Source organism: Notamacropus eugenii, chromosome 2 (genome assembly GCF_028372415.1).
Source record: "Notamacropus eugenii isolate mMacEug1 chromosome 2, mMacEug1.pri_v2, whole genome shotgun sequence".
Taxonomy (NCBI): Eukaryota; Metazoa; Chordata; class Mammalia; order Diprotodontia; family Macropodidae; genus Notamacropus; species Notamacropus eugenii.
Genome location: NC_092873.1, coordinates 507,950,500 through 508,022,588, shown reverse-complemented (window position 1 = coordinate 508,022,588; position 72,089 = coordinate 507,950,500). Strand labels below are relative to the sequence as shown.

Here is a 72,089-nt window from a genome sequence, read left to right as displayed (position 1 = left end):
CTCCCTTTTCTACTCTATTGAAAAAGCTTTTTCTTATCTCTTTTATGAGATTTAATTTTCCCCATTCCATTTCTCCCTTTCTCCTCCCAATATATTCCTCCCTCACCCCTTAATTTTATTTTTTTAGATATCATCCCTTCTTATTCAGCTCACCCTGTGCTCTCTGTCTAGGGGTGTAAGTGTGTGTGTGTGTGTGTGTGTGTGTGTGTGTGTGTGTGTGTGTGTATAATCCCTCCAACTACCCAAATACTGAGAAAAGTCTCAAGAGTTAACAAATATTATCTTTCCATATAGGAATGTAAACAGTTCAACTTTAGTAAGTCCCTTATGACTTCTCTTTGCTGTTTACCTTTTCATGCTTCTCTTCATTCTTGTGTTTGAAAGTCAAATTTTCTATTCAACTCCAGTCTTTTCATCAAGAATACTTGAAAGTTCTCTATTTCATTGAATGACCATGTCTCCCCTGAAGTATTATACTCAGTTTTGCTGGGTAGGTGAGTCTTGGTTTTAATCCTAGTTCCTTTGACCTCTGGAATATCATATTCCAAGCCCTGTGATCTCTTAATGTAGAAGCTGCCAGATCCTGTGTCATCCTGATTGCATCTCCATAATACTCGAATTGTTTCTTTCTAGCTGCTTGCTATACTCTCTCCTTGACCTGGAATTTCTGGAATTTGGCCACAATATTCCTAGGAGTTTCTCTTTTCGGGTCTCTTTCAGGAAGTGATCAGGGGATTCTTTCAATATTCATTTTGCCCTCTGGCTTTAGAATATCAGGGCAGTTTTCCTTGATAATTGCATTTAAGATGATGTCTAGGCTCGTTTTTTGCTCATGGCTTTCAGGTAGTCTCATAATTTTAAAAGTTTTCTCTCCTGGATCTATTTTCAATGCCAGTTGTTTTTCTAATGAGATATTTCACATTATATTCTATTTTTTTCATTCTTTTGGCTTTGTTTTATAATTTCTTGGTTTCTCATAAAGTCATTAGCTTCCATCTGTTACATTTTAATTTTTATTTTATTTTTTAAATTTATTTATTTAACTTTTCAACATTTATTTCCACAAAATTTTGGGTTCCAAATTTTCTCTCCATTTGTTCCCTCCCAGACCCCAAAACACTGAGTGTTCTGATTGCCCCTATCACCAATCTGCCCTCTCTTCTATCATCCTTCTCTTCCCTTGTCCCCATCTTCTCTTTTGTCCTGTAGGGCAAGATAACTTTCTATACCCCATTACCTGTATTTCTATTTCCTAGTTGCAAAAACAATACTCAACAGTTGTTCCTAACACTTTGAGTTCTAACTTCTCCCCATCCCTCTCTCCCCACCCATTCCCTTTGGGAAGGCAGACAAATTCAATATAGGCCATATCTGTGTAGTTTTGCAAATGACTTCCAAAATAGTCATGTTGTGTAAGACTAACTATAATTCCCTCCATCCTATCCTGCCCCCCCCATTGCTTCTATTCTCTCTTTTGATCTTGTCCCTCCCCAAGAGTGTTGACTTCAAATTGCTCCCTCCTCCCACTGCCCTCCCTTCCATCATCCCCCCCACTCTACTTATCCGCTTCTCCCCCACTTTCCTGTATTGTAAGATAGGTTTTTATACCAAAATGAGAGTGCATTTTATTCCTTCCCTTAGTCGAATGTGATGAGAGTAAACTTCATGTTTTTCTCTCACCTCCCCTCTTTTTCCCTCCACTGAAAAGTCTTTTACTTGCCTCTTTTATGAGAGATAATTTGCCCCATTCCATTTCTCCCTTTCTCCTCCCAATATATTTCTCTCTCACTGCTTAATTTCATTTTTTTAAGATATGATCCCATCCTATTCAATTCACCCTGTGCTCTTGCTCTGTGTGTGTGTGTGTGTGTGTGTGTGTGTGTGTGTGTAATCCCACCAACTACCCAGATATTGAAAAAAGTTTCAAGAGTTACAAATATTGTCTTTCCATGTAGGAATGTAAATAGCTCAACTTTAGTAAGTCCCTTATGATTTCTCTTTGCTGTTTACCCGTTCATGCTTCTCTTGTTTCTTGCATTTGAAGGTCAAATTTTCTTTTCAGCTCTGGTCTTTCCATCAAGAATGCTGGAAAGTCCTCTATTTCATTGAAAAACCATTTTTCCCCTGAAGTATTATACTCAGTTTTGCTGGGTAGGTGATTCTTGGTTTTAGTCCTAGTTCCTTTGACTTCTAGAATATCATATTCCATGCCCTTTGATCCCTTAATGTAGAAGCTGCTAGATCTTGTGTTATCCTGATTGTATTTCCACAATACTTGAATTGTTTCTTTCTAGCTGCTTGCAATATTTTCTCCTTGACCTGGGAACTCTGGAATTTGGCCACAATGTTCCTAGGAGTTTCTCTTTTTAGATCTCTATCAAGAGGTGATTGGTGGATTCTTTCAATATTTATTTGGCCCCCTTGTTCTAGAATATCAGGGCAGTTTTCCTTGATAATTTCAAGATGATGTCTAGGCTCTTTTTTTGATCATGGCTTTCAGGTAATCCCATAATTTTTAAATTGTCTCTCCTGGATCTATTTTCCAGGTCAATTGTTTTTCCAGTGAGATACTTCACATTATCTTCCATTTTTTCATTCTTTTGGCTTTTTTTTTGTGATTTCTTGGTTTCTCATAAAGTCATTAGCCTCCATCTGTTCCATTCTAATTTTGAAAGAACTATTTACTTCAGTGAGCTTTTGAACCTCCTTTTCCATTTGACTAATTCTGCTTTTGAAAGCATTCTTCTCCTCATTGGCTTTTGGAACCTCTTTTGCCAATTAAGCTAGCCTATTTTTCAAGGTGTTATTTTCTTCAGCATTTTTTTGAGTCTCCTTTAGCAAGGTGTTGACCTGCTTTTCTTTCATCTCTCTCATTTCTCTTCCCAGTTTTTCCTCCACCTCTCTAACTTGATTTTCAAAATCCTTTTTGGCCTGAACCTATTGAATATTTATTTTGGATGTTTGGGATACAGAAGCCTTGACTTTTATGTCTTTCCCTGATGGTAAGCATTGTTCTTTCTCATCTGAAAGGAAGGGAGGAGATATCTGTTCACCAAGAAAGTAACCTTCTATAAGCTTATTTTTTCCCCTTTTTGGGGCATTTCCCCAACCAGGTATTTGACTTTTGGGTCCTTTGTGAAGAGTAGATTATACTCTGGGGACCTGTAAGATATCACTTCCTCCAAGGTGGCACAATCAAGTGTGTACTTGTCTGGGCGCTGGGAAGGATTTTTGTGCTCAGAATCTTATCAGAACTTCCTCTCCACAGGCACCTGACCTCCAGTTCCACCAAACTAGCACTGGGGGAGGGGGGGGAGGATTCAGTCAAGCTGTGGGGGCAGGACCACCATTCGGTGCAAGACAAAAACCAGCTCCCTCAGTGCCCCCAGGAGTTTTTACGATCCAGCAATGGTCTCGGGCTGCTGTAGGGGCTGCTGTGAGAACTCCTGCTTCCTGCCCAATGTGGCCTCTGCAGGCTGCTGCCTGAGGCCTGAGCTATGGGAAGGCCCTTCTCCTTTCCCAGCCAGCTGAAAAAACCCCTGTCACTGACCTTTGGTACCTGTTGGTTGAGGGATCTGAGAACCCACCACTGCAACTGGGGATTCCAAGACTGGAGATTCTGCCCCCAAGGGATGTTCACAAGCCACGCCACACTGCCAAGGCTGGTATGGGGTCCACCCTCTGTTCCATGTCCCATGCAACCGACATTTCTAGTGTGCCTTTCAGGTCACCCTGGGCTGGAAATCTCCTCCACTCTGTTGTTCTCCACTTCTGCTGCTTCAAAATTTGTTGAGAGTCCCTCTCTACAGGTATTTTATGGGCTGTGTGGGGAGACCCTGCGTATGTGTGTCTTTCTAGTCCACCATCTTGCACAGCATCCCCATTCTAATTTTTAAAGAACTATTTTCTTCAGTGAGCTTTTGAACCTCCTTTTCCATTTGACTAATTCTGCTTTTTAAAGCATTGTTCTCTTCATTGAATTTTTGGACCTCTTTTGCCAATTGAGTTAGCCTATTTTTGAAGGTGTTATTTCCTTCAGCGTTTTTTGGATCTCCTTTAGCAAGCTGTTGACTTGCTTTTCATGATTTTCTTGCATCACTCTCATTTCTCTTCCCAATTTTTCCTCCACTTCTCTTACTTGATTTTCAAAATTCTTTTTGAGCTCTTCCATGACCTAAGACCATTGCATATTTATTTGGGAGGTTTTAGATGCAGAAGACTTGACTTCCTTTAATGTCATGCTTTGTTCTTCCTGATTCGAAAGGATGGAAGAAAATAACTGTTCACCAAGAAAGTAACCTTCTATAGTCTTGTTTTTTCACTTTTGTGGGCATTTTCCCAGCTAGTTACTTGACTTTTGAGTCCTTTGTCAAGAGGAGTGTATACTCTAGAGACTTGTAAGTTCTCAGTTCCTCCAAGGTGGCACAATCAAGGGAGAGGAGTTTACTCCTCTCCTGGCCTGTGCACTGGTTTGGGAACAATGAAAAACTTTTCTGTCCAGAATCTGCCAGTAGAATTCCTTCTCCACAACTGTCTCCCACTCTACTGCCAGGGCTCCTCCTCACCCCAGGGCCAGGCTCAGAAATGAGATTTAGATCAGTGGCTCAATTCCCCCTGGGGCTTTAAAAGGTAGGCTCCAAAACTGGATGCTGCAGCTGCAGTGGCTGCTGCTGGCAGGGCCAGACCGCATTCCTTTCTCACTCAGATGAAAAAGCTTTCTAACTGAGTTTTGAAGCTTTCTGTGGCGTTTGTGGATTGAGCAATGTGGGAACTGATGCTGCCAGTGGCTCCCTGAAGCCTGTTCCAGGTGCTGTCCCTGCCACACCACACAGCCAACGCTGGGCTGTGTTCTGTGCTGGCTGCAATAGACCTTTTCTGTTGGCCTTCCAGGCTGTCTTGGGATGGAAATCTCTTTCACTCTATTGTTTTGTGGCTTCTACTGCTCTAGAATTTGTTTAGAGTCATTTTGTACAGGTATTTTATGGGTTCTGTGGGGGAGCTTCTACTAGTCCATCTTTCTACTCCACCATCTTGGCTCCAACCCCAACATCAGTTCTATTGTTTACTGTTTGTTGGACCTTGGACAGGTCACTCTGCTGTCTAGGCCTTCATGAGGAGGGTCGAAGTGGGAGATGAGGAAGTAGGATTCAATGTCCTTTATAATCCCTAGATTCTAGATATAAAACTATAAGCCTATGAGCCTCTTAGCTCAAAATCTCATAACTAGAGTTAGGTTCACCCATTCAAACAGTTTCAAATTCACCTAACTGGACTGTAACTTATCCTACATTTCTCCATCACATATACAAGTGAAACATTACACAAACTGACAAATGTTTTGATGAAATTTAGCTTAATTCTGCCTACAGCAAACCCTAGATTCAAATGAATATGATTCAATTTGATAAGCAATTTTAAACACAGAGTAAGGGCGAGGAACTGTCCTGGGTGCTAGAAAAACAGAGTGAAGGTGCTCATCCTCCTTTTATATTTACCTATGGAGATGCAATATATATACAAAGATGTGGAAATTAGGGACAATTTGAAGAGGAAAAATATGCTGATAACTACAAGGATTTAGGGAAGTTTTCCAATAAAAGATTACAGTTGAGATGAGCTTCAGAGGAAGGGAAGGGTTCTAAGAAGAGGGGATGATGCTTTAGAGCATTTTTAGTAAAGATCTGCCCATATTACCAGGGAAGGGGCAAGGAGATAAGGAGGGAACACAGATAAGATTGGGGATTGTCAAGGGGATAAATTTCTGGAAGAAATGAGAAAGGATGGGATCTAGGAAACAAACAGAGGAACTGAGCTTGCCAAGGAGAGGGATTACCTCTTCACTACAGATTGGAGCAAAGGAGGAGAAAATAGGAGATGAAGTGTTTTGTGAGTAGAATAGGGACATCTTAGGAGATGACCACGTTTTTCAGTAAAAGAGAAGAATAAGTCCTTCATCAGTCAAAAACAGCACATGAGTTTAAGAAGAGAGCAGAAGCTTTAAAACAACAGCAGCAGAAGGGAGTATGCAGAGAGAGCAGAGAAGAAGACTCAGGACAGAAAGTGGGGAATATCCCTCTAAGAGAGCAAACAGGACTTGGGCACTGATCCAATGAAAAAGAAACAGTCAACAAAGACCTGTGAGAACCAGTAGAGAGGAATAGTACAGAAGACAAGAGACCATAAAATGTTCAGATTGATGGGATTGTCAGAATCAAGGAGGATGAGAGCTGAGAAAAGGTTGTCAGGTTTAATGACATAGAAAACCCCAAACCTATTTCTCAGAGGTGAAACAAATAGTTCTCTTCCTTCTCCTCAACTGCCCCCTATCCCCAGACCTCCTTTCCCCTTTTCCAGTGTCCTCTTCTCTTCTCCCTCCTACTTTCTCCTCTTTCTCTCTCCTTTCCTCCTCTCTACTCCCTCCACCTCTTCCTCTGCCACCCCCTTCCTGTTCCCTCTTTCCTTTCCTCTCTCCTCCTCTTCTTTCTCCTCCTCTATTATTCCTGGACCCTTTCTTCTCCTTTGCCCTCTCCTTGTTTCTCTCCATCCTGAGATACAACTCTAGATCCAGGGAGTCCAAAGGGCCAATATGTAGACACTCTTCTTCCCACCCTTTCACTCTTCTCTCTTCCCAAGGGCAGAACTAGGAATAATTGGGAGTGGGGACAAGTGGCGACTTTGAGAAGACAAAGCAGGAGCAGGCTGGAAGAGAATAGGACCCATCCTATCCTTACCCTCAGGATACAAGCTCTACTATCTAAGAGTCCAGAGGCTCAGAAGCACAGTATCTCAGAGATGGAAGGATTTCCAGTGGCTTTTAAATCCAACTAATGCCCAAGTAAGAAGCTCCTTTCCAGAATCTGTGACAAGTGGCCATCCTACCCTGACTTCAGAACCTTTGGATAGGAGTTGCCACCTCCCACCACACATCCCCAGGAAATCCATTCCCCAGATGACTAATTCTAATTCTTAAGAACTTTTTCTGGATCATTGTACTTCCCCTTTAAGGTGGGTTGGATTAGGATTAGATGGTAAACAACTTCAGGTCAAAGACTGTTCTTGCCTTTCTCTATGTCCCTAGGCCTTAGTACTATGCCTGGAACATAGTAAGTACTTTAAAAAGTAAAGTTTGTTGACTTGTTTCTAAGTTAATTTTCCTCAGTTATTAACCTTTACACTTGTTGAAATATTAGCTCTCTGAATTTTGAGTTGTTTGTTGCGAAGTTTTGATGGTAACAAGCTTGTGAAGTTTAGATCAATGAAAAGCACAAAGTCAGCGATTGGGACAACATTTAGGTCAATGTCTAGGACAACAGGAAAACCAGAGCCATTATATTATTAAGGGACAATATAATCAATTGGATCACAGTCTAACCCAGAACAGAACTGTAATAAGGGACGGAGACAGAAGAAGAATGGTGAGAGAGAGAGGGAGAGAGTGTAGGAGGAAGGGAAGGGTAGGTTTCAGAACATTATCACCTACATTGACTGAAACATTGCCCAGTAAGGTTTTAGTCAAGTGCCATTTCAGCTGAACTTATTAGCTGAAGTAAGTTTACAATGCAGAAATTACGTTCAAGAAAGTTTTCTGAATAGTTCCCAATATAAAAAGAACACACGAAATTTTATAGTTGTAGAGTCATGAGTTACCTTAAGCAAATGATTTTTTCCTTGTTCATGTGCCTTCTTGGGAGATTTCTACATGTGATCAGTCTTACCAATAGATATTGATGGTTTTTGTGAGAGTGTGTGACCTAGGTTTATGCGTGGATTGTGATATATTTATTTCCTTTAAAAATGATTACCTTTAACATTATCTCACTATTTCTTTTGCCTTGTTATTAAGTCGTTCTGCTAAAGATCTAGAAGTGTCATTTTGAGTGACTGTTCATATAGAAATGTACTGGTGGGGGCTAAACAGTTGCAGTGGTCTATTGGAAGAGTGGATTTACCCCATAATAGAGTTACCTCTAGGACTCTGAGAGAATTTTAGAGTGACAACAAAGTAGTGGTCCATAGATATGGGAAGCTAGGGAGTGAGATAACCAGCTGAGGGACTAAATAGGTATCCACATGCCTATGTGAGAGATATGAGAAGCTACAGTGGGGGTAGATCACACCGTGATCCTGCCATATTGATATCAAGATGAAGAATGCCTTCCTGCAAGTCATTCTCCCCCACTGCTGTTAGTTCTTGAAGAAACTTCTAATTTCAACTCCAATTCTTCCCTTCTCCAACCTAAACACATTCAATGAATGGTGTGTGAGATGAATCACTTGCCAGTCTGACTCTCTGTGAACCCCTTTTGGGTTTTTGTAGCAAAGATACAGGTGTGGTTTGCCACTTCCTTCTCCAGATCATTTTTTATAGACGTGGAAACTAAAGCAAACAGGGTTAAGTGACTTGTCCAAGGTCACACAAGTAATAAGTTTCTGAGACTAGATTTGAACTCAGGAAGATGTCTGTGCCAACTAGCTGGACTCTACAATGAATAGAATCATGAAATTAGAACTAGAAGAGACATTGGAGACTGTTCCAAATTGCATATTTTACAATTCAGAAAAATGAGACCCAAAATGGCTAAGTGACTTGCCTAAAATCACAAGGCAATACCAGAGGCAAGATTTGAACTCAGCTCCCCTGACTCATAATCCAAAGCTTTTTCCACACCCTCATCATATGTCATGAACTCACAGGCCCTCACCAACCTAGTTACCCTCCTTGGGACATTATTCATCTTATCAGTGTCCTTTCCAATCTGTAGTCCCCAAGAACTGAATACAAGACCCTCTGTGGGATCCAGTGAAGGCAGAGGATAAGTGGACTATCACCTCCTTAGTCCAAGGAGGCTCTGTCTTTCAAGTGGCCTTGGTTTCTATGAGATTTCTTGGGGGCCACATCCCTCATAGCAAACTCGCAGTCCACTCAAACCTCCAGTTCAGATAAACTGCTCTCAAGCCATACTCTTACCATCTTTTACCTGCAAAGGTGATTATTCTTTAACTCAAGTGTAAAATCTTATATTTGTTTCTATAACAGTTCATCTTATATTCTGTCCAACATTTGAATATTTTAACTTTCTATGGATCCTTGACTTTATCATCCCTTGCACTAATTCTCCCTCCTTACTCTGATGAGCTTGCCAGCAATGCCTTTATCCAAGTAATGGAAAAAACCTGAAACTGCTCAGGATCAATAATAGATTTCAGGGAGCCCATATGAGAGACTATATACCATTAGTAACTATGAAATAATGTGGTAGAAAGAGAAATCTTGGATTTGGACAAAGTGATATAGGTTAAAAATTCAAGTTCTGTTGTTTACTGTCTGTAGGACCTGAGACAGGTCACTCTGCTGTCTAGACCTCCATGGGGAGGGGGGAGAGATTGGGGGGGGGGGGGAAGGAGGAAGTAGGATTCAATGGCCTCTATAACCCCTAGATTCTAGGTATAAATCTATGAGCCTATGAGGCTTCCAGCTCAAAATTCATAGTCCTATAACTAGAGTTAGGTCCACCTATTCAAAAGTTCTGAATCCAGCTAAATAGACTGTGACCTATCCCACATTTATCCATCACATATACAAGGGAAACATTAGGCAAACTGACAAATGTTTTTATGAAATTTCAGCTTAATTATTTCTACAGCATCCTTTAGCTTCAAAGAACTGTGATTAAATCTGACAAGCAATTTTAAACACCAATTATAGTCAAGGAACTCTCCTAGGTGCTAGAAAGGCAAAGTGAAGCCACTGACCCTCCCTTTATATTTACCTGTGGGTCTACAATATATATGCAGATGTGGAAATTCAGAACAATTTAAAGAGGAAAAATATACTGACAACTACAGGAGGTAAGAGAATGCCTCCAATAAAAGAGGACAGTTGAGATGATTCTTGAAGGAAGGTAAAGGTACTGAGAAGAGGGGATGAGACAAGAGAGCGTTTCAAGCATAGGAAAAATCCTGCAAAGACCTGCCCATGTTGCCAGCAGTATGTAAGTGGCCAGGAGATAAGGAGAGAACAAAGATAAAATTGGGGATGGTCAAGGGGACAAATTCCTGGAAGAGATGAGTAAGGATGGGATCAAGGGAACAAGAAGAGGAATTGAGCTTGCCAAGTAGAAGGATTACCTCTTCCTCAGGGATTGGAGCAAAGGAGGAGAGAACAGGAGATGAAATGTTTTGAAACAGATGACCACTTTTTTCACTGAAAGAGAAGAGTAGGTCTTTTATGGGTCAGGAATATCATATCAGTTTAAGATGATACTTGTAGTTCCTGTCCAATGAACCCTCCCATTCCCTTCTCCATTCATTCCTATACATATTTACCCTTACAGTTCCCCCTCAGACAAAGACTTCATTGGGAGACCTTGAGTTCCCCTACCTTCTCAACTGTACACAGCCTTGGTGTAGTCAGGGTCATAGATGTTCAGGAAACCAATAAAATTCCCCATCCACAGCTGGTGTGCACAGGGGTAAATTTTGGTCCATGACACAACCCTGTCCAATTCTCCTTCCTTCTTCATCTGCAATTAGGGAAGGGAGAAAGGAAGAGAGACCACAGAGGCCATATTGCTAGAGGTCAGGAGAGGAGAAAAACCAATTCTCATGAGTTAGAGAATTCCGTACATATCATGATAAGTGGCAGTCTTTTCAGCCTTCATCAGTGAACAAGATATCTGTCACAACAAAGAAATAAATCCAAGTGTAAGATTAGATGAAGGAAAACGTTCTGTGTAAGGGAAAGACATGAGAAGAAGATGAGGGAAGACAAAGGTAAGAAATATGGAAAGGGAAATAAGGGAAACTAATAATAGGAAGGGATAGAAATGAGGGAAGGAGGAATCACAGAATCATAGAATTTGAGTTGCAAGGGATGTCATCAGTCACCTAGTCCAGTCCATACCTTAAAAACATCTGAAATCTTCACGAAAATATACCGCCAAGTGATCATTCAGCTAAAGCCTGACTTGAAGACCTTCAGTGAGGGTAAGCTCACTACCTCCCAAAGTAACCCACTCCCCATTTGGTTATCCCTAATGTTAAGAATTTTTTCCTTGTATTAAAATTAAATTTGCCTCTATAAACCTCCACCAGTTTCCCTTGGTTCTTCCCTGTGGGGCCAAATAGACACACAGTCTTCCACAAGACCACCTTTCAGTTACGTGATGACATTATCCTCCTGTCTGTTCTCTTTCCAGGCTATACATGCTCACTTCTATCCTCAAGGTATGGATATAAGGCCTTTCACTAATTAACTTTGTCTTCCGTGATCACTTACTAGCTCATTAATATCCTTTATAGAAGGTAATACCCAAGACTGACTACTACATTCCAAGTAGAGTCTGTTGAGGACATACTACGGTGGAACTATAATCTCCCTTATTTCTAAGACCTCTTCCTTTCTTAATATTGCTGAAAACCACATTTAATTTTTGACTTCCACATCACCATATTGACTTATATCAAGTTTTGTAGTCCACTAAAACTCCAAGACCTTTTTTCAGACAAACTGATATCTGGCCAACCCCTGCTTCTCATAATCTTATATTTGTGATGTTAGTTTTTTGGTAACAATAGATGACTTTCCATTCATCCTTATTACATTTCATCTTTTAATATTTAATCAAGTGTTAACCTTGTCAAGATCTTTTAGGGCCATGAATTTGTCATTAAATGTGTTAGCTAATCTTTCCTAGCCAACAAATCAATATATCATTGATATATTTAAAAAGGATATCATCTGTTCCTAATCCAAGTTATTTGTATAAATGGTAAAAGCAAAGGGCTGAGCACAGGTCTCTGGGATACTCCACTGGAGATCCACAACAAATTTCTAAAGAGCAATTAGTGACTAGTTTACATTCAAATATTTAGCCAGTTCTGAATCCACATATCATCCAACTCAAATTTCTCCACCTTTTCTATAAAAGTGGCATTAAATGCTTGATCAAATCCTATGCTAAAATCAAAGTAAGCTATACCAACAGCAGTCTAATCATTTGTCCACTACTTCAATAACCCTTTCAAAAAAGGAAATAAAATAGTCTGGTGGGATCTTTTCTTGAGCCCAGATTGATTTGCTGTGATCATCTCTTTTTCTTGATGTTCAAGACCCATCTCATTAATTAAATGTTCTAGAATTTTGCAAGAAATCATAGTCAAGTTCACTAATCTATAGTTCACACATTTCATAATCTGTTATTGATGATCAGTGCACCTAATAATTTCCAGTACCCCTCATATTCTTCATCATCACTAAATTTATCATTAATTAATTTATCACTTATAATTAATTTATCATTAATTAATTTATCATTAATTAATGATAATTAATCATCACTGTCATTTAACTGACAGTGACTCAGAAATTGCACCCACCATTCTTTTTTATCAGTACCTTGTATTCTTCCCCTCAGTAAGGTGACTTGAATTCAGTTTATGAGAGAAAGAGATGACAAAATGAGACATGTGTAAGAAAAGGTAGGTAGGATGAATTGACAGAGTAATAGAAAATACTGAGGATGAAGAGCTTGTGGGGGGAAATACAGAAAGGAAGAGTTAGAGAAACAGAGATGAGAGAATCAGAAGAGAGAGAAGAGATAGAGAGAGAAGGAATGGTAGAGGAAAAGATAAATTGGAAATCAAAATGGAACAGATGGGGAGAAATATACAAGAAGTAAGGAAAGGAATCAAATGAAACAATTTATGAGGAAGAAAAAGTGCTGTCAAAAGAGAATTATGTAGATATATAGGGAACTCATCAATATTATGTTTCAAAATTAAGGCAAACTTTAGTAAGGTAAACTCGTTTCAGGAACACACAAAATTTAGCAGCTTCCACATTCAAGAAGTGAAGGTTTTGGAGTAAGCTACTCCAGAGACTAAAGGAGCAAGAATTTCAACTAAGAATGACCTATGCAGCAAACTGAATATTTTTCTTTGGGGGCAGGAGGCAGGGAAGAAGGAGGCACAGAAATGGATATTTAATGAAGTAAAGGACTTCTAAGAATTCATGATGAAAAACAAGAGCTGATTTAAAAATTCAACATTCAAATAAAAGACTCAAGAAAAGCATAAAAAGGTAACAATGGGGGGGAGAGTGGCAGAGCCAAGATGATGGAGTAGCAGCAGGGATTTCTAGAGCTCTCCCCCCAAGTCCAGCCAAATACCTGTTAAAAATGACTCTAAAGGAATTCTGGAGCTGCAGAACCCACAGAATAACAGAGTGAAGCAAATCTCCAGCCCAAGACAGCCCAGAAGCTTGATGGGAAACGTCTAGTGCTGCAAGCATAGTCCAGCATAGGCGCAATGGCACAGACAGGACCTGAACAGGCCTCCAGGGACTGAATTTCTGGCCCCATGATAGTTTCTGGGCTTCACAATCCCAAAACACCAAAGACAAATTGGAAGGTGAGTGGTAAAAAACCAGTCAGAACCTTTGTGAGAGAGTAGAGTGATTTGGCCCCAACCTCAAGGCAACTGAGGGGGTGGAGGAGCCTGCAGCAGCAGCTGCTGTTTTTGGAACTCTAGGCCCACAGATTGAGGGGGGATACAGCAATTGGCAGTACATTCTCTACCCCCACTGAAAGCAGAGAGCTACCTTCACAAAGAGCTTAAGAGATAAATGAATGGCTAGGGAAATGAGCAAAAACCAGAAAAAGAGTCAGACTATAGGATCTTACTCAGGCAACAAAGAAGAACAAAATATACAAACAGAAGAAGACAACAAGGTTGAAGCTCTCACATCCAAAGTCTCCAAAAAAAAATGAATTGGTCTCAGGCCATAGAAGAGCTCAAAAAGGTTTTTGAAAATCGAAGAAGAGAAGTAGAGCAAAAATTGGGAAGAGAAAAGAGAGTGCTGCAAGAAAATCATGAAAATCTAGTCAACTGCTTGCTAAAGGGGAAGCAAAAATGCTGAAGAAAATAACACCTTAAGAAATAAAGTAACCTAAATGGCAAAAGATCCAAAAAGTCAAAGAGGAGAAGAATGCCTTAAAAAGCAGAATTGACCAGTTGGAAAAAAAGGTCCAAAAGCTCACTAAAGAAAATAATTCTTAAACATTAGAATGGTGGAGGTGGAAGCTAATGACTATGAAAAATCAAGAAATTATAAAACAAAACCAAAAGACTGAAAAAATGAATAAGTGAAAAATCAAGAAATTATAAAAAAAAAAAAAAGAAAAAGGGGAAAATGACAGGCAATATGAAATATTTCACTGGAAAAACAACTGACCTGAAAGCCATTATCAAAAAAAGAGCTTAGACATCATCTTTCAAGACATTATCATGGAAAATTGTCCTGATATTCTAGAACCAGAGGGTAAAATACATATTGAAACAATCCACTGATCACCTCCTGAAAGAGATCCACAAAGGAAAACTCCTAGGAAAATTGTAGCCAAATTTCAGAGCTTCCAGGTCAAGGAGAAAATATTGCAAGCAGCTAGAAAGAAACAATTGAAGTGTTCTGTAAGCACAATCAGGATAACACAAGATCTAGCAGCTTTTATGTTAAGGGCTCTGAGGGCTTGGGATATGATATTTCAGAGGTCAAAGGAGCTAGGATTAAAACCAAGAATCACCTTCCCAGGAAAAGTGAGTATGATACTTCAGGGAGAAAATAATCATTCAATAAAATAGAGGACTTTCAAGTATTCTTGATGAAAAGACCAGAGCTGAATAGAAAATTTCACTTTCAAACACAAGAATCAAGAGAAGCATGAAAAGGTAAACAGGAAAGAGAAATCATAAGGAACTTACTAAAGTCAAACTGTTTACATTGCTACATGGAAAGATAATATTTGTAACTCTTGAGACTTTTCTCAGTATTAGGGTAGTTGGAGGGATTATATACATACAGACAGAGGATATAGGGTGAGTTGAATATGAAGGGATGATATCTAGAAATAAAATTAAGGGATGAGAGAGGAATATATTGGGAGAAGGAGAAGGGGAGAAATAGAATGGGGTAAATTACCTTTCACATAAAAGAGTCAATAAAAAGCTTTTTTAATGAATGGAAACAGGGTGAAGGTGAAAGGAAAAGAGTAGACCTTACTCTCATCACATTTAGCTTAAGGAAGGAATAATATGCACACTCAATTTGGTATGAAAATCTATCTTACACTACAGGAAAGTAGGGGAAAAGGGGATAAGTGGAGGGTGGGAAGGATGATAGAAGGGAGGGCAAATGGGAGGAGGGGATAATTAGAAGTAAATATTTTTGAGAAGGGACAGGGTCAAAAGAGAATAGAATATATGAGGGGCAAGATAGGATGGAGGGAAATATAGTCTTTCACATCATGATTGTTATGGAAGTGTTTTTCATGACTTCACATTTATAACTTATATCAAACTGTGTGCCTTCTCAGTGGGGATGGGTGGGAAGTGAGGAAGGAAGAGAAGTTGTAACTCCAAGTTTTAAAAATTAATGTTAAAAATTGTTTTTATATGCAACTTGAAAATGAGATATACAGGCAATGGGGTATAGAAATCTGTCTTGCTCTGCAAGAAAATAGAGGGGAAAGGGGATGAGAGAAGGGAGGGGTGTGATAGAAGAGAGGCTAGATTGGGGGAAAGGGTAATCAGGATGCACAATATCTTGGGGTGGGTGAAGGGAACAGATGGGAAGAAAATTTGGAACTCAAAATTTTGTAGAAAAGAATGTTGAAAACTAAAAAACTACAAACTAAAAATTAGGTAAATTAGAACACATCTGCATGGACAGAGGGCTTGGGTGTCTGTGGATTATGTTAGGATAGTCTCCAAAAAAAGAATGTAGGAGTGAGAAATAGGTATGCACTGGGAAAAGGGGGAAGAGGTAGAAATGGAGAAAAATTTCTCACATAAAGAGGCACACTAGGAAGAGCTTTTATAGTAAGGATGAGAATGTGTGGGGGGTGGGGCAATGCTAGAACCTCACTCTCATCAGAACTGAGAAAGGAGAAAGGAGAAAGTACACACACACACACACACACACACACACACACATATACATGCACACACACATATATGCACAGGAAATTCACTGGTCCCATCTTCCTGACTCCAGGCCTGACATTCTATGTACTATTACAAAGCTGTCTTGCCAAATAATAGCTAGCATTTAACCTATGGAAAGTGCCTTACAAATATTATTTGATTTTACCCTCACAATAACCCCAAAAGGTAAGTACTATTATTATCACCCTCATTTTATAGTTAAGGAAACCGAGATAAACAGAAGTGAAGTGCTTTCCCAGGGTCATAGAGCTAGTTAAGTATGAAAGGTGGGATTTGAATTTAGGTCTTCCTGACTCGTAGTATAAAACTCTATCCACTGTCTCACCATGCACTATTTATCCCAATGTTGCCATTGTGGGTTTTGTTGTCTTCGTTATCTCGGATAGAAATGGTTCTGAGACAAGCTGCTACCTTGCTATTATTCCTTTCTAAGGACAGTTGCTCAGATGAAACAAATTAGAAACAAATTTTTTTTTCACTTTTTTTTTATTAATTTATTTAACTTTTAACATTCATTTTCACAAAATTTTGGGTTCCACATTTTCTCCCCTTTTGTCCCCTCCCCCCACCCCAAAACACCAAGCATTCTAATTGCCCCTGTCTGCCAATCTGCCCTCCCTCCCTCCCCACCCCTTCCCTTTGGAAGGCAAGCAATTCAATATAGGCCAGATCTGTGTAGTTTTGCAAATGACTTCCATAATAGTAGTGTTGTGTAAGATCTAATTATATTTCCCTCCATCCTATCCTGTCCACCATTACTTCTGTTCTCTCTTTTGATCCTGACCCTCCCCATGAGTGTTGACCTCAAATTGCTCCCTCCTCCCCGTGCCCTCCCTTCCATCATCCCCCCCACTCTACTTATCCCCTTCTCCCCCACTTTCCTGTATTGTAAGATAGGTTTTCATACCAAAATGACTGTGCATTTTATTCCTTCCTTTAGTAGAATGTGATGGGAGTAAACTTCATGTTTTTCTCTCACCTCCCCTCTTTTTCCCTTCACTAAAAAGTCTTTTGCTTGCCTCTTTTATGAGAGATAATTTGCCCCATTCCATTTCTCCCTTTCTCCTCCCAATATATTTCTCTCTCACTGCTTGATTTCATTTTTTTTAAAGATATGATCTCTTCCTCTTCAGTTCACTCTGTGCACTCTGTCTCTATGTGTGTGTGCGTGTGCGTGTGCATGTGTGTGTGTGTTATCTCACCTTGTACCCAGATGCTGAATAGTTTCAAGAGTTACAAATATTGTCTTTCCATGTAGGAATGTAAACAGTTCAACTTTTGTAAAGTTCCTTATGACTTCTCTTTGCTATTTACTTTTTCATGCTTCTCTTCATTCTTGTGTTTGAAAGTCAAATTTTCTTTTCAGCTCTGGTGTTTTCATCAAGAATTCTTGAAAGTGCTCTATTTCATTGAAAGACCAATTTTTCCCCTGAAGTATTATATTCAGTTTTGCTGGGTAGGTGATTCTTGGTGTTAGTCCTAGTTCCTTTGACTTCTGGAATATCCTATTCCATGCCCTTTGATCCCTTAATGTGGAAGCTGCTAGATCTTGTGTTATCCTGATTGTATTTCCACAATACTTGAATTGTTTCTTTCTAGCTGCTTGCAATATTTTCTCCTTGATCTGGGAACTCTGGAATTTGGCCACAATGTTCCTAGGAGTTTCTCTTTTTGGATCTCTTTCAGGCGGTGATCTGTGGATTCCTTGAATATTTATTTTGCCCTCTGGTTCTAGAATCTCAGGGCAGTTTTCCTTGATAATTTCATGAAAGATGATGTCTAGGCTCTTTTTCTCATCATGGCTTTCAGGTAGGCCCATAATTTTTAAATTGTCTCTCCTGGATCTATTCTCCAGGTCAGTTGTTTTTCCAATGAGATATTTCACAGTATCTTCCATTTTTTCATTCTTTTGGTTTTGTTTTGTGATTTCTTGGTTTCTCATAAAGTCATTAGCCTCCATCTGCTCCATTCTAATTTTGAAAGAATTATTTTCTTCAGTGAGCTTTTGAATCTCCTTTTCCGTCTGGCTAATTCTGCTTTTGAAAGCATTCTTTTCCTCTTTGGCTTCTTGAACCTCTTTTGCCAATTGAGTTAACCTATTTTTCAAGGTGTTATTTTCTTCAGCATTTTTTTTGGGTCTCCTTTAGCAGGGAGCTGATTTGCTGTTCATGCTTTGACTGCATGTCTCTCATTTCTCTTCCCAGCTTTTCTTCCACCTCTCTAACTTGATTTTCTATGAGCCCTTCTATGGCCTGAGCCCATTGAGTGGGCTGGGATATAGAGGCCTTGACTTCTGTGTCTTTGCCTGATGGTAAGCATTGTTTTTCCTCATCAGAAAGGAAGGGAGGAAATGCCTGTTCACCAAGAAAGTAACCTTCTATAGTCTTATTTCTTTTCCCTTTTCTGGGCATTTTCCCAGCCAGTGATTTGACTTCTGAATATTCTCTTCACACCCACTTCGCCTCCTTATCCTCCCAGCCAGCGCTTGGGGTTTGAGATTCAAATGCTGCTTGCCAGCCTCAGGGCTTTTGGTGGGGGCAGGGCTGCTACTCAGTGTGTGATTAAGTTCAGGTGCTCAGGTCAGGGCAGGGCCACCTCTCAGGCTCAGTTCCCTCAGGGGGTTTATGCAGAGACCTTCAACAATGGATCTGGGCTCCTGCCTGCTTGGGGAGCCCCGGTCTGCTCCCGTCTCCACTGCTGCCTCCCGAGGGGGCCTGAGTTATGGGGGCACCCCACTCCCCTCTCAACCTGCCAAAGAGACCCTCTCACCGACCCCTGTCACCTGTGGGTGGAGGGACCCGCGTGGCCGCTGGAGATTCCGTCCCTGAAGCCTGCTCAGATCTTTTCCTCTCGGTGCCGCGGCTGTGGCAGGGCTGTACTCAGCTCCCAGTCCCGGCACCCAGTCCGCAGCGTGAAGGACCTTTTGCAAGAGGTTTGCAGGTCTCTCTGGAACAGAAATCTCCCTCACTCCAATGTTCTGTGGCCTCTGGGTGCAGAATTCGCCGTGAGTTACTTTTTTGTAGATGTTCTATGGGTTGTGGGTTCGGAGCTATGTGTATGTGCGTCTTTCTACTCCGCCATCTTGGCTCCGCCCCAGAAATAAATTTTTGTAGTTGAATAAAGGCATGAAGAGGTAAGCTCGCCCCCTGTAGAGTTACTGTTTTCATTTCTGTTTTGCTACCATTTGGGTAAATAGGCTTCTTTTTCTTTTGCCACATGTGTTCATTGTACAACTGGTATTTGGTGGGAAAGGGTCAAGCCTTGCATATAGAGCTTGGAGTCATCCTTACCCATTAATAATGATACAATGAGGAAAAGCTATATTGAACTGGACCATGTTCCCTGGATTAACAATATTGAAGGGAACAGATAGATGTGCTTCTAGAAGTACCCCTTCACATAGTATGTGAAGGGGTGTAGTCACTCTGGGGAGAGCAGATTGACCTCCAGCCCCAACCTCCTGCTTCTCCTCCTGGCAAGAATTCAAGTCTCCACTGCAGAAGAGTAAGAGAAGAGACAAGAGATGTCTAGTCTGCCTCCCCCCAATTTGAGCCACACAATAGTACTCCCCACGCTACAAGCAGGGAGACACCCTTCCCCACACATGGACTACATGTGGAGCATTGTCACTACACATGGAATCTTGCTACATCGGCATGATGCCCTCTATTAACAACATTGCTCTTAAGTTTGTTTTTTAATGAATATCCTATCAAGGAGATTGTGGGCAACAGCAAGTATCTGATAATAGCCTGGTTTTGGTTCTCTTTAGTGGTTGAGATCTCCAGAATATTTTTAGGTCTGTATGATAATATGTCACTTTTATATCATGCAAAAGAACAATTATATGTAATTCCAGGAACCAGGTCACATCTTCTGAGGCCTTACACAACCTTTGAGTTTGTTTTCTTAACCACCTTTAGGGATGGGTTGCACACTCTGTATGTTCCCTTGTATAATAGATATTGATAACTAAATCTGTATTCTTTAAGTTAGTTTCTTATAGCAATGGTAGGTTTCAGATTTACCGTCATAGAAGACTCTATTTCTACACAGAAATGCCCATGACTTGGCAAGTTCTTTGGTGCTTTTTTGTTGCCATGTCAGAGGATGAATTCAGGTGGATGTCACCCATGGAAAGCTGTGGGACTCTACTCATGCATCTTGGTCATTTAACAAGCTCCAGAGGCAAATGCTTTCAGTTACACTTGGCATGTGATTTGGACCTATTCTCAGCCTTGATTTTGCTCAGTCAAGTTATGTCTGATTGTTCCAAATGTATTTGGGTGGGGGGCAGGAAGGTGAGTTAAACTGTTTATCATAGGCTTTAAGAATGTAGCTAGATGGCACAATGGATACAGGGTGAGGCCTGTAGTCAGGAAGACTCACCTTCCTGAATTCAAATCTAATCTTAGATACTTCCTAGATGAGGGACCTGGGCAAGTCATGTAACCCTGCTTGCCTTAGTTTCCTCATCTGTAAAATGAGCTGGAGAAGGAAATGGCAAAACACTCCATTTTCTTTGCCAAGAAAATCCCAGATGGGATCACAAAGAGTCTGATATGACTGAGCAATAATGTCTATCACTACAATCCATCCCTTTTTGTGAGAAAACAGAAATTATTAGCAAATGTGAGGCAGAAGCATCAGGGAAAGCCTCACTGGAAAGGTAACTTCTGAGCTGAAGCTTGAAGGAAGGATATAAAGGGGCAAACTGAAGGAGTTCTTTCCAAGAAAAGGAGATGCTACTGCAAAGGCTTGGGAGTGGGAGATAGGGTTTTAATTTCTAGGAATAGCTAGAGGCTGAGTGTGGCAATAACAAATAGTATGTGAAGAGGAGTAGTATGAGGTAAGACTAGAAGGGTATGTGGAAGTCAACTGGGGATGAATGCCCCAGGCTTGCATATATGTTATTTATGGGTAATGGAAACCAATTCCCAAAGTAGCAATGTGATGAGACTTGTACCTTAGCAAGATTGTTCTGGGAGTTGTGCAGAAGATGGATTAAAAGATAGGAACACTTCAATTAAATTTTCAGTTAGTCAGGGGCATTGGTTTCAAGGTGAACTCATGAACACTTATTAGGTGACCAAGTCAGAGAATAGAGAGAGAGAAGAAAAGGGGATCTGGTGTGAAGCCCGGTATATGTACCTATAAAAGCAACAAGACATGGTCATTGAATCATCAAGGAAAACTAGTTTATCAATTTGAGAAGAAGTAAATGAAATTATTCTACCCTGGACGCATGTCAGGATTGATTAAAGAAACTGTGAGGCAATCCAAATTGCAGCTTTCTAGGTTTCACATGGAGAAGAACCATCCCACTGACCTCTGATGGGGAGAAGAGGAAGACTTCATGTCTTCTCTTCTATTACTGAACAGAGAATATCTTCATGAATGTTAGAAGATTAGAAGATTTGGATTTCTCATTGAAACTGTTGGAACTGGTGATGATTTTTTCTGCAGAGGACAGAGGAGCTGCTCTGAGGAAGGGAGTTTTGCAGCTCTCCAAGGAGCACAGCAGAAGCATGAGCTTTCCCCTGTCCAAGGGGATTCATGAGGGCTCAAGGAAGGGGAGAAAAGGAGCTCCAGGAAGCATGAATGGCCCTCTTTGCCACATATGCTCTATCTTTAAGCCCACTTTCTGTAGGTATTTAGGGGAGAGTGTATCCAGGATGGAGAGAAGGCTGTGGGTTGTTTTGTGCCAAATCTTCTGACGATACCAGCTTCATAAATGCCCTTTTCTAAAAGCCAATTAAGCCTGGCTGGGTAACTGATATTTATTTTATATTATTACAAGGTGGGAGCCCACTGGTGGAAGCTAATCAGCTGAAATACTAGAACTGACCCCCCCACCTGCTTCCTAGGGATCCTACCTGACATCCCAAGGGAGAGAAGGAATAATGAGTTCTGTTCTCAACTTGCTGTGTTTGAGATGCCAATGGGATAGCCACATGGAAAGGTATGGCACGAAGACAACAACAACCATGTGGGACTGGAGATGGATAGAGGTAGCCCTCAGAGTCATCAGAGTGGAGATGATGCTGAAGTCATGGGAGCCAATAGGATCACCAAAGGAGAAAATGTAGAGAGAGTAGAGAAGAAGGTTCAGGACAGAAACCGGGGAACATCCCTCTAAGAGAGCAAACAGAACCTGGAGATTGATCCAATAAGAAAGACTTGGAAGAAAGAGTCAGCAAAGAACTCAGAGAAGTAGTAGAAATAGTACAGAAGACAAGGACAGTGAGTCCTGGATACAAATATATCTCACTTCTCTGGAACCAGTTTCAGCCCAGGAATTCTGATGAAAACACAAGAATAGGGAGAGGACATCCATTCTGCCACCATCCTTGTGTGCCCTAATCCTTCTCTGCCCTCCCTCCCCCCTCTTTCTTAGGGACTGATCATCAAGTCCACACCATATGCATTACAAGGAAGGGTGGATTCTGAGCTTCTTAGCACCATCCTTGACCACCACTGCTTCTGGTGTTCCTGTCCTACTGGTGACCTACCAAGATGCCCTCTGGTGATGCCTTTATTCTGTTGTTAACAAATTGTCTCATAGAGTAAGTGAGGGACCTTCCCCTGGAAAATAGTTTGTAGATATTTTCATTTTCTTACCTAGCTCATTGTTGACCCCACCCACAGGGCCAGTGATTGAAGACACTCAGATACCACCCAGACTGGGGGGAAAGGATGATGAGAGAGGCGGAGAAAGAGGCAGGGAGGAAGACACATCAAGAAAACACCTATTTTTTTTATCCTAGGTAACTAGTTGAGAGAAGAAAACAGGTAAGTTTGGAGAGAGATGTGTTTGTAGAAAACCTAGTTTTAGTTGTGGATATATTGAGTTTGAGACATCAGTCCATGTGAAGAAATCCTCAAGGGGGTAAGCAACTTGGAAATGAAATTCAGAAGAGAGATTAGGGCTTAATTTATGTCTTTGGGAGGCATTAGCACCGATCATAATTAAACCCATGAGAGCTGATGAGATCATTAAGAGAAAGTTTAGGGAGAGAGAACATGAGAGGCCCCAGGGTAGAAATGTGGGACACACTGCAAAATAGACAGATGAAATGATCATTTGGAGAAAATGATTGAGAAGGAGCTTCTGACAGTTAAGAAGAAAACTAGTAATGAACAGTGTGAAAGAAGTCAAGGAAAAAGGGAGTATCCATGAGAAAGGAATGTTAGTATCAAAAGTGCAGAGAAGTCAAGTAGATTGAAGACTGGAAAGAGTCCAGTGGATTTAGCAGTTGAAATTACGAATAGCCTTTGGAAAAGTTAATTTCCATTAAGTAATAGGGTGAGAAACAAGAATGCAAAGGACTGAGAAATCAGTGGATGGTGGGGTAGTAGAATCAATGAGTACAAATGACCCTCTCTACGAATCTGGCTCTGAATGGGAAATCAGATAGCATGATAGCATAAGGAGTCAGGGATCAGGGGAGTTTTCTAAAAGAGAGAGGAAATATATTCAGGCAGCAAAAATGGTACCAGTTAGATAAAAGATAGAAAGTCAAGGAGAACATATAACAAACTCCTATAAGAGCTGAATGAAAAAGAATCAATAGTAGAAATGGAGAAATTGATATTGGAAATAACCACCTCAGAGACTGGAGCAAAAGAAGAGAGAATAGATGGTGCCATGAGGTTCTATATTGTGGAGCAGGGGAGAAGGTGGGTCTCATTCTGAATATTATCTGTTTTATCAGGAAAGTAAAAAGTCATGTCCTCTGAGAGAGGGAGGGAAGAAATGGCATAGGAGACTGGAGGAGATAAAGAAGGTTGGAAATAACCGCTGACAGAGCCCACCACAGAAGAATAATCATTCAATAAGTATCTATTAAGCACCTACTATGTGCCAAGTACCAGGCTAAGTGGTGGGCATACAAAGACAAAAATGAAACAGTGCCTGCCTTCAAGGGGTTTATGTTCTAATGTAGGAGATAACCACATGTACACATTAGCATGTGGAGAAGTCATACAAAATGGATGGGAACATGAAAATAAATCTTGTTGATTTGAATTGTGCCATGAAAACACCAAGAAAAAACTGGAAAGATATATGGATTAGTTAGAAGTATAGTGAACAGAACCAGAGGAACAATTTGTACAACACCATTGTAAAGGCAAAACATCTAATAATAGCACAAGCTTATATAGTGATTACTATGTGCCAGGCACTATGCTAGGGGCTCTAGAACAATTATCTGAGTAAGACTTCATGATACCGTGGGAAGTAGGTGCTCTTATTACCTTCATTTTACACATGAAGAAACTGAGGCAAACAGAGGTTTGGTGACTTGTCAAGGGTCACAGCTAGTTTCTGAGTCTTCTTGACTCCAGGTCCAGCACTCAGTCCACTGTGCCCCTTAACTACCTTGAAATGATCAACCAGTCACAGATTGCTCAGGGTGAAACATACTATCTGCCTCCTAAAAGATTAACACACACACACACACACACACACACACACACACACACACCTAAACTCCACTACAAACACAAATAGTCAGACAAAATAAATTGTCCTATTGGACATATTTGGCATGCCTTCCTTCCCTCCTTACTTCCTTATCTCCCTCCTTTCTTGCTCCTTTCCTTCCTTCCCTCTTTTCCTCCTTTCTTCCTTCTTAGTGACTCCAGCATATAAAGGACCTGTTTGGCAATGGGGAACCTCACAATTTATAAGCCTTGGGGTCTTTTTCTTTCTTTGTAAAGTCTTCATGATGTCATCTTTATATGTAACTCTCTGCCATGTGGGACACTCAAGACAGGCTTCCCTCACCTTGGTCTTTCTGGAGTCCTCACCTAGCATTTCTCTGTACCAGGAGGATTCATGCTTGCTGAAGCTGCCTTTTCTCAACTGACCAGCACCTCCTTCCTATCTGTCCTTGGTGAGACTGTCCTCTCTTGATGCGGATGTTACCTTCATCCCCTATTGGTCTGGTGGGAACTGCTAAATTCAGTTGCAGCTGCTAACTCCAGACCTTTTTAAACTCACACTGTTTAGACAATCCCATCTTGGAATACTCATTAGTCTACAATCATGACAGAATAACACAAAGAGAAAGGGGTAGCCATGGGATCAGATACATGTGGCAGCCAGATGAAAGAGAGGGGAGCTCTCCTTCTTTGGCCTGACCCAGGACAAGCAGCTCAGAGTAAAACTTCCTCACTAACAAAAGCAAAGCCATGAGTGATGGAGGCTCAGATGTCCCTTTGTTCTAGATCATGTTCTAGCTGAGTAGTAATTGAACCATTGTTTTTTTTAATTTAGTAGCCAATGAGAAAACTTTCGTGTGTGCACACAGTAAAATGTCCCCAAGTCAAACATGGCTAGAAATAGGCTTCCTAAATGGTGAACTAGAAATCAGCAGAAAATATACAGATGTTCTCTGCATAATCCATCAGGAAGAGAAAATTCAAGCATGTCCTGAGCATTTACTAACTCAACAAGAGCTGAGCATTGACACAGAGAAAATTTTTTTAAAACTCACAACAATCCTTAAATGGCCACTTCCAAAGAATTAAAAGATTTTAAAATGTGTCTCGGATTTATATTTTACCATAGCAAATTTGAAAAGAATGACATCTTTGCTCAACTCCTAAACAATCTTACTTGTGGATATATGATTAAAGAGAACTCAAACTATAAATGGATAAAAGGTCAATATATTCAAAAACTTTTGGAGGGGGTGATCCATATGCATATATACATATATACATATATGTGAGTCCATGTGTGCATATGTATAGAGCTTGTAAAGATTTGTTCACTTATCTCACACATGTATCAATGTTGGCCTATGCAGGGTAAAATAAGTCCTTTGTGCTATAAAAAGATGTTAACTGGGAAGGCTTAGGGGTTGTCTTGTAAAAAGATGGGAATGGTCATCAGAAAATCATCATCTTTGCCAGAGGAGAATTAGATGACAATGAAACTCATTATCCCATACAAAAACTGGAGTTTGTTTGTTTTAATGTTGGCTGTTACCCAAAACATCATGGACTATGACTATGGAGTTAAATTTCACTAATAGTTTAACTGACATTTTAGAGACTTCTATGATAGCTGAAGATAAACTGTGTGAAGATAGATAGAAAGGACTGAGGAACTCATTTCCTGAGAAAATTGAGTTTAACTCTATATTATAAAGAAAAACAGGAGATGATTCTGGGAAGATAGCAGAGTAGGTCAGGAAATTCCAAGCTTTCCAGATTTCCCTCACAAACAAGATAAAATAGTACCTCAGAGGGAACACAGAATGACATGAATAAATAAGAGTAGGGGCAGAACAGAACTCTTGAGACAATGGAGAAGACCTGAATAAAAAATTCCAGGATGAGATTTCACCTCTACAAATAATAAACACCTCCAGGCTAATTCTGCTTAAACAACAAGCTGTGAGCCCTGGGATAAACTGGGTTGGGTGGCAGCCTTGGTTCCAGCCACAGGAAGTTTTACCTCCTGGTCAGTGAGGGAAGTTGGGAGTCTGCGCCCAGGAAGATTGAAGGAACCTTTGTTGACAAGGAAGGCCAGAACCAAATGTGTTGCAGAGATGAGACTGTAAGCAAGAATGAACCAGCACACACCTGGTAAGTTCAGAAGCAGTGGGGTGAGAACACCAGTAGCTGTGGGCACTTATAGGAGGCTGAAGGTCTTCATTTCAGTTGCAGGTCAGAGGGGAGAACTGAAGGATCTGAGACCAGAGGCACCATTCCCCACACCCCAGGACAAGAGGTGATTACAAAAAATAAGCTACCACAAATTTTTTTTAATGAGCAGGCCAAGGATAAAGAATTCAATCATGGAGAGTTACTATGGGAATAGAGAAGACCAGGTGCATCTTCAGAAGAGGATACTGAAGCAAGCTCTTCTACCCCAAAAAGTAATGTCAAATGATCACCTGCCCAAAAAGAATTCATAAAACTTTAAAAAGACTTTAAAAATCAAATGAGAGAGATTTAGGAAAAACCAAAAAAGAAGAAAAATATTCCAAGGAAAACAAGATTATGAAAAGAAAGTCAATCAATTAGAAAAAGACATCCAGAATATTAAGGAAGAAAATGACTCCTTGAAAATGAGAATTGAGCAAAGAGAGGCCAGTGAAGTCATAAGAGAACAAAAAATAATAAAACAAAATACAAAGAATTAAAAAATAGAAGAGAATGTGAAACATCTCATAAAAAACCAACTGATCTGGAGAACTGATCAAGAAAAAAATAAGAATAATCAGACTACTCGAAAACTATGATCAAAAATGAATCTTGATACAATAATACACGATGTAATTAAAGAATATTGTTCTGAAGCATTAGAATAAGAGGGGAAAGTAGATATCAAAAAAAATCAACCAATCACCACCTAAAAGATGTTCTACAAGGAAAACCTACAGGAATATCATAGTTAAATTCTGAAAACCCCAGTGTAAGGATAAAATATTACTAGCAAGAAGTAAAAAACAACTTAAATGTAGTGGTGCCACAATTAGAATCACATAAGACCCAGCACCGATGCTAAAAGACTACAGGTCTTGGGACACTATATATTGAAGGGCAAAATACCCAGCAAAGCTAGGTATATTCCTGAATTAAAGCAAAATGGATATTTAATGAACTGTCAGACTTTTAGTAATTTTTTTAAAAAAAAACAAACCTGAGCTTAATAGAAGATTTGACATGCAAGATCCAAGAGAAATACAAGGTACATATCAAACACTAATTACGTGGGACTCAATAAGGACAGCCTGTTTACATTTTGTATGAGGAAATGTAAAATGTATATTTAAGATTGTTGTTAATAATTGGATGGTTCATAAGAAAGATTGGGGTAGACCTGAGTATGGTGTGATTCTGAAAGGTAAAACTATTTGAGAACAGCTAAAGAGTAATTATCTTATACAAACGAGGTGCCAGAGGAAGAATCAATGCAGAGGAATTACATGGAAAGGAGAGCTGGTAGTTCTGGTAAACTATTTTCACTGGGAATGGTTCAAGAGTGAGCTATATATATATATATATATGAGTATTAAAGTCTAATGTATTCAGAAAGAAATAAAACTCTAAGGGGATAGGGAAGGGAGAGAATAATGGAGGACTCTTTAGAGGGGATGGTGGGGGAATAGGATAAAAAGGGATATAAAAAGATGTTTATATTTATGACAATAGGGGGATAACGGAAGTATCCTAGGAGGAGGACTAAGTTAAGTAATAGGAGGTCAAGGTAGTGGGTATAAGTAAAGTGGAGGAGTGATAGGAAATAAGAGATATGCACAAATATAAAATAAAGATCAGGAGTAGAATTTATTAGGGAAAAGGGGGCAGGAGTGGTAATTGGACCTTGGAGAGAAAGTGGAGGCTAAAATTGATTTGATCAAAAGATAAAAACTGGGAAACTACACTATGTGTCAGCCACGTTCATCAATGTTGCTTTGGACTATTTAAAATAATTAGATAGCATAAGGTTGGTATATTGCTGTAATATAGAAAATGATGAGAGGGACAGAGCCAAGATGGCAGAGTAGAAGTACGACCTGCTCTAACTCTCCTCCCATAGCCCATAAAAAACCTGTAAAAGTGACTCTAAACAAATTCTAGACCAGCAGAAGCCACAAAATGACAGAGTGAAAGAGTTTTCAGCTCAAGACAGCCTGCAAGGCCAACAGGAAAGGTCTATTTCACCAGACTCTAAGTGAACCACAGCCCAGCCTTGGCCACATGACAAAGAGAGGACTGGAGCAGACTGCAGGGTGCAGAATCACGAGTAGCAGCTGCGGTTCCCAGATTTCTCAACTCACAAATGCCAAAGACAGCTTCAAAGTCAGTAAGAAAGCTCCTTCACTAGGGTGAGAGGGGAGCAAGGTCCAGCCCCAAGGCAGCAGCAGCCACTGCAGCAGTAGCATCCACTTTTGGAGAGCTTGGCATAAAGACCCTGGGGGAACTGAGCAGTCAATCTGAATCTCAGTCCTGAGTGGTGGTCTTGGGGTGAGACAGAGTGGTAGCATGGTGGAGCTGGTGGAGATTGTGAAGAGGGAATCCTACTCACAAATCCAAACTCACAAAGTTGAGTTAGTGGACTTGCAAAAATATGGAAAGACTTGGACTGATAAAGGAAGAGGTTAGCCATCCTCAGAGAAATAGAGGTCAAATAATTATACTATGGTCCTATATAGATGGACATGAATGCATTTTTCTATGTGTGAGCATGATTATAAATATCTAAGTATATGTATATGTATTTAAGTGTACACATGTATGGGTATATGTATGAATATATTTATATGTCTTTGTATTTGTTTTTATATGTGTATGTGTGTATGTGTATATTTGTCACATTTGTGTGTGTTCACACTTAATTGTAGCCTTCTGGGGGGAGAGGGAAGGAAGGAGGACAAAGAACAAAGTAAAAATCGCACAACAGAGAACAAAATACAACTTACAAGGAAACCGAGAAAAGGTGGGATAGCTCTCAATATAATGCATAATATTTATTATATAGGCCTTCTTGACATGGAAATTTATTGCTGTATATTTTAAATCCTTTCTTACATTCTGCTGTGCACATGGCAATGCTTTTATTCTTATTTTGTATTTAAGTTTCTTATATGTTTCTTTTGCTCTTCTTATGTAGTTAAGTTTTAGTATTTAATTTTAAAAGGGATGAAGGGAAAAGAAATTGTTATGCACTAGTTTATACTACTTGCATTTATTTATCAGTATATATGTTGTATAACTCCAAAGAGGTTAAAAAGCATCTATTATGTTGCAAAAAAATAACAAATTAAAAAAATGAAGAAATTATAGAAGAGAGATTTTAATTGGTGTCCTGAGAAAAGAAAGTGGTGTGAAAGTGTTTCCAGAATTAAGAAGTTTGTGGTTGTACTACAGTGGATACATTGTAAATGAGAATAAATTTCTTTGTTTTATTGACATTTTTTTTTAAAGTAAATAGTATAGTTAAGAACCTTGGTGTTTATTTAAAACCAGAATATTGGGGTGGGATGGGAGGTTACATGTAGAGAGTTCATTCAAAGCTCATGGGGAAAAAGATGTTCTCATTTGTCAGACAAGTAATATTTAATTAAATGGAATGGGGGTTCAGTACTAATGAATTAGTCTAATTAATTATTAGACTGAATTAATTCTTGAGAGATTTTAGTGATCAAAGTAGATATATGAAGACGCCACCTGAGCTTTCACTGTAGCTAACAGGAAATATATTCACATGTAAAAATTAAGTTTTGAAATCATTAATAGTTTTAAAAACAGAATAAATTGAATAAAACAGTTCAATAGCCCACAAATACATGCAAAAATCACCCCAAATCCCAGTTCTTGTTCCTGCAAAAGGGGGGCAGTCTACGTGCTCACCTTCACATAAAGTTGGCAGGTAAGCAGGGCATGGATTGACAGATGGATACCCCTCTCCTCCATCTTAGATCTACTTGTCCAGATGCCCCCAGAGGTTAAATGCTCCTCAACTTATGACCCTGATAGGGCAGGGCAGGGCAGAAGAATGAGTCAGCTGTGGCCAGCCCCAGTAGCTGCTACCCTCTTCTTCCACACAGACAGCCCAGTAACCCCAGCCCCATTAGGCTCTCTTAGGTTGGAGCTGCTGCTAACAAAGGCTGTCAGACCCAAGGCAAAAGAGAGAAGTTTGGTGCTTTACATTGAGGGTCAATGAATGGGTGTTGTCTCACCCTGAGTGAGTACCTGCAAAGACCTTGACCCAAAGGGCTCAAGGTCTCCCAGTGCATCCTGAGCCATCTCTAGTCATCCTGAGGAATATCAGGTCACTGGATTGAGATGGCTCTGGAGGAGAAGTGAGGCTGGTGACCCACACAGCCCTCCTTCACTCAAAACTAAGTCAAGTGCAAGTCATGTCATCATTTCTCTGATGGTATGGTCTTCTTTGGCAACAAAGGACGAACACAAACTGGATAAAACCATTTCCTGGGTATCCTGTGTCAGTCAGCTCTATAGAGTGCCAGGATGCTGTATCTGAGCCAGAGCTTCTCTCCCAACTATTGTAGGGAAGGGGAGGGATGTGCAATTCATCTGGAAAGGTAGGCTGAAGTCAGCATGTGAATCATGTTACATGTCAACAGAAGATTTCTTAATTTTGAGCCTGGATGGGAAAAATAGTTGCTAGAAACTGAGAAATGGTGTGATATTTATGCCTCTGGAACATTACTTTTGGCAGTGATGTGGAGGACTGGTTTGAGGAAGGAAGAGAACTGAGAGGAGAAGTGAGAGGCTATTCCCACATTCGAGGTGAAGATTGATTGGGTCCTGACTTGGTGTGCAGCCAAATGAGTGGAGAGGAAAAGTCAGAGGTCAAAGATGTTGTGGAGGTATATAAACAACATTTTGGTAACTGTGGAAGTCTATTGGGTAAGAATGAAGCTTTGGGGATGTGACTACAGAATGTAACCTGATTTTGACTATGCCCACAACAAAAATAAAGTTGGGGGAGGAAACTGACCCTTGAGACCAGTAGTTTTGCCCATATTTCTAAGATTCATGTCTTCCATGACTGAGAGAACAAGAAGTTAGAGACAGAACATGGGTGATAATCTAGCAAAAAGGAATGGTAAAGAGCAGCTACATAGGTAGGAGAGAGAGAAAGAGAGAGAGAGAGAGAGAGAGAGAGAGAGAGAGAGAGAGAGAGAGAGAGAGAGAGAGAGAGAGAGAGAGAGAGAGAGAGAGAAGAGAAGAGAAGAGAAGAGAAGAGAAGAGAAGAGAAGAGAAGAGAAGAGAAGAGAAGAGGAGAGAGAAATGTCGCTAAAATCCAAAGAAAAGAGAGTATCCAAAGGAGAGATTAGTTCTTAATGTCAAATGTTGCTGAAAAGCCACAAAGGAGGAGGATTCAGAAAGTCTGTTAACTTTGGTAGTTAAGAGATCACTGGTACCTGGAGAGGGCATTTTCAATTGAGTAATGAGGTCAGAAACCAGACTGTGGAAAATGAAGAAGTTAATGAGAGAAGAAGAAATGGAGCCAAAGTACAGACAGTTCGTTGTGAAAGGAAGGACAGATGTAGGATCCCAGCTTTAAGGAATGATAGAGGTAAGTGAGGGATTTCTTTAAGAAAGGACAAGGAAGGCAGATATATTTATAGGCAGTAGGAAGGGAGCCAGAAGATTTGAAGAGAATGAAGGTTAAAAAAAGATGACTGTGAGAGCCTAGTAGCCCAGAGGCTACAAGAGAGAGATGAAGTCAAGGAAATGAGAGAGGGATGGCAAAGTCGGTCTTTTAAGGAGAAGGGCCATCTCTTCATCAGACACCAGAATGAAGGAGAAGAGATCGTGGAATGGTGTCAAGAGGTCTTGAGATGGAGAGGAGGGAAGAAAAGGGAGGTCGCTAGCAAATGTCTTTGTTTTCTCTGTAAACTATCATGCCAAGTCTTTTGCTGAGGGTGGTGAGGAGAGCAAATGGTGGTAGCCAATAGCAATTCCATGAAAACATCATCCCCCATTCCCTGCCTCCTCCATTTCCTTCAGTGCATTGTGTCTTCTGATCTTCACCCTCTTGAGGGCCCTTGTGGTTCTTGTGGGGTTTTTTTGTTATTATTCTTATTATTAATCCTTAGTTAACTTTGAAACTGAGGTCAGGGAAATGACTTGCTCAGGGTCAGTTGGTAAAATGTCTGGGGCAGGATTTGAAACCAAGTCTTCCTGATTCCATGTCTGACACTTTAGCCACTGCACCATTTAGTGCTTTCTTTAGTTCATCTCTTTCCTCGGCTTCAGAGGCACCCCACTTATATCTAATGTCTCCTCTGTTTCTGATACTGGCTCCAGTCACTCTCTGTGAGGATTTCTCTTGGTTTCTGTTCTCTTTCCACTTGGCTAGTCCATAAACCCAATGTGCACAAGTCAAACTCATCCACTTCTCCCTGAAACCTGTTCTTGCCAACTTCCTCATTTCACTGATCACCCATCCTCCCACAGTCAAACCTGGAGGAGCCTTCCATTCTCCTGTCCCTCACCTCTTATATCCACTAAGTTACCAAGACCCATCAGTTCCACCTCACTTCCTTCACATTGATCCTCTCCTCTCTCAATTCCCATGACCAACACCAGAGCCCAATATTCACCATCACTGGTCAGAGTTTCTTAACAAGTCCCTCTACTCTCCCCATCCATTCTTCACAAATCACACCTTTCTAATGCACAAGTTGGGGAAAAAGCAGAGTCTTCTGCTCAATGATCTTCAGTGATTACATATTGCCCTTTGCAGAATGTTCAAAATTCTTTTCCTGCTAATCCAGATCTTCCAAAATTTAATACTAGCCTGCCTTTACAGACATGAAGTCAGGAAGTTGTCATTTGCTGTTTAGTCATTTTTCAGTCATGCTTAACTCTTTGTAACCCCATGGGGGGTTTTATTGGCAAAGATACTGGAGCCATTTGACATTTTTTTCATCAAATCATTTTACAGATGAGGAAACTGAAGCAAACAGGGTTAAGTGACTTGGCCAGGGTCACACAGCTATTAATTGTCCCAGGCTGGATTTGAATTCAGGTCTTCCTGACTCCAAGCCCAGTCCTCTATCCACCGCACCACCTGGACACCCAAATGAGTCAGGAAGATTTCAATTCAAATCTCTCCTCTGACACTTGCTATCCGTGTGATCCTGGTGAAGGTCCTTAACCTGTTTCAGCCTCAGTTCCCTTATCTGTAAAATGAAGCTGCCTGTAACACCTACATTACAGTGCTATGCGCTCAGATAAGAAAATGTACATAAAGCACTTTGTAAATGTGTGTTTTTGTGTGGTGTTTGTCCTTCATTCTCAAAGAGGACCATGACATCAGAATGATGACATGACTTACAGTTGACTTTGATTTGAGTGAGGAAGGGCTGTGCAAGGTCACGAGCCTCACTTTCTTCTCCTGAGCCATCTGAGTCCAGTGGCCTGATATTCATCAGAACAGCTGGAGATTGCCCAAGTGATATATAAATTTAGCTATTTTTATAACCATTACTCCTCCTCCCAACACCACCCTCACATAGAGAGACCTTGTTCTCCAAGTTCCAGTCAAACCAAACTCTGTGCACCCTGCAAAAACTCAGTGCTCTCCAGCCTCCCTGCCTTTGTCCACACTGTTCTCCATCCAATTTATTTCAAAAGGATTCTCTTCTGTGCCAGGCACTACCCTAGGTACTGGAAGTGCAAAGACAAAACTGGATCAGGCCCTAACCTCAAAGTTTCCATTCTACTGGGGAATACAAAATGTCCTACAGACTTCCTCTAGGAGGTAGTCACTGAACCAGGCTTTGGAGGAAGGCAAGGTAACTCAGAGCCTCAGTTTGCTCCCCAGTGATATGAAGAGTTTGAACTACAAACCACAAAGAGGTCTTGCAAACAGATACAATATGGTATGATATGACATGTTTCTACATTAATAGAAGGTGTTTCTTGCATATATAGCTATATGTGTGTGTCCAAGTACAGAGAACAATCAACACCCTAAGACCTGTGTCTATCTTCATTTCTGTCCTGGACTCTAAGCTCCCAGGAGGCCAGGGCCATGCTCAACCTGCATCAGCAAATACACTTCAGAACCACCACCACTGTCCCACCCCTATCCCCCACCAGTCACAAGACAGAGCCTCCCTCCTAGATCAGCTTCTTCAGGTTAAGGTGGATGCCATTCTCAGAGCCCAGGACGAGCTGAAGCCTTTTGATGGGGGGCCTTGAGGGCTCTGGAGAAAACTCAAAGTGAAGGAGACAGAGGGCTGTGACCACCTTTGTCTCCATCATGGCAAACTGCTGCCCAATGCAGTTCCTGCAGTCAGAGAGGGAGAGAAACATAAAATCAGCATCGCTGCCAGGATTGCTCCATGGGTGGAGACAGAAACAAGCTCAAATTCATAGAGCCTGGCATGGGAACAGGACGAGCAGGTTGTAAGTTTAGCAGACATCAAAGGCAGAACATGAACTCAGGTCTTCCAGACTTAGCTGCCTCTCAAAAAGAGGTAAGCTTCAACCTTTTCCTTGCCCTGACTCTCAACTACACCCTGAGGTCAGAACACCTCTTCTCTCAGTTGGCCAAGCTCTCCTTCTTCCAAGGCTCCTGGGCAGCCATCCTTACTCAGAGTCCCAACTGTGTGGGAGGTGCAGGGTGGGCTGAGAAGGAGGCAGATTTCTCCCAGGTCTGCCCTGGTAGAGTAGAAAGGTAGATATTTGAGAAGCTACAGTTGAAGCACTCATATGGTTTCTCCCATTCCATCCAGAAGTTGGGAGACAGCACCTACCTGGGCCCAGCTGAGAAGGGAATGAATGCATAGGGGTGACGAGTAGAGGAATTCTCTGGAGAGAAGCGCTGGGGGTCAAACATCTGGATGGGAACAGGAGAAGGAGGGATGAGTCAAAGGTATATAGCTTCACGTTTAGGGGCATGGAAGGGGAAGTGAATGGTGGGGGTACAGGCAGAGAGAGTGAAGGCAGAAACAGGTCAAAGGGAAAGCTAACGGGCTCTTTCCTAGCAGGTGGAGTCCCAGATCCTCCTCCACCCAATCCCCTCAGCCTGGCCTCATGCGCCTGCTTAGGGAAGGTCATCCCCAATTTCCAACAGGCAAGAGCCTTCCCCTTTCCCTATGTGAATGCTCTCCTCTGGCCCATCCTACTTGTATGGTTGGAGATACCTCAGGCTTGTCCCAGATGGCTGGGTTTCTGTGCAGTGCATAGATGTGGAGAGAGACCAGGCTGCCTGTGGGAAAGGGAGAGAGATACTCTTGGAGAAGAGTCATGGGATTTCATTGGTATGGGGAATTTCTGGAAGGGTTAGCCTCTCCACTGATGCAGACAGACCACTCATATCTAACTAAAAGTCTTAGAGGCCCCTAAGAAGTTAAGTGACTTCTATCCACTATGCCATGCTGTTAATAACCTCATTTATTCCCTGAGATGAAGATTTACAAATAAGGAAACTGATCCCTGAGAAGAGAAGTGATTCTGGTAATGTCTTGAACTCTGTGGGGACTCCAACTAAGATCTGACGCCTAGTCTAGGGTTCTCCTCTGTGAAGTTTAAAATATTGGATGGAGAAGAACAGTCTAGAGTCTTCTATGAGAGGTAACTGGATCTCCTTGGACTCACTAGGGCCCAACAAGTCCCACAAATTGTGGCAGAGATTTCCTTGGGGAAAATTGGGGGGAATTAGGAGTACATTGGGGTGGCAGATCAGGTTTTCATGAAGGAGATGATCTCAAAGACCAGGACAGCTGGAGAACTTTCCAAAATCTCTGCAGAGCCAGGATTTCAATTTCCCTGGATTTGGCAGCAATAAAACAAGGTAAAAATAAACAACAAAATAAGGGCAAACAAACCCTAGTGAACCTTGAGAAGCCAGTGGGCTGATGTCACACTGAGGCAAGGACAGAGGTTGGGAAGTGACAGAGATAGAGACTGTGCCATTTTCTGGGGCTCTACAGAAGGCAATGGTAGTGGCATCCACAAGGGACCAGACAGGCCAGTCCTGGTATGGAGGTCACCTGAGACCCTACAGGAATTCCTAGTGCATGGGAACCAGTAAAAGGTCCCAAGGCCAGGAGGAGGAGGGGCCAAAACTCTAGTCACTCTGTGTCAACAATATGTGGCTGAGAACCACTCTCAGCTCCTGACCCAGGTCTCCCACCTCCCACACCCAGGCTCAAGGGCCAGTCTTATCCTACCTTCAGGTAGAGACCTCCCATCCGGAAAGGTAACAGGCTTGTTGAGCTGGCGATATACCTGGGGCACTGGAGGATATAGGCGGAAACTCTCCTTGATGCACATGGTAAGGTAGGTCATTTTCCCCAGATCTTCCCTGCATGGAGGGAGAACAGCCGGCCAGAGCCCCCAGTCAGTGGGGAACAAGTGCAGCAGCCCCCCTAGCCCTGTATTCTCCAGACACCCCAGATCCACCTTCCAGCTAGCTTGAGGAGACAAGTGGAGGGGATCTGGAATACCCCCATTTCCCCTAGTAATAGACTTGGCCAGGTGTCCAGTCTTAATTCTGAGTATATCTGTTGGTCCTCTCTCCCTCTTGCTCAAGATGCTTTCTATCCCATCTTTGCCCAAGTTACCTCCACCTAGAATGCCCTCATTCCTCCTCCTTCCCTTAAGGTCCTGCATGTACCCATCTTGGGGTAAACCCTCTCTGAGCACCCCAGTAGGTGTCATCTGAACCCACCAGGCACACAGAGCCTGGGTCCCTTGCTTCAGTCTATGATCTCACAAACAGCCCCTTGACATTTCTTCCTGGTTCACTGAGAGCTCCCTGAGTCTCTGATCATTCCCTCAGTGCTTACCATGGAGGCAAGCCCAAGGGGACTCAGGAAAGAAAGACACATGGAAACAGTGAACAGGGCCTTGCATAATAGAGCCCTCTTCTAAGAGCTGAGGATACAGAGAAGAAAATGACCCAGACCTTCCAACAGGGAACAGAAGTGGAAAGAGAATTTTATTTGGAATTCAAAGACCTGGGTAGAAATTCTGAATTCATTCTTCTTTGCTATGTACCAATTAGAGCTGAGAAAAATGAATTGGGCTACTGCCTTGAAAGGTGGGGAGTCTTCCCTCATTGGAGGTCTCCTGGCAGTGGCTAGACGGGCATTTGTCAGGGATGTTATAGAATTGCCATACAGTTTGGACAAGGTACCTCTGAATTCCATCCTAGATCTGAGAGTCTCAAATTCTGTGATTCTATGACCTGGGTCAATGACTTTGTAAGCCATAAAGTGCCCTGTGAATGAATTCACACTAGGGTCTTCCACTTCTCTTGGCATGGTGAGTGAGGTCACAGTGACACCCTGACTTCTCCAAGGCCTGACCAGAAAAATACAAACAGCCTTGGCACATCCTCCCAAGCTGAAGAAGCTTAGAGTGTGGTCCTGTCATCCAAGAACGAGCCTAGGTCAGCTCACAGATGCTCTTCACTGAAATCTGTGCCACCAGAGAAAGGACTACCATTGACTAAGTTGCAGAGAGCTTTGGTTTGTATTGGCAAAGAGTGGACCATCATCGTAGATGAGACCTCAGGGCTTTTAACTCTTATTGCTCAGGAGTGTTCATCTTATCTCCTTCGCTAGATATGAAACAGAGGCAGAAACCAAGAAATAGGAGGCAGGAATGATGCCCTGTGTGTAGGAAAGAGGGGCAGCCAACCAGTTTTGTTGATGGAATGTGTAGAGAACAAGACATAAGACTGGAGAAAGATATTGAGACTAGAACATGAAGGAAATGATTCTAATGGGGAAGGAAAGGGGAATATGTCTAAAGAGAATAATGTGCTTATACAGGTAATTCCCCAACCCTTAGATTCAAAAAGAAATGGGTGGAAGATGGAAACAGAGCCAACTCTCTGGAACTTTATAAAATGGTCTCAGTAAACTGAAAACAAATAAATTAATAATAAAAAGAGACTTACAGAAAAAGAGTCTCAATAAATCTCAGAATGATTTAAGATTTTGTAAGGAAATCTAAGGACACAAAAGGGGGGTTTCTTTTAGCTTTATTGGGAGAAAAAGGAAGAACCAAGAAGGGGCAGGCTATTGCTTTGGGTAGACAGGACGACAATGACTTCCAACAGAGAGAAGGGGAATTCTTGCTCCATTTCTGTTTTATTTGCCAAGGGGAATGACCTTTGCCATGGTAATGACAAAATGAAAGAACTTACATGGACATGATATATAAAATAAAGAGATGGAAGGAAAACAATTAACACGATTAAGATCTCCTGGCAATGCTGAACTTTAAACTCAGGTCATAAAAAACTGGATAATGTGATTCCTGGGTCATTGTTCGTAAACTTTGAAAGATCATGAAAAACAAGGGCGGTATTACAAGATAGAAGGACAAAAGTCCAGATTTTTTAAAGGGGTGAAGTGAGAAAGAGAACAGATTTTTTTAAACTGTGTGTGTGCTTCTCCTGAATTCTTGGGGAAACCTCTACATCAATCTTTAGGAAGATATTTGGAGTTGACAAACATCTAAAAAAGGAAGCAGTGATCCCAAAGTGCCTGCCTGACTCTAAAAAGCACAAGTCGTGGTAGGGTCACATCATTTGTTTTTTGGATAGAATTACTAAACTAGTAGTTGAAGGGAATACTCTGGATACAATTTATCTCATTTTCAGCCAAGTTTTTGGTAAGAGTGTGGTGGAGAAGATAGAAAGATGTGGGCTAGATGATACTACAATTAGATGGATTCAAACTGGTTGGATGGCAGGACTCAAAAGAGTAGCTGTTCAACATGGCAGGAGGTTCCCAGGGGGATACCACAGGAATCTGGGCTTGACCCTGGGCTATTTAATGTGTGTCTCAAAGATCTGGATGAAGGAACAGATGGTGTGTTCACCAAATTTGAAGAAGGCACAAAGTTGAAAAGGACAGCTAACACTATGGATAATAGGATTCAAAGGGATTTTGACAGACCAGAATATTGGACTGAGTATAATAAGATGAAATTTGAGAACCAAAATAAAGTCATACTTTGGTAAATATCTGGGGCTACTAAGATCGTAGAGTCAACCATAGGAATAGTCAGTGGATCCTCAATTTAGACCCTCAAGATTCCTTAGAGATCAATTAGTCCAATCCCTTTTTCCAGAGATGAGGAAACTGACCCGGAAGCAGGAAGAGACCCTTGACATGTTCACAACAGTAATAAGAAGCACAGCCTGAGGGAGCAGGGCAGGTCCTGACAGGGTCTCTGCATGCCCTGGCATACTCCTCAAGCAGTCCTGAGACAGAGCAGGCCCAGGGCTTACCATTGGATGGTGTCACGATTTCCCAAGATATTCTGGATCTCCTCCCGGCATCGCTTCTGGTGCTCTGGGTTCAGGGCTATGCAGTATAGGAACCAGGAGATGGCACTGGTGGTGGTGTCATGACCCTCAAACATGAACGTGTCCACCTCAGACCTTAGGTCTGCATCTGACAACTTTGTCTTGTTCTCATCCTTAAGGAAGAAATAGAGGTGACAAAAATGGGTGGATGACAAAATAGGAGGGATTCAAAGTAGATTTCAGGGAGAACTTCCCCTAATAAAAGCTGCTAAATAGGAGAAAAAGAACCTAAATTGGAGGGTGATGGGATCTTCTTTTTTGATGGGACTGGAGGAAGAACCATCCTTCTTATGCATAATATGAATTTCCTTCTTATGCATAAGATTTAGAACTGAAAGGGGCCTTAGAGACCTTTGGGGCCAAACCTCATTTTACAGAGGAGGAAAGTGAAACTCAAACAGGGGAAGTGACTTGTCCAATGGCACACAGGTGGTGTCAGAACTAGGATTTGAATCCAAGGCTTTTGACAGCAAATCCAGCACCCTTTCTACTACAACATATTGGATCCACTTTCACTCTGTCTGGATCCTCTGTATCAATCAAGGTCAAGTTTAAATTACCCACTTCTCTCAGCTTCCCCAGAAAACCTTGAGTGGACAGTCCCTTCCCCACTGATCTCTCCTCCTATTTAATGAATGAGCAAGTGCACAAGGACAGAAGAGGGAACAGGAGAGAGACAGACACTCCTTGGAGCAAGGAGAGGGGTACAAGGAAGGGGAAGGGCCCTAAAGACCCACTTTGGCTTTGCCTGAATCAAACCCCAGATTAACCCATCCTTTTGAAACCCCTCAGACTCACTCCAGCCCCAAGAAGAATGTCCAGGAAATCCAGGCGTTTCTTCTCCTGAATCTTCTCCTGCTCCTCCTCCTCCTTCAGGGCAGCCTTTCTGGCCCTAATCACTTTGTCTGTGCAAGAAAATCATAGTGTTAGTGCTGGAAAGGGCAGGAGAAGTCATGTGTTCAAGCACTTAACTTACAGAAGGGAAATTAAATCCTAGTGAGAGGAATGGTTGAGTCAAGATCATGGAGTCAAATGAAGTGAGTGGAAGAACCAGGTCCCCTGACACCCCACCCAGGTCACTTTCCTCCAAATACACTGTCTTAGGGTTATAGATGCCTTAGCCAAGACTTCACTCCAATCAGAATTCATCACTGCAGAGAGCATCACTGGGAGCAATCTCCATCCCTTATTCTAGCTAGCTAAAGGTGCCTTCCTTTCAGGAGTTCTAATTCTTGGAGCCACTAATCAAGAAGAAAAGAGCACTTCAGTGGGCAAAGAACTTCGTAACTAGAAAAGTAAATGGGCAAGACAGAGGAAACTGGTAGACTGTTCTCTCTGTACGATACCCTCTTCTGTGTTGAAATGATAGGAACCTTGGGGAGAAACTATCACTCCATTATAGAGTTTGTCATCAAAAGCTGGGAATAGCCTGACAATCCCTGGATTTAAAGAGAACAGGTTCCATTAAATATATATATATATATATATATAGGATATCATGGCCTTAAATTCTACAGAAGTAGTCATCCCAAGAGGGATTGGAGGCTCTTGGGAAAAGAATCCTTTAGACAAAAGAGAAATAGTTCCAATAAAGAGGAAAGGGAGGATGATACCTAAGTAACCAATGTGGATGCACAGAGAGCTCATCAATTTACTTAGATTTAAGAGACATGCAGGAACAGTAGAGATGCATAGGTTGTATCATTGGGATGAATATTTACATTGATGGGAGTATGGATTCACTAAAGAATTAAAGAAGGGAAAGAAGATGAAAGAATGAGATGAACATAAGCTCATAGTGATAAATGGGGATAATAAAAGAAAGTACGATTGTTGTGAGGACTAAATTTTAGATAGGTAGATATACACACATACATATATACACATATATGTGTTTATGTATAAATAGGCATATTAATGTATATATGAGGTTTGCAAATTTTACAATAATCTATAAATGTTAGCTTTTATTATTATGTCAGTATAAGCTGAGACTGGTGAAGACAACTAAGGTCAATACAAAGGGGAAAAATAAGATTAAGGGATAGATAAGTCCACTGTCCAGGGTGGCAATGACTGTAATTAACTGAGGAGAGGACAGATCCATTCAACCATTATTTTTGCTTCCATTTTCATTAATATGTAGAACTCTTTCCCTGTAAAGAGAATAGAATAAAAATGTCTACATGGAGTTGAAAAATAGCATTGATGAAGAAGTGGTACCAACAAGGCAGTCAATGAAAACTAACGTGACCTAAGTTTTCTCTAAGAAAGGCATGGAGGCCATAATGTTGTAGCTGAGAGTCCTGTTATCTGCTGACTTTTTCTGTCCTCATCTGCAGGACTAGGTTCAATTCTGGGTACCACATTTTAGCAAGGACATTGAGAAGCAGAAGAGCATCCAGAAGAGGACAGGACCAATGAAAGTCCTTGAGAGTATGAGATATGAGGATTAATTGGAGGGAATGAAGATGTTTGGCCAATGAAGGAAAGATTTCTAGGAGGGCTGGCCATGTGTTCAATATCTATCATGTGAGAAGGAGATCAGGCTTGTTCTTCTCAGCCTCTGAAAGCAGAGCCAGGACCAACTGGTGGAAATCTCAGAGAGGCAGATTTGTCCATGATATAAGGAAAAACTTCCTGAAAATTGGAGCTGTCCAAAGGTGGAACTAGGATGCCTGGAGTCCCTATCTTTTGACATCCTCAAATAGGGGCTAGATAGTCACATGATGGACATGTTGTAGTAAGTTTTTCTCCTCAGACAGATGTTGTACTACATTATCTTTGACACCTCCTCCAACTCAGAGATTCTTTGATCCTGTGAAACATTCTCTCCTACCTCAAAGGGAAGAGTCATGTGGTATGATTTGGTCAGGGAATGGGCAGAGGGAAGAAGGCCACAAGATCACAAAAAAGCTGCATAGGAGGAGGGGTAATGAGGAATAACCCTTGGAGCTACCAAATAGATGGACCTAAGGATAGGGTCTATGAGGAGGAAAAAGGAAAGACAGAAAGAAGAATGGAAGGAAGGGAGAAAAGGAGGAAAAGAGAAGAAGGTATAGAAGAAGAGCAGTCCCAGGCTGGAGACACACCAGTGTGATCATGAGCAACCTTGCAGGCCTGAAGGAACTTCCGACCATGAAGCGTGAACCAATAGTAGAAGATGTCGTTGTGATACTGGAAGGCTGCCATTCGCTCTTGCATCAACAAGGTGAGTTCCCCAATGGCCAGATAGTATTTGGTGTCACTGCAGGGGCCAAGGAGAGGAAAAATTGAAGCAATGAGGTGAGGGAGGAGGAAAGAGGGGATGGTTGTGTTATGGCATTTTGAGTAGTCATTCCCCCTCCCCCTGGTCCTAGCCACGTTGGCAAACTAAGCTCTGTACTGGGAAGTCGCTCAAAGTCCCATATCTTCCATCAATACTGTTACCATCCAGACCTCAGTGATATTTCCCTGTGGTGTTTGTGTCTCCTCTCCTCACACAAGGGGCTCCCCAGAACAGGGCTGTGTCTCCTCTCAGACCAGGGGCTTGCTCCTATGGGTCAGATAAAGACAGCTCCCCCAAGATAGTCAGGGCCCTTTCACTGACCTCTCTGGCTGGCTCCCACTGCTCCTTCCAAAGATACATTTCATTAGACTGTCCAAAGCCATGTGACCCACATCTGGGAAGATATTCACACACTTGTCCTTCTGAATCTTCTTGTCCCATTTGTTCTGAAAAAGACAGAAGGAAATCAGAGCTCATTTACAAACTCATAGACCCACAGGAATTGTTTACACAGCTCACCCTTCTTCCTGTACCCTTTCCCCAACTGTCCAGTTTCCTTCTCTGATCTATTCCAAAGGACATTCTGTCCAGTGCAGCACTACAGGCCACAAACTAAACTCCCCCTCCAAGTTAGCCCAAACTTTAGTTTTATCCCCTGGGGAGGAACAAGTATCCCACCAATGCCAACAGGAGACTCTCACCAGCATAGCTTTGGTAGATTCAACAAACACATCCACATACGGCTTCAGGACCTCAGAGTGAAAGGCAGGGGTGAGTAGTTTCCGGTGCTGAAACCACTTGGGCCCATCCAAGACCAGTAGTCCCTTTCCTGAGATCAGGAGAGAGAAGACATGAGAGAGTAGAGAATATCATGGGGACAGGATTCAGGCACATGGAAACTTGGAGAGGGACAAGGAGTCCATTCTCCCTTCTGGGAGCACACAGTTAGTCCTCAACATAATTGAAATTGAATGGGGTTTTCTGAAGACCTTAGTCATGGAATAAGTCTTCATTGGGGAGGTTTCACCTACTTAAGAAAACATACAAAGAGAATGACAGTGCTGGGAATGACCCTGAGCCTTAGAACACAGAATGTTCAAACTTGAAGGAACTTTAGAACACAGAAAAGAGAATGCTAGAGCTGAAAGGAAAATTAGGACAATGGTATTGTGGGGATAGAAGAGCAAAAATCCTTATGTTCTCTCCACAGTGACCCCTCCAAGTCTCCACACATGGGGGAATTCACATTTTGCTTGTAGATGTGAGAATCATCAGTCAATCAATTAATCAAGAAACATTTATTAAACACCTACTATGTGTCAGGCACTGTGCTAAGCACTGGGGATACAAAAAGAGGCAAAAGATAGTTCTTGCCCTCAATGAGCCTACAATCTAATGGACTGTGAGTACACAGGGAAAAGTAAATGCAAGGTAATGGGAAGAGAGGAAGAACACCTGGGAGGATCAGAAAAGAAGGTGTCACCTAAACTGAGGTATGTAGGAGGCTGAGGATTCCAAGAGCTGGAGATGAGGAAAAAAAGTAATCCAGGCATTGGGGCCAGCTCATGCAAAGGCATAGAGGCAATCTTCAGCATTCACATGATTGTATTAGTAACTTTATTTTCATTTTTGTGTTGGCAAACATACACACAGCTATGCTCAGTAGAGAAAAGCTGAGAGGTGTGATGCCTACAAGTTTGTGGAGCATCTGGTACCCTACCAGGCATATCCCTGCTATTGTTCACCGTAGCATTGTAAAGAGCTCCTCAAGTATTTGTTGCATATTTTCATTGTTTGCCTTTAAAATAAGTTTTGTGTTGCAACCGTGCCCTCAAAGAATTGTGCAAGTCCTGCAGGCTCTAAGGTCAAGCATGCAAAGTCAGTGAAATGACTCAGTGAGAAAATAAAGGTTACATAGACTTCATCCTAGAATAGCTGCAGCCACAGTCAGTCCCAAGTTTGGTGTTAAAGAATCAAGAATTTGTTATATCCACAAAAAGGAGGAAAATATTCATAAAAGGATTCATGAATCTGTCCCAGAAAGTGCATATTATCAGCATTGACCTTTTGTTCTAGAGAACTGAAGGGAGAAGAGCAAATTTTCACCAATCTCTGGAGAAAGGTTATCATTTTTACTTGCCAAGGTACCTCACCCCTTATTTCCCATATGTTCAATGCTTCGACATTTGAATTTTTTACTTTTGCACCATTTTCTAGGAACCTTACCTCTGCCAAAGTCAAGGATTGACTGTAGAATGGCATGGAGAGAGAAATGCTGGAAGAAATTTGGCCACAACGCATGTAAAGTATGTAAAAGAGAAGACTGGAAAGATTTCTGCCAACCACCCACGCACTCACCCCCAGCTGATACGGTCTCCCACTAGCGCTGGAAATTACACTTTGTACTTATTTGCTTTGCTCATGTTGCTCCCTACAACCTCCAGAATGTAAGCTCTCTGGGACAGAGTGCTTCCTATTTATCTTTGGAATAAGGGCTTAATAAATGATTTCTGATTGATTGAATGTTTAAATCTGCTTTAGACTCTCAAACTGGAGACTTGATGCAACTACAAATTGAGTCCAATTCACCAAGTATTTGCTGAATGCTAGTTAAAAAAAATAAGATACTTTGCTGCATGACAATCCAGCAAAGGAGTCTGATAGAGTCAGGGATGGAGCAGCAGAATGAGTAGTATCATGGATGCAAAGGGAGGAAAGATTATCCAGAAGGTGGGAGTGGTTAACAGGCATGAAAGCTGGGAGAAATCTACAAGGATGAGGATTGAAGGTCACTGGATAGAGTATTTAAGAAGAGATCACTGGTAATCTCAGAGAAAGTTAAGTTCACTGGATTGAACTTAAGACAGAGAAGCCATCGCAAGGTGTTGAAAGGTGAGTAAAGATGGCAATTGTATCTGTGAAAGGGAGGCGAGATATAGGAAGTTCCCAAGAAGACAGGCATAAAGTGTGACAGAAACGAACAGAGATGAAATGCAAAGCAGAGGAGAGTATCCTGCAGCCTGGTATGATCATTTGACAGATTACACTGATTATGTATCACATAGTTATCATTCTGTAAGAGGTCATACAGGGTACTGTCTTCACAGCCACCCAATAAGGACCAAAGGATGTATTATTATTCCTCTATTATAGAGGAGGAAAGAGGTTCAGAGAGGAGAGAGAAGTATTGCCTAAGATCACATGGTAGTGAGGGGACAGAGTTAGGGCTAGGGTCCAGGTTTCCTGAGTTCCCATTTAGGGCTCTTTCTCAATCTGAGAAAGGTGGCATATGTGGGATTTACCTTCTCCGGCAGATTAGGAGCTCCTGGAAAGCAAAAGCCCAATCACTGCTCATGTCAAACTCAGGATTTGTCAAAGGGATAGGACAAGGGGTGGGGTGAGGACTGAAAAATGTGTGAGGAGCAGAAGAAGAAGAAGGGATTGGATACTCCTACTTTTTTAGCCAGACTCAAGTACCTTACCATTCAGACCTGCACTTCTGCTGTGCCTGCCTTACCCAAGGTGGGTGACAGAGTTGGGGGTAGCAGAGGAATCCCACTCACCAATCCATGGTAAAAAGAATCCGTATATATCCCAGGCCTTTGGATCTGTAGAGGGAGAAAAAAGTGCAGTCAGAGAGGCCAACTCTGAGAAGCCAAAGCAGGAGCAGGCTGGAAGAGAGATGGACCAATCCTTTCCTTACCCTCAGGATACAAGCTCTAGTATCTAAGAGCCCAGAGGCACAGAAACACAGCATCTCAGAGGTGGAAGGATTTCCAGTGGCTTTTAAATTCAACCAATGCCCAAGTAAGAAACTCCTTTCCAGCATCCATGACAAGAGGGCGTCCTGCCCTGACTTCGTCCTGCCCTGACTTCAGAATCTTTGGTTAGGAGTTGCCACCTCCCCTACACATCCCAGGAAGTCCATTCCCTTGATCTCTGATTCTAATTCTTGAGAAGCTTTTCTTGATCATAGATTTGTTGGATTAGGATTAGATGGTAAAAAGCTCGAGGTTAAAGGTGGTTGTTGCCTTTCTTTGTATCCCCAGTCCACAGAACTATACCTAGAACACAGTAAGCACCTGATAAAGAAATGTTTTGGGACTTGTTGCCCAGTTAAGCCTGCTCAGAAACCTATGAAAGTTCCAGTTATTGAAGTAGCTCTATGACTGAATTCTGAGATGTTTGTTGCTCACTTCTGATAGTAACAAGCCTGTGAAGTTTAGAACAAATGAAAAGCACAATTAACTTCAGGGATTGGGACATTTCAGTCAGTATCTGGGGCAATACGAAAAACAGAGCTGTCGTATTACTATAGCACAAATAGAATCAATTTCACCATAGACTAACCCTGAACAGAAATATAATAAAAGGGAGAGACAGAGGGAAGAAAAATGAGAGAGAGGGAGAGAGTGTAGGGGGAGGGGAAGGACAGGTTTTAGAACTTTATCAGTTCCATTGACTGAAATGTCCCCCAGCAAGGTATTAGTCAAGTGCAGTTTCAGAGGAACATAGTAGCTGAAGTAATTTTTCAACACTGAAATTACCTTCAAGGAAGTTTTCTGAACAGTTCCCAAGACAGAAAGAACACAGAATTTTATAGCTGTAGAGCCGTGAGTTACCTTGAGCACATGACTTTTCCTTGTTCATATGCCTCCTTGACAGATTTCTGTGTGTGTCCACTCTTACCAACAGATATTGATTGTTTTTGTGAGTGACCCAGATTTATGAGTGGATTGTGATATATTTACCTGTTTTAAAACAAGTAGCTTTATTATTATCATCACTATTTCTTTTGCCTTGTTACTAAGTCAATGGTTCTGCTAAATATCTAGAAGTGTCACTTTGGGTGACTGTTCAAATAGAAATGTACTGGTGGGGGCTAAGTAGTTAGAGGGGTCTATAGCAAGAGTAGATTTGTCCCTTAATAGTTACTCCTAGGACTCTGAGAGAATTTTAGGGTAACAACAGAGTAGTGGTCCATACATGGGAAGCGAGGGAGTGAGATAACCATAGCTAAGGATGGGTCTACATGCCTATTTGAGAGATATGAGAAGCTACAGTGGGGGTAGATCACCCTATGATCCTGCCATATGGACATCAAGGTGAAAGCTGCCTTTCTGTAATACCTTCTCCCCCGCTGTTCTTAGTTCATGCCTCAGGGACCAAGGTTGGTTCTTTTTCTATATGAGAGCTCTTCAGATTCTGAAGGAAGTTATAATTTCAGCTCTATGTCTTCTCTTCTCCAACCTAAACATCTCCAATGAGTGTAGTTGTTGTTCACTCATTCTCCAATCTTGTCTGACTTTTTCTGGCCCCCTATGGGGTTTTCTTGGCAAAGATACAGAACCAGCTTCCCATTTCCTTCTCCAGCTCACTTTGTACAGATGAGGAAACTGAGGCAAACAGAGTTAAGTGACTTGCCCAAAGTCACACAGCTAATAAGTGTCTGAGACTGGATTTAAACTCAGGAATGAGTCTGTGCTAACTAGCTGCCCCCTCCAATGAATAGGATCATGGATTTAGAACTAGAAGAAACATTGGGGACTGTTTCAAATCACATATTTTACAATTGAGGAAAATGAGGCTCACAGTGGTTAAGTGACTTGCCTAAGGTCACAAGGCAATACCAGAAGCAAGATTTGAAATCAGCTCCTCTGACTCCTAATCCAAGGCTTTTTCCACACTCTCATTATATGTCATGAATTCAGAGGCCTTCACCAACCTAGTTACCCTCCTCCAGACATTTTTCATGTTATCAGTGTCCTTTCCAATCCATAGTCCCCAAGAACTGAACACAAGATCCTCTGTGGGATTCAATGAAGGCAGAGGACCAGTGGACTATCACTTCCTTAGTCCAGGAGGCTCTGCCTTTCAAGTGGCCTTGGTTTCTATAAGCTATCTTGGGGGCCACATCACTCACAGCAAGCTTGCAATTCCCTCCAACCTTCAGTTCAAATGAACTGCTATCAAGCCATGCTCTTACCATCTTTTACCAGCAAAGGTGATTTTTCTTTAACTTAAGTGTAAGAGTTTATATTTGATTCCATTATATTACATGTTATATTTTGCTCAACATTTGAATATTTTAATGTTTTATGGATCCTTGACTTTATTGTCCCCTGTGGTATTTCTCCCTCGCAACTCTGATGAGCTTGCCAGCAATGTCTTTATCCAAGTAATGGAAAAAACATGAAATTGCCATGGTCAATAATAGATCTTGGGGAACCTGTACCATTAGCAAATATGATATAATGTGGTAGGAAAAGACATTTTGGATTTGGACAAAGAGATAAAGGTTAAAAATCCTGGTTCTGTTGTTTACTATCTCTAGGACCTTAGGCAGGTCACTCTGCTATCTAGGCCTCCATGGGGATTAATAGGGCAATAAGGAAGTAGGACTCAATGGCTTCTAAAATCCCTAGATTCTAGGAATACATCTATGAGCCTATGAGGCTTCCAGCTCAAAACTCCTAATCCTACAACTACAGTTAGGTCCACCCATTCAAACAGTCCACCTAACTTGACTGTAACCTGTGCCACCTTTCTCTATCACATGTACAAGGAAAACATTAGGGAAACTGACAAATATTTTGATGAAATTCAACTTAATTCTTTCTACAGCATCCTTCAGATTGAAAGAACTGTGATCAAATCTGACAAGCAATTTTAAACACCAATTATGGGCAAACAACTGTCCTAGGTATTAGAAAAGCAAAGTGAAGTCACCCACCCTCCTCTTACATTTACCAATGGAGACACACTATATGCATGGATGTGGAAATTCAGGACAATTTGAAAAGGAAAAAATATACTGATAATTACAGGGGGTCAGGGAAATTCTCCAATAAAAGATTACAATTGAGATGTGCCTTGAAGGAAGGTAAGGGTTCCAAGAAGAGGTGATGAGACAAGAAAGCATTTCAAGCAAAGAAAAGTCCTTGTAAAGAGCTGACCACATCGCCATCAGTAAGGAAGGGGCCAGGAGATAATGAGAGAACAAAAATAATATTGGGAATGGTCAAGGGGACAAATTCCTGGAAGAGATGAGAAAGGATTGGACCAAGGAAAGAAACAGAGGAATTGAGTTTGCCAAGGAGGATTACCTTTTCATCAGAGCTTGGAGTAAAGGAGGAGAGAACAGGAGATGAAGTGTTTTGAACTGTAGAATAGGGAGCTGATGGCAGATGACCACTTTTTTCACTAAAAGTGGATAGATCTTCTTTTAATTAGGAACAGCATATAAGTTTAAGAAGACAGCAGAAGCTTTAGAAAAACTGCAGCAGAAGGGAGTGTGTCCCCAAGGGAGTATGTCCCCAAGATCTATTATTGACCTTGGCAGTTTCCTGCTTGTTTCATTACTTGGATAAAGACACTGCTGGCAAGTTCATCAGAGTTGCGAGGGAGAAATGCCACAGGGAAAAGAGTCAGTCACTAAAAAGGAAAAGGATTGTTGTCAAACATAGACCCCCATCAAGATTAGATGCCATAAATTTGTAGTGAACTCAGCCTGCACATCTGTGTGGTTTAGTCCAGTGCCAATGAGCAGCACTCAAGTCAAAGTAGCGAAGATGGCTAGGAAGGCAACTCAAGATTAGGATTTAGCAAGACATAAGAAGAAAGTGAGGACCTCAAAGAAGTTAAACTGCTTAAGCATAGGACACAAAGGAAGAAAGCTAAGACCAGAGCATGGGTGGTGGACAGTGAGAGCAGAGAGGTGTGAGTGACTGGAAGTCCCAATCAATTTGGAAGGACTGAGCTAAAATGAGAGGTGGAAGAATAAGATGTGGTCAAGAGAAAAATTTCCAAGTTAATCAGTCAACAGACACAAACAGCTACTTAGTGTGTCCTATGTGTCAGGTACCATTTTAAGAGCTGCATGGAGGTAGACACTGCTAAATTATGATGAGATCAAGAGAATGACCATCTCTATGTAGGACTGGGATGGATGTGGGACTAGGAAGCCTGTCAAAAAGAAATCAAGATTAGTCTGGCATAACCTGTTCTTGATAAAACCATGTTGTCTCCATGGTTGCTTCCATTTACAGATGTTCATCAACCATCTCTTTATAGTATACTCTATAATCTTGACAAATATTGAAGTTAAGTTCACTGTCTTATAACCTGGAGATTACATTTTGTTTCTGTTGTGGTTTAAAAAAACTGGGAACTTTCCCCATCTTATCATCTATGGTACTTCTCCCAGTCTTAATATCAAGACATTAACAATGGCTTAATAGTCATATATCACACTTCTCTTAGTAGTACCCTGTCAAGGAATTTGCCATGGACTAATGATTCAACATTAGCAAAAGCAGCCAAGGCACTGTCTTATTTTCCTACTTATCCTGGTCCTCAGTTCTCTATTTGCCATTTTTTCTTCACCCATCTCAGTCCACAGACTGTTCTTTTTGCCAGCGAAAACATAAGCCATAATGACAAATATCACCTCTACTTCCTCACTCAAAGCTTTCAGCCTATTACTTGGGGTCCCTCTCCACTGCATCCTCCCATTCCCCTTCTCCATTCATTCTTTCCCATATTTACCCTTATGGTTCCCACTCAGACAAAGATTTCATTGGGAGGCCTTGAGGTCCCTTACCTCCTCGACTGTACACAGCCTTGGTGTAGTCAGGGTCATAGATGTTCAGGAAACCAATAAAATTTCCCATCCACAGTTGGTGTGCACAGGGGTAAATGTTGGTCCATGAGAGAACCTTGTCCAATTCTCCTTCCTTCTTCATCTTCAATGAGGGAAGGAGAAAGGGAAGAGAGATCACAGAGGCCATATTATTGGAGGTCAGGACTGGACAAAAACCAATTCCCACAAGCTAGAGAATGCTATACATATTATGACAGGTGGCACTCCTTTCAGCCTCCATCAGTGAAAAAGTTGTCTGTACCAAGAAAGAAAAAAATTCGAAGGAAAGATTAGATGGAGGAAGAAGTTCTGGGAGAAATGGATGTGTAAGAAAAGAAGATATGGGAAGAAAAAAAGAAAAATGAGAAAGGAAATAAGGAAGACTAAGAATTGGAAGGAACAGAAATGAATGAAAGACAGATCATAGAATCATAGAATTTGAGTTGCAAGGGATGTCATCAGCCATCTAGTCCAGTCTATGCCTTAAAAACATGTGAAAACCTCACTAAAGCATACTATCAAGTGGTCATTCAGTTAAAGCCTGGCTTGAAGACCTTCAATGAGGGTAAGCCCCCTACCTCCCAATGTAACACACTCTCCATTTGGATAGCTCTAATGTTAGGAGAATTTTCCATATATTAAAATTAAAATTATCTCTTTAAACGTTTACCTATTTCCTCTGGTTCTTACCTGTGGGATGAAACAGTCACACAGTCTTCCATATGACAGCCTTTCAATTACATGATGACAATTATCCTCCTGTGCCTTTTCTTTCCATACTGAATATTCCCACTCATGTTTTCAAGATATGGATATAAGGCCTTTCTGTGATCTTCTGTGTGATCTTCTGTGTGGTCACTTACCAACTCATCAATATCCTTTCTAAGAGGCAGTGCCCAGGACTGAACACCATATTTCAAGTATAGTCTGTCCAGAACATAGTACAGTGAAACTATAATCTCCCTTTTTTCTAAGTCCTCTTCCTTTCTTAATGTTACTGAAAATCACATTAAATTTTGGCTTCTACAAAAGGATGCTAACTTATATAAAGCTTTGTAGTCCACTAAAACTCCCAGATCCCTTTTAGACAAACTGATATCTGGCCAACCCTTGCTCCCCATAATCTTATACTTGTGATGTTAAATTTTTATACCAATAGATGACTTTCCATTTGTCCTCATTACATTTCATCTTTTAACATTTATTCCAATGTTAACCTTGTAAAAATCTTTTAAGGCCCTGAATCTGTCATCCAGTATGTTAGTTAATCCTTCCTAACTTTCTATCATTGATATATTTGAAAAGGATATCATCTATTCCTTATCCAAGTCATTTATATAAATATTAAACAACAATGGACTGAGTACAGGTCTTTGAGATATTCCAGGGTAGTATAGAGCCATTGATGACTAGTTTAAATTCGTGCATTTGGCCAGTTCTGAATCCACATATCATCCAACTCAAATTTCTCCATCTTTTCTATAAAAGTAGCATGAAAAGCTTAATCAAATCCTATTCTAAAATCTAGGTAAGCTGTACTGACACAATTTAATCACTTATCTACTGAAAAAAAGAAATAAAAATAGTCTGGCATGATCTTTTCTTGAGGCCAGGTTGATTGGCTATGACCATCACTTCCTTTTGCAGACCTTCACTAGCCATCTCTTTAATAATATGTTGTAGAATTTTTCAAGAAGTCAAAGAAGCTCACTATCTATAGTTTACAAATTTCATTCTCTTCCCCTTTTCGATGCTCAGCACACTTAACCTTTTCCAGTACCTCTCATGTTCTCCATAATCACTAGATTTAACTGACAGTGACTCAGAAGTCACACCCACCATTCTTTTTTATCAGTACCTTGGAATGTTCACTTCAGTAAGATGACGAATTCAGTTTATGAGGTAAAGAGATGAAGAAATAAAAGCTGTAGAAGAAGAGGTAGGGAAGATCAGTTGTCAGAGTAATAGGAAATATAAAGGATGAAGAGCTGGTGGGGGAGATATAGAAGGGAAGAGGTGGAGAGAAAGAGATGAGTGAACCAGAAGAGGGAGAAGAAATGGAGAGAGAAGAGATTGTAGAGGAAAAGATAAATGGGGAAGCAAGAGGGAGGAAGACATGGACAGGAACAGATGGGAAGAAACATACAAGAAGGAAAGGAAACGAATAGAATTCTAAAGATACAAAGTAACAATTTCAATGAGGAGGAAAAAGAATTGTCACAAGAAATTAATGAAGATATATAGGGAACTCATAAATGTTACATCTGAGAAGTAAGGTAACCTTTAGTGAGGTAAACTTGTATCAGGATCACACAAGATGTGGCAGCTTCCACATTCAAGAAGTGGAGCTCATGGAAAAGATATTCTAAAGACTAAAGTAGCTAAGATTACCACCAAGAATAACCTATGCAGCAAAACTGAGTATTATTCTTCAAGGTGGGGGAGGGGAGGATGCACAGAAGGACATTTAGTGAAATAGAAGATTCCCAAGCATTCCTGATGAAAAGGCCAGAGCTGAACAAAAAAAATTCAACACTCAAACAGAAGAATCAGGAGAACCTTAAAAAGGTTAAAATGAAAGGGTAATCATAGGGGACTTAATGGAGATAAACTGTTGCCATTAAAATATGAGAAGATGATACATGGAACTCCTAAGAATTTTATCATTATTGAGGAAGTTAGAAGATATCTGCATAGACAGAGGGCATAGGTATCTGTCAGTTATGTCAGGATGGTCTCCAAAACAAGAAAGTAGGAGTGAGAAAAGAGGGATATACTGGGAGAAGGGGGAAAAGAGAGGTAGAATGGGAGAAAAAATTCTCATGTAAAGGAGGCACACTAGGAAGAGATTTTATAATAAAAGGGGAAATGGGAGAGGCAATACTTGAACCTCATGCTCGTTAGAATTGATTCAAAGGAGGAAGTATACACACATACATACACACACACACACACACATACACCCATACACACACACACACACACACACACACATACACACTCACACTCACAGGAAATACACTTGTACAGTCTTCCTGATACTGGGCTAGGCATTCTATCCATGTTGCTGCCTAGTTATCCTTGCCAAATTATAGCTAGTAGTTATGGTATGCGAAGTGCTTTACAAATATTATTTCATTTTATCCTCACAGCAATCCCAAGAGGTAAGTACTATTACCATCATCCCCATTCTACAGATAAGAAAACTGAGACAAACAGAAGTGAAATGCTTTCCCAGGTCACAGAGCTAATAAGTATGAAAGGTGGGATTTGAATTTAGGTCTTCCTGTCTCTTCGTATAGAACCCTATCTACTGCACCACCAAGCTTCCTAGCATTGTTATCCCAATATTTTCATTGTGGATTTTGTTGTCATTCTTATCTCTCTCATATCTTTTCTGGTGAGAGTCAGGAAAAATGGTCCTGAGACAAGCTGCAGCCTTGCAATTATTCCTTTTGAAGACAATTGTTCAGATGGAACAAATAAGAATAAATTTTTTTTATAGTTGAATAAAGGCATTAAGAGGCAATCTCACTCCCTATAGAGTCACTGTTTTCATTTCTGTTTTATTGACATTTGGATAAACAAGTTTCTTTGTTATCTGCCCCATGTATTCATTGTAGAACTGGCACTTGATGGGAAAGGGTCAAGTCTTGCATGTAGATCTTGGAGTCCTCCTTCCCCATTAATGATGACATAATGAGAAGAAGTTAGATTGAATTGGACTCTGTTCCCTAGAATAACAATAAAGAAGGGAGTACACAGATATAGATGTTTCTAGAGATACCCTGTTACTCTGAGGAGAGTAGACTGACCTTCAGTCCCAACCTCCTGCTTCCCCTCCTGGCAAGAATGGAAGTCTCCATTGGAGAAAAGTAGGGGAAGAAGAGCCAAGAGATGTACATTCTACCTCCACTCTTTGAGCCACACAATGATACTCCCCATTCTACAGGAAGAGGATAGACCTCCCCCCACATGAACCGCACTACATGTGGAGCCCTGTAACTACACATGGGTTCTTCTTACATTGGCATGGTGCCCTCTAACAACATTGTAACAACATTGCTCTTAAGGTGCCTTTTTTAATGAATATCAAGTCAAGGAGATTGTGGTCAACAGCAAGTCTCTGATTTCTGGTTCTCCTTAGTGGTTGAGTTCTCCAGAATATTTTTAGGTCCGTATGGGAATGTGTCACTTGTATGTCAGTGCAAAAGAGCAAGCATATTTTGTGCAATTCCAACCATCAGGTCATATATTGTTAGGTTTTGTGAAAGCTTTGGGGTTTTTTTTTAAATTACCATCAGGGATGTGTTGCACAGTCTATATATCCTCTTGTATAATTATTATTGATTATTAAATCTGGATTCATTAAGCTACTTTCATATAGCAATGATATGTTTCAGAATTGTCATCATTAAACCTCTTTTTCTACAGAGAAATGTCCATGATTTGGGTTTTTGTTTGGTGCTTTTTTTGTTGCCACACTAGAGGATGAATTCAGAAGGATGTAACTCATGGAGAGTCTTTGGACTCAACTCATGCATCTTGACCACTTCACAAACTCTAGAGGCAAACCTACTGTAGTTTCGCTTGACAAATGGCTAGACCTGTTTTCAGCCTTGACTTTGCTCAGTAAAGTGATATCTGCTTGTTCCAAAGGTATTCCTGGGGAGGGGTGGGGAGGGGTAGAGGGGAAGGTTACACCTATTTATAATAGACTTTAAGACTGTTTGGGGCAGTTCAAATCTGGCTTCAGACACTTACTAGCTGTCACTTAATCTGTTTACCTCAGTCTCCTCATCTGTAAAGTGAGATAGAGAAGGAAATGGAAAAACATTCCAATATCTTTGCCAAGAAAACGCCAAATGGAATCATAAAGACTCTGACACAACTGAACAATAATGTCTATCAGTACAATCTATCCTTTTAGTGAGAAAAGAGAAAAGAATTAACAAATGTGAAGCAGAGGCATCAGGGATTGTTTCACTGAGAAGATAACTTCGGAGCTGAAACTTGGAGGAAGGATTTAAAGAGGCAAACTGAGGGAATTCTTTCTAAACAGGGGAGATGGCTTCTGCAAAGGCTTGAGAGTGAGAGATAAGGTTTTCATTTCAAGGAATGGCTAGAGGCTGAGTATGACAATAAAAAGAGGAGTACATGTAGGGGAGTAGTATGAAATAAGGCTAGAAGAGTAGGAGCCAACTGGGGATTAATGCCCTAGGCTTACATGCCAGCCTGAGTCATTTATGTGTTATTTGTGGGCAATGGGAAACCATTCTCAACTTGGGGGCAAAGAAGCAGCATGATTAGATATGTACCTTAGGAAGATTGTTCTGGAAGGGGATGGATTAAAAAGTGTGAACACTTCAGTTAGTCAATCTGTCAGGGGTATTGAACTAAGGGTGAGTACATGGAATCTTATTAGGTGACTAAGAAGAGAGAGAGAGAGAAAGAGAGAGAGAGAGAGAAGGGAGCCCAGGGTGCAGCCTAGTATATGACCCTGTTAATGGAGCAAGACATGGGCACTGATTCATCAAAGGAAACTAGTTCCTCAATTTGTGAAGTAGTAAATGAAATTATTCTATACAGGAACTGTGTTGGGGTTGATTAAAGAGACTCAGTCATGCCCCATAAGCTTCTATAGGAGTGAGCCAGCCCAAATTCCAACATTCAAGGCTGCAGATAGAAGAGAATGGACTCACTAAGATCTTAGGGGGAAGACAAGAAATCCTCATATGTCCTCTTCTGTTACTGACCAGAGAATTACCTCATGAATGTCAAAAGTTTAGAAGATTTGGACTTCTCATTGGAACAGCTGGAACCACTGGCAGCTCTATCAACAGATGACAGATAAGTTACTCAGAGGAATGGAGTTTCGCAACTCTCCAAAGAGGTCAGCAAAGACATGGGGTTTCCCTTGCCCAAGAGGATCATCATGAGGGCTCAAGGAAGGGGATAAAAGGAATTCCAGGAAGTGTGAATGGACCCTTGTGCCACACATGCTCTACCTTTAAGCCCACTTTCTATAAGCCCTGAGGGGAGAATGTACCCAGGTTGGAGGGAAGGCTGTGAGTTGTTTTGAACCAGTTCTTCTGACAATACCAGTCTAATAAATGCCCTTTCATAAAAGCCAGCTAAGCATGGCTGAGTAACTGATATTGATTCTATATAATGACAGGAGTGGGGAGTACACTGGAGAAAGTTCATCAGCTGAAATACTAGAACCTCCTCCCCTGGCCACCAGTTACCTGCTGGGGATCTACCTGATAGCTCAAGGGGGAGGAAGAATAATGAGTTCTGTTTTAGACCTGTTGAGTTTGAAATGACCACATGGAAAACCATGGCAAGAAGGCAACAACAACCATGGGGGACTGGGGATGGATAGAGGTAGCCCTCAGAGTCATCAGAATGGAGATGATCGCTGCACTCAAGGGAGGGAATGCAATCACCAAAGGAGAGAATGTAAAGAGAGCAGAGAAGAAGATTCACGAAAGAAACTGGAGAACATTCCTCTAAGAAAGCAAATAGAACTTGGAGACCGATCCAATAAGGAAGACTTGAAAGAAACAGTCAGCAAAGACCTGAGAGAACCAGTAGAGAGGAATAGTACAAAAGACAAGAGACTACAAAATGTCCAGATGGATGGGACTGTCAGAATCAAGGAGGATGACAGCTGAGAAAAGGCCATCAGATTTACTGACACAGAAAACCCCAAACACAGTTCTCAGCGACAAAACAAAACTTCTCCTCCTCTCCCTATCTCCCTACCTCCATTTCCCCCTTCCCACTATCCTCGTCTCTTCTACCTCCTAATTTCTCCTCTTTATCACTCCTTTCCCCCTCTCTGCTCCCTCCACTTCTTGCTCTGCAATGCCCTCCCTGTCCTCTCCTTCCTTGGCTCTCCCTTCCTCTTCTCTCTCCTCCTCTATTATCCCTGGACTCTTTCTTCTCCTTTGTTTTCTCCTTGTTTCTCTCCATCCTGAGGCACAACTCTAGCTCCAAGGAGTGCAAAGGGCCAGTGTATAGACACTTCCTTCTCCTTCCCCTAGTCTTCTAGCAGAGGCAGATTACTACTTATTTATCAGCAATGCTTCTGAGAAGGGGGGGAAGCTTTTCATTACTAAGATCTTGTAATTCATTTTCTGCCTCTATTTATCATCCCCTCCTCTTATTTTTCGGCCTCCTTTCTCTCTCCCCATTTCTTTCCCTCTCTTTGTGTGCCTTTCTTCCATCTCTTCAAATCCATCCCTCTCACCTTTGCCCCTAGACAAGAGCCTGGACCTACCTCCTTAACATGCCCAAACAGCCAGTGGGTAGGAGGCCCAGGGAAGCTCTTTAGACCTTGGAGAAGTTTCTGCCTCCTGGACAGGAGCCGGATCAGTTGGAGCAGGCTCAGGGTGAGTCCCAGGGAAACTGCCCACAGCCACAACTTGGAGAGGCTCCCAGGGAGCCATGAGGAGAGCCAGGACAACATGGGGAGAGCTCTGCTCTAGACACGAGAATTATCCTGCCACAGACAGCCTCCCTCTCTTATACCACAGTGTTGGGCATGTGGCCAACTCCAGGGTTCCCCTCCCCTTGGCCACACCCTACGGTAAAACTATTTTATCCAGTTGGATTCCAGGACTAGCCCAAGACACAGACTGTCAGGAGGAAAAGAATTTGAGAAAGAACTTTGTTCTTTGGTCAACTTCCCAGAATTCCAGAATAGACTCCAAAAGAAAGCAATCAATAAGTCTCAGAGAAAGAAGCTGATAAACCCCAAGAGAAAATAAAGCACAACATCTGGGAGACTTTCTTTTTTGCCTTTGTAATTGTTTTAATAAATTGTACACCATGGACAATATGTCCAGCCTGGATGTAACCAATGGTGCGGGGAGTCGTGGATACAAATGATCTGGCTGCCCCCAAATATATGTTATTTCTCTAGAACCAGTTTCAGTTCAGGAATTGTGACCAAGACACAAAACCAAGGAGAGGGTATCCATTCTGACACTACCTTTGTGTGCCCTAACCCTTCCCCTTCTTTCTCAGAGATTGATCCTCAAGTCCACATCATATGCACTACAAAGAACAGTGGAATCAGCTTCTTTTTTAATATTTATTTACTTTTTAGTTTTCAACATTCATTTCCACAAAATTTTGAGTTCCAAATTTTCTCTTGCTCTCCCCACTCCCACCCCAAAATGCCAGGCATTCTGATTACCCTTTCTCCCAATCTTTCCCTTCTATCATATCCCTCCCTTCTTTTATCTCTTCTCTCTTTTCTTATAGGGCAAGAGAGATTTCTGTACCCCATACTCTGTATATCTTATTTCCCAGTTGTATGCAAAAACAGTTATCAATATTTGTTCCTAAAACTTTGAGTTCCAACTTCTCTCCCTTCCTCCCTCTCCACCTACGCCCACTGAGAAGGCAAGCAATTCAATATAGGCTATATATGTGTAGTTTTGCAAAAGATTTCCATAAAAGTTATGTTGTGAAAGACTAATATTTCCCTATCCTGCCCCTCATTTATTCTATTCTCTCTTTTGACCTTGTCCATCACCAAAAGTGTTTACTTCTAATTACTGCATCATCCCATTTGCCCTCCCTTCTATCTTACTCCCCACCCCACTTATCCCCTTCTCCCCTACTTACTGGCAGCATAAGATAGATTTTCATACCAAATTGAGTGTGCATGTTATTCCCTCCTTAAGCCAAATGTGATGAGAGTAAGCATACTTTTTTCATCTCACCTCCCCTCTTTCCCCTCCATTGAAAAGTTTTTCTTGTCTTTTTTGCGAGAGATAATTTGCCCCATTCCATTTCTCCCTTTCTCCTCCCAATATATTTCTCTCTCACCACTTAATTTCATTTTTTTTAAGATATGATCCCATCTTATTCGATTCACTCTGTGCTCTCTGTCTCTCTGTCTCTCTCTCTGTGTATGTGTGTGTGTGTGTGTGTGTGTGTGTGTGTGTGTGTGTGTGTGTGTGTGTGTAATCCCACCAACTACCCAGATACTGAAAAGTTTCAAGAGTTACAAATATTGTCTTTCCATGTAGGAATGTAAACAGTTCAACTTTAGTAAGTCCCTTATGACTTCTCTTTGCTGTTTACCTTTCCATGCTTCTCTTGATTCTTGTGTTTGAAAGTCAAATTTTCTATTCAGCTCTGGTCTTGCAGAATAATTGAAAGTCCTCTATTTCATTGAATGACCATTTTTTTCCTCTGAAATATTATATTCAGTTTTGCTGGGTAGGTGATTCTTAGTTTTAATCCTAGTTCCTCTGACTTCTGGAATATCATATCTCAAGCCCTTCCATCCCTTAATGTAGAAGCTACTAGGTCTTGTGTTATCCTGATTGGATTTCCACAATGCTCAAATTGTTTCTTTCTAGTTACCTGCAATATTTGCTCTTTGACTTGGAAACTGGAATTTGGCTACAATAATCCTAGGACTTTCTCTTTAGGAATCTCTTTCAGGAGGTGACAGGTGGATTCTTTCAATATTTATTTTACCCTCTGGTTCTAGAATATCAGGGCAGTTTTCCTTGATAATTTTATGAAAGATGATATCTAGGTTCTTTTTTTGATCATGGCTTTCAGGTAGTCCCATAATTTTTAAATTGTCTCTCCTGGATCTATTTTCCAGGCCAGTTGTTTTTCCAATGAGATATTTCACATTGTGTTCTATTTTTTTCATTCCTTTGGTTTTGTTTTGTAATTTCTTGGCTTCTCATAAAGTCATTCACTTCCATCTGCTCCATTCTAATTTTTAAAGAACTATTTTCGGGGGCTGAGTCAAGATGGAGGACTAGAAAGACACACTTATGCAAGGTCCTCCCCACAGCCCATAAAATACCTGTAGAGAGGGACTCTCAACAAATTCTGGAGCAGCAGAAGTGGAAAACAACAGAGTGGAGGAGATTTCCAGCCCACGGTGACCTGAAAGGCCCATGGAAACATTGGTTGGGCTGGACACAGAGCCAAGCACAGAGACCAGCCCAGACTTGGCTGAGCAGTGCAGCGCAACGAGACTCTGGGAGAAGGACACTTTGGGGGCAGAATCTCCATTCACAGTAGTAGCACCTCAAATCCCTTGGTCCACAGGCACCAAAGGTCAGTGATGGGGTTTAATCAGCAGACCATGAAGGGAGAAGGGCTTTCCCATAGCTCCAGCAGCAGGCAACGGCCACAGAGCCTGCACAGCAGCCCTTAGACTGCCCCATGGTTGGAGCGTAAAAACCCCTGGGGGCACTGAAGAGCTGAGTCTTGCCTCAGCCCAGGGTGGAGGCCCCGGCTGAGCTGGTCTTTGTCTCACACTGAATGGCAGCCCTGCCCATCCACCTTATCTGAAAATTAGCCCCCAGTGCTGACTTGGGAACTGGAGGCCAAGTGGCTGTGGAGAGGTATCTGCTAAGATTCTGGGCATCAAAATCCCTCTCTGTGTCCAGACCAGTGCATGCTTGATTGTACCACCTTGGAGAAACTGAGATCTCAAAGATTCCCAGAGTAAACCCTACTCTTGACAAAGCACCCAAAAGTCAAGTAACTTCTTGGGAAAATACCCAAAAAGGGGGAAAAAATAAGACTATAGAAGGTTACTTTCTTGGTGAACAGATATCTCCTCCCGTCTTTTAGGATGAGGAAGAACAATGCTTACCATCAGGGAAAGACATAAAAGTCAAGGCTTCTGTATCTCAAACATCCAAAATAAATATTCAATGGGCTCAGGCCATGGAAGAGCTCAAAAAGGATTTTGAAAATCAAGTTAGAGAGGTGAAGGAAAAGCTGGGAAGAGAAATGAGTGACATGCAAGCAAAGCATGAAAAACAAGTAAACACCCTGCTAAAGGAGACCCCAAAAAATGCTGAAGAAAATAACACCTTGAAAAATATGCTAACTTAATTGGCAAAAGACGTTCAAAAAGCCAATGAGAAGAAGAATGTTTTCAAAAGCAGAATTAGCCAAATGGAAAAGGAGATTCAAAACCTCACTGAAGAAAATAGTTCTTTCGAAATTAGAATGGAACAGATGGAGTCTAATGACTTTATGAGAAACCAAGAAATCACAAAACAAAACCAAAAGAATGAAAAAATGGAAGATAATGTGAAATATCTCATTGGAAAAACAACTGACCTGGAGAATAGATCCAGGAGAGACAATTTAAAAATTATGGGCCTACCTGAAAGCCATGATGAGAAAAAGAGCCTAGACATCATCTTTCATGAAATTATCAAGGAAAACTGCCCTGAGATTCTGGAACCAGAGGGCAAAATAAGTATTCAAGGAATCCACAGATCACCGCCTGAAAGAGATCCAAAAAGAGAAACTCCTAGGAACATTGTGGCCAAATTCCAGAGTTCCCAGGTCAAGGAGAAAATATTGCAAGCAGCTAGAAAGAAACAATTCAAGTATTGTGGAAATACAATCAGGATAACACAAGATCTAGCAGCTTCTACATTAAGGGATCAAAGGGAGTGGAATAGGATATTCCAGAAGTCAAAGGAACTAGGACTAAAACCAAGAATCACCTACCCAGCAAAACTGAGTATAATAATTCAGGGGAAAAGTTGGTCTTTCAATGAAATAGAGGACTTTCAAGCATTCTTGATGAAAAGACCAGAGATGAAAAGAAAATTTGACTTTCAAACACAAGAATCAAGAGAAGCATGAAAAGGTGAACAGCAAAGAGAAGTCATAAGGGACTTACTAAAGTTGAACTGTTTACATTCCTACATGGAAAGACAATATTTGTAACTCTTGAAACTTTTCAGTATCTGGGTAGTTGGTGGGATTACACACACACACACACACACACACACACACACACATACACAGAGAGAGAGACAGAGAGACAGAGAGCACAGAGTGACTCGAATAAGATGGGATCATATCTTTAAAAAAATGAAATTAAGTGGTGAGAGAGAAATATATTGGCAGGAGAAAGGGAGAAATGGAATGGGGCAAATTATCTCTCATAAAAGAGGCAAGCAAGAGACTTTTCAGTGCAGGGGAAAAGAGGGGAGGTGAGAGAAAAACATGAAGCTTACTCTCATCACATTCGACTAAAGGAAGGAATAAAATGCACACTCATTTTGGTATGAAAACCTATCTTACAATACAGGAAAGTGGGGGAGAAGGGGATAAGCAGGGTGGGAGGATGATGGAAGGGAGGGCAGTGGGAGGAGGGAGCAATTTGAAGTCAACACTCTTGTGGAGGGACAGGATCCAAAGAGAGAACAGAAGCAATGGTGGGGCAGGACAGGATGGAGGGAAATATAGTTAGTCTTACACAACATGACTATTATGGAAGTCATTTGCAAAACTACACAGATATGGCTATATTGAATTGCTTGCTTCCCAAAGGGAATGGTTGGGGAGGGAGGGATGAAAAGAAGTTGGAAGTCAAAGTTTTAGGAACAACTGTTGAGTATTGTTCTTACTACTAGGAAATAAGAAATACAGATAATGGAGTATAGAAAGTTATCTGGCCCTATAGGTCAAAAGAGAAGATGGGGACAAGGGAAGGGAGGAATGTTAGAAGAGAGGGCAGATTGGTGATAGGGGCAATTAGAATGCTCAGCATTTTGGGGTGGGAGAGGGCAGAAATGGGGAGAAAATTTGGAACCCAAAATTTTGTGAAAATGAATGTTAAAAGTTAAATAAATAAATTTTTTTTAAAAAAGCAAAAAAAGAAAGAACTATTATTTTCTTTAGTGAACTTTTGAACCTCCTTTTCCATTTTGCTATTTCTGCTTTATAAAGCATGCTTCTCCTCATTGACTTTTTGGACCTCTTTTACCAAGTGAGTTAGCCTATTTTTAAAGGTGTTATTTGTTTTTCAGCATTTTGGGGGTCTCTTTTAGCAAGCTGTTCACTCACTTTTCATGATTTTCTTCCATTGTTCTCATTTCTCTTGCCAATTTTTCCTCCACCTCACTTACTTGATTTTCAAAATGCTTTTTGAGCTCTTCCATGACCTGAGACCATTGCATATTTATTTTGGAGGTTTGGATGCAGAAGCCTTGACTTTCAGGTTTTCCTCTGATGGTATACTTTGTTTTTCCTCATCTGAAAGGATGGAGGAAAATACTTGTTCGTCAAGAAAGTTATCTTCTATTGTCTTATTTTTTCCCTTTTATAGGCATTTTCCCAGCCAGTTACTTAACTTTTGAGTCATTTGTTGAAAGGAGGGTATACTCTGAGGACCTGTAAGTTCTCAGTTCCTCCAAGGTGGCACAATCAATGGAGAGGAGTTTATTCCTCTCCTGGCCTGCACTCTGCTCTGGGAGTAACCCCACAAGCACTCTTTTCTGCCCAGTAACTGTGAGTAGAATTCCCTCTCCCGAGCCTCCACCCACTCAACCAGGTCAACCAGAGCTCTTCCTCACCCCAGGGCCACCACTCAGGGCTAAGATCCAGATCAGCCATGTGATTCTCCCAGGGTTTTAGGCTGAGGGCTCCTGAAATGAACATTGTGCCGCAGCAACTGCTGCCACCCTGGGGTCAGATCATATTCCCTTCTTACAAAAATGAAAAAGGTTTCTCACTGAGCTCTGAAGCTGCCTTTGGCATTTGACTTCCTTAAGCAAAAGAGGTTCCTGACATTAACCTCACAACTGAATAGATATACGTCCTTGTTTCACAAGCTTGTTCATCCTTCTCTAATTATATTCACTCTGGAACAAAGAGCTACTTCAAAAATTGAATCTTTTACATATAAGTTAAGACACTAATTTAACTCTTGCTTTGGCCATGGAATGACTACAAATTCAGATCAAAAGAGCAAGATATCACATACTTACATTGTGTTCATATCTTTTACTCACAAATTGCTCTGATTGCAGAAATTTGCTACAAAAAGAAAAAGCAGGGACATGTGACATACCAAATATGATAGTATAAAACATCCTTGGCTGTGTTTGAATTCAATTCTCTAACTATGTAGTGTCAATTCCACCTCACAGCCAGACTCAGGAATAGTCAGGTGGAAAATATTCCTTTCCAAAGAAACACAGTGGGAAAACTGAACCAGGAGGACCCCATCCTAGATTAAGGCTAAGTTTTCACACATTTTTCCCAGATACAGACGTCTGCCTATTAACAGTACAGGATCACATTACCTCTGGGTAGCTTGTGGCATTTCTCTCAGATACTGATTTAATGCAGACAAGTATACCAAAATTCAAACTCTACCAAAATTTGTTATGGTCCCAAGAGCCTTTTACCTGAAACAACAAGTTTCACCCATCACAGCTTAGAGCCAGATAGTTATTTTTACTCTCATGGAGTTGGAATAAGCAATAAAGATTTACCAGAACTCACATACATAAGGGATTCCAATTAAAATCTTTCCTTCTCAGATTTAAACTTGTTCTGGTGTAAAAGTCCATCACAAGAAATCCTTTGTACATCAACTTGCAATTTCTCAGGGAGTCAAGTATATTGTTTAGGAACTTCATAACCAAACAAGTTCTTTTCCCAGGGCTGATAACCTTACGGATGGTTTCCAGGAACCTTGTCAAGTTCACAAAATAAGGAGAAACAACATGGACCACAGGAAGGAGCCAATTCTAGTGCTCCTGCCTGCCAGCCCCCATAACCCAGGCGAGACTGTTCTGAATGGGCAGAACCAATTCAGATAAGGTTTTCACCCAATCCCCTCCTTTCTGTACACCATAATCAATTAACAATTTTAGGTTTTAGCCTTAAACGGTAACCCCACTAACTTAGTTAGCAGTCTTATAACTTTAATAAGTGACAGCCAAATTGTTTTAGCTGTAACCTCCTCTTTAACTAAAGGCAAAGGTGGAAATACCTGGCTTTCTAAATGGCAGTTATAAAACTTTATAAGACAGGGTTAGCAGGACTGATAAAGTAACATAACTAGTTTTACACAATTCTTCCACCATCTTTTAATTACTTTCAGTTCATACTTTAATAACATTCAAATTATGAAAAGTTGCTTTACATAACTGATACAAAAGTTTACCAATGTGAAACAGTATTATGTATCTAAAATTTGAAATGAACACATTACCAATCAAGTGACTCCAATTCTATTGAATACGTTTCCAAATTTCCTTACATAGAAAATCAGGCATCTCATCACCATTGGCATTGTATAGTGATCATATCTAATTAAGGACCTAATAATAATAGTTAACATTTATAGTGTCTGCTCTCTGCCAGGCATGTGCTAGACATCTTCCAATCATATGAGGTAAATTGAGGTAATTTGCTTAAGGTCACCCAGTTAACAAATTTCAGATCCATGCATTTTCCCAATTTGCCTTAGTGCCAAATAGTATAATAAATTCTGACCTGTCTTAAGCATCAAATTAGGAGTGACACATTTCACTTAAAATATAACCAGAATGAATTCAATTACGTTTTGGTTGTGTCCTGGCACACAAAAACTTTTCTCTTTTATGTGAGGCAGGAAAGGTTAAGTACTAATCAACCTGCCTCTCTGATTTGAGGGTAAAAGATTCCCCCCTTCCTTTCTTGTCTCTTCTTCCACGTTCAAAATTTGGCCAGAGTTGGAATGGAGAGAGAGAGAAAGAGAATGTTTTTACCAACAACTTTCCAAAAGTTTTCAAACCTTTTACTCTGAAATCCTCTGTTCATACTGTTCATTCAAATAAATTGTGCTTTTTTCTGCCCACGTTCCTCTCATTCCTACATGCTTAAACTTCCTTGTCTTTCCTTTTATCTATTTATCCCTCTTGTGGACTTTGATTGAAACTCCTTTAAAACTGCGCATGTATTATTTCTTTCTAATTCTGACCTGATACATCTCTTACCATTTTCAATATGCCTTTACCACTAATATAATCTAATCAATAAAGTGTTTTTCTCTCTCCTGTCCTCCCTCTCCTCTGCGGCTGCTGCAATCTGGGAGGGAGAGAGGAAAAGAAAAAGTGATATTCCGAGAAAAGTTCAGCTGTAGCCCAAGGTTACACTTTCTGACTGCTGGCTGCATTTTAAACCTTCCATGGTATCAGATTACTCCCACCACACAGAGACACAAACACAGAACAGATACAGACAGGTGATATAGACAATGATGGGGAAAGTCCAAAAACTCAGAGACACTTGTCAAAAATCCCCTGGACAAATCAGAAATTTTTTCTTAGCCCTCCAGATCGTAATGAGGCCAGGTAAGACATCCCTTTTTAAAGTCTTGGAGACTGAGCTTTTCCAGTTCTGCAAAAAGATAACCTAGGGGCATGTGTAGGGGGGGAACTTGCCCATTTCTTTGCCTACATGCCTAAGAAAGAAATAGAAACCAGTAAGTACCTATAGCCACTTGCCTCAACCAGTGTCCTGGAGAGGGAGAAAATAACCGACAGATGTTCCCAAAACAAGGCATCCCTTGTCAAAAGGGAATTCTGCCGCAGCTTGCTGTAGACTTGACCCAAAACTCCTACAAACCTTCCTATGTACTTGAGGGGTGATATGACTACAGGGGAAGGGGAGGGGAGGCTTACCTTGACTTGGAGAATGCTTGAGACCTCAGACATGCCTCACATTGGGTGCCAAAGAAATTGAACAATTTGAAAGGTTCAGGGACCCCTCAAGGACTGGAATACAGGAAAGGATCATTTGGAAAGAATTCATGAACTCAAGCAATCTTTAAGTTGGCAAAGGTTTATTGTAATGTTAATATGGTGGGCAGAGCTCCTTAAGGAACTTGCAACCCAACAGGAATGATGATAACGCTTATATCAGAAAAGTAGTGGATTATGTGGCAAGTGTGCTAATGCTAATTAGGTGATAGCATACAACCTTGGTCACAGGCATCATCCGCTATTGAAAACCCGGGGATAGGGGAATTCCTAAGGGTTGTATCTTTGGTCTGTAGTATCTATAACAAGATAACTTTGGGAGTTGACATCTGTACCTTGACCTCTGGATTGTGTATGGTAACTGTGGGAATCACTACATGCTAGTTCGGCTGGTAAAAAATAGTCCTGTTCATACAATGAAAATCCTTCAGAAGTTACCTTGTTCTTGTAACAGTGAGAAATAGTTTGTCTCACTGGGACCCACTATGCTACGCATAGTGTCCTTGGGCTGAGGAGAAATCTGTCAGGGATAGTGTTCTGAGACTGGGGAGAAATGTGATGTTGGAAGTGGGGTCCAAGTATAGGCACTCGAGCACCCCATCACTATGATAAGCACTTTGGAGATAAATCCAAAAGCAGTACAATCCTTGCCCTCACAGAGTTTACACTGAATAAGGAGAATTGCTCTGGCATAGGTAGACTACATCTTCCCTCAGGGTTCTAGGATACCCTGTGGATTTTGTGAGTGTCTCTCTTCTCTGCTATCTACTCAAGCTCCAACAAGTTCTGCTCTTCCTACTGGAGGGGACCAGAAACTAGTATCTTGGTTCCATTTAACCTCTTAACACTGGGTAGGTTTTATAAAAAGATATTTACAGATATAGCAAGAACAAATGTACAAACATTTCCCTCCAATGACTTGCAGCATGACCTCTCTCTCTCTTTCCCCCCCTCTCTTTCTCTCTCTCTCTCTCTCTCTCTCTCTCTCTCTCTCTCTCTCTCTCTCTCTCTCTCTCTCTCTCTCTCATGCACACATGCACACACACACATACACACCACTTAGAGGTGGACACTTTCAATTGAGAAGTGATGAGGGTCTGAACTACAGTAAGAGTCTGTAAATGGAGAAAGAACAGTGATGGGAGAAGAGAAAGAAAGAGAAAGAGAAGAGAGAGATGCAGAGACAGAGGAAGAGAGACAGAGGCACAGAGAAAAAGAGCAACAGAGAGACAGACAAACAGGGAGAAACATGAAGAAAGCATTTAGTTTTTCATCCTAGTTATTGTTCAGAGAATAGAAGACAGATGTTTTTAGAGAACATCTAAGTTCAATTGTGGATACATTGAGTTTGAGACATCAATCCAAGTGAAGAAATTCTCAATAGGGATAGATTTCTATAGCCCATTGCCTATATATCTTATTTCCTAGTTGCATGTGAAAACAATTTTTAACATTCATTTTTAAAGCTTAAAGTTCCCCATTCTCTCCCTTCCCCCTCCCTACCCACCCTAATAGAGAAGGCAAGCAACTCAATATAGGCTATATGTGTGTAGTCATGCAAAATACTTTCATAACAGTCATGTTGTGAAAGACTAACTATATTTCCCTCTATTCTGTCATTCCCTCCATTTATTCAATTATCTTGTTTGACCTGTCCCTCTACCAAACTGTTTGCTCCTGATTACTCCTTCCCCCAATCTTCCATCCTTTCTATTATTCCCCCCTTATCCACTTCCCCTCTGTTATCCTGTAGGGTAAAATAAACTTCTATACCCAACTGAGTGTGTATGTTATTCCCTTCTGAAGCCAAATCCGATTAAAGGAAGGTGCTCATTTGGAGGCCTATTCACTGAATAGGTATTACCTCACTTTAAGTGAGTATTGAAAAGGCCTTAGCTAAAAGGACCAGGGTCTCCCATTGCATCCTGGACCATCTCCTATCACCCTGAAGAATATCTGGTCACTCAATCCAGATGGCTCTAGAGGAGAAAGTGAGGCTGATGACCCTGCATAGTCCTCCCTCACTCAAATCAAAGTCAACTGTAAGTCATGTCATCATTTCCCTGATATCATGGTCCTCTTCAAAAATGAAGGACAAACACAACCTGTGAGTAGACTGAGACATCTTCACAATAACACTGGGATGTAGATGCTGTTATTATGTCTTTTTGACATATGAAGAAGCTGAAGTAAAGAGAGGTTAAGTGACTTGCCCAGAGTCACAGCTAGTTTCTGAGGCTATATTTGAACTTAAGTCTTCCTGACCCCAGGTCTGACACTCAATCCATTGTGCCCCCTACTTGTCATGAAATGATCAACCACAGTTGCCGACTGATGAAACATAATATCTTCTAAGGATGAAACATACCATCTGGCTCTTGACAGATTAAAGCACATACACACACACATATGCATGCATGCATGTGTGCACATGCTCTATCTCTTTCTCTCTCTCACACACATACACACACACACACACACACACACTACTAATCTCCATTACAAACATGTATAGTCAAGAAAAAATAAATTGTTCTATTGGCCATGTTTGAAGTGCCTTCCTTCCTTCCTTCCTTATTTCCTTATTTCATTCCCTCCTTTCATCTTTCCCTTCTTCCCTCCTTTCCTCCTTCCTTCCTTTCTTCTTTCCTTCCTTTTTACTGATTTTGGCATATAGAGTACCTGTTTGGCAAAGGGAAACTCGCAACTTATAGGCCTGAGAGTTCACTTCTTTCTCTGTGAAGTCTTCATGATGCCCTCTTTATATGTAACTCTCTGCTATATGGGATACTCAGACAGGCTTCTTTCACTGAGGTCTTTCTGGAATCCTCACCTAGCATTTCTCTGTACCAGAAGGATTCATGCTCCCTGAAACTGACTTTTCTCAACTGACTAGCACCTCATGTCTATCTGTCCTTCGTGGGTCTTGGTGTCCTTGGTGGGTCCTCTCTTGATGCAAGTGTTGCCTTCATCCACTACTGTTCTGGGGGACACTGCTAATTCAATTGCAGCTGCCAACTTCAGACTTTTTTAAAAACTCACATGATTTAAACAATCCCATCTTGGAATACTCATTAGTCTAAAATCATGGGAGAATAACACAAAGAGAAAGGGGTAGCCATGGAATCAGATACATGTGGCAGCCAGATGAGAGAGAGGGGAGCTCTCCTTCCTTGACCTGATCCAGGACAGGGAGCTCAAAGTAAAACTTCCTCAATCACAGAAGCAAAGTCATGAGTGATGGAAGCTCAGATTTCCTGTTGTTCTAGCTCAGTAGTACTTGAACTATCAATTCTTTTAACTTAGCAACCAATGAGAAAACTTTTGTGTGTATGTACAGTAAAATCTCCCCAAGTCAAACATGGCTAGAAGTAGGGTCCTTAAATTCTAAATGGTGGACTAGAAATGAGCAGAAAATATTTCAACATTCTCTATATAATCCAGCAGGAAGGGAAAGTTCAAGCATATCCTGTGTCTTTTACATTTACTAACTCAACAAGGACTGAGCATTGACCCAGAGAAAATTTTTTAAAATCCACGACACTCCTTAAATGGAAACTTCCAAAGAACCTAAAGATTTCAAATGTTTTTAGGATTTACATTGTACTATATTAAATTTGAAAAGAATGACACTTTTGCTCAAGTCCTGAATAATCTTACATGTGGATGTATGATTAAAGACAGACTTGTACAACCTGCAACACATCAAAGGATTTTCTCTACACAGAAAGTTTTCCTCTACATTTTTAAATTAATTTTATTTATTTTCAGTGTTCTACA

General features: G+C 41.1%; 1 protein-coding gene and 1 long non-coding RNA gene across 4 annotated transcripts; one reads left to right on the top strand and one right to left on the bottom strand.

Annotated features, from left to right (window-relative positions):
- Positions 1 to 29,474: 29,474 nt before the first annotated feature.
- On the bottom strand, positions 29,475 to 59,261 carry LOC140530088 (cytochrome P450 4B1-like). 3 transcript variants are annotated; one of them, XM_072649328.1, is made up of 12 exons: positions 59,036 to 59,260; positions 51,712 to 51,853; positions 46,673 to 46,717; positions 43,811 to 43,938; positions 43,431 to 43,555; positions 42,934 to 43,088; positions 40,640 to 40,746; positions 39,764 to 39,954; positions 36,687 to 36,820; positions 35,658 to 35,722; positions 35,268 to 35,350; positions 29,475 to 34,798 (listed from the first exon to the last, which is right to left on the bottom strand). In XM_072649328.1, exons 1-12 carry the CDS (start codon positions 59,222 to 59,224, stop codon positions 34,630 to 34,632), a joined length of 1,533 nt encoding a protein of 510 aa, XP_072505429.1. In that variant the 5' UTR covers positions 59,225 to 59,260; the 3' UTR covers positions 29,475 to 34,629. The 3 variants fall into 3 exon arrangements, with proteins under 3 accessions (XP_072505429.1, XP_072505431.1, XP_072505430.1); XM_072649330.1 differs by lacking the exon at positions 59,036 to 59,260 and adding an exon at positions 52,441 to 52,550; XM_072649329.1 differs by lacking the exon at positions 29,475 to 34,798 and adding an exon at positions 34,817 to 35,172 and having other exon boundaries at positions 59,036 to 59,261.
- LOC140530089 (uncharacterized) lies at positions 36,819 to 45,640 on the top strand. Its single transcript, XR_011975791.1, has 3 exons — positions 36,819 to 37,479; positions 42,184 to 43,052; positions 45,327 to 45,640. It is a non-coding gene; the product is annotated as an uncharacterized lncRNA (long non-coding RNA).
- Positions 59,262 to 72,089: the final 12,828 nt, after the last annotated feature.

Bases quoted from the DNA above. Each gene is read 5' to 3' on its own strand.
- LOC140530088 (XM_072649328.1), bottom strand. From the start codon at position 59,224: ATGTTGTCCTGGCTCTCCTCATGGCTCCCTGGGAGCCTCTCCAAGTTG. The intron at 43,089-43,430 runs GTCAGTGAAAGG...TGGCCCCTGCAG, and splicing joins AGTGGGAGCCAGCCAGAGAG to TGACACCAAATACTATCTGG. The intron at 35,723-36,686 runs GTAGGATAAGAC...CCTTTCCCACAG, and splicing joins TGGGAGGTCTCTACCTGAAG to GCAGCCTGGTCTCTCTCCAC.